This window comes from Oncorhynchus tshawytscha, linkage group LG09 (genome assembly GCF_018296145.1).
Source record: "Oncorhynchus tshawytscha isolate Ot180627B linkage group LG09, Otsh_v2.0, whole genome shotgun sequence".
NCBI classification, from domain to species: Eukaryota; Metazoa; Chordata; class Actinopteri; order Salmoniformes; family Salmonidae; genus Oncorhynchus; species Oncorhynchus tshawytscha.
Genome location: NC_056437.1, coordinates 54,256,334 through 54,328,153, shown reverse-complemented (window position 1 = coordinate 54,328,153; position 71,820 = coordinate 54,256,334). Strand labels below are relative to the sequence as shown.

At 42.2% G+C, this 71,820-nt stretch overlaps 3 protein-coding genes across 5 annotated transcripts; 2 read left to right on the top strand and 1 right to left on the bottom strand.

Moving 5' to 3' along the window:
• The first annotated feature begins 11,599 nt into the window (after positions 1-11,599).
• Positions 11,600-56,284, top strand: rad50 (RAD50 homolog, double strand break repair protein). Of its 2 annotated transcripts, XM_042327069.1 has the most exons (28): positions 11,600-11,707; positions 12,042-12,286; positions 14,296-14,434; positions 14,672-14,823; positions 15,097-15,180; positions 15,413-15,564; positions 25,932-26,117; positions 26,853-27,057; positions 27,290-27,418; positions 27,790-27,955; positions 29,900-30,093; positions 30,259-30,465; positions 30,724-30,906; positions 31,252-31,409; positions 31,514-31,689; positions 32,088-32,325; positions 32,732-32,921; positions 37,625-37,751; positions 40,378-40,571; positions 40,788-40,898; positions 41,442-41,534; positions 41,624-41,737; positions 41,907-42,034; positions 44,153-44,377; positions 52,578-52,663; positions 53,073-53,218; positions 53,339-53,472; positions 55,653-56,284. In XM_042327069.1, exons 4-28 carry the CDS (start codon positions 14,695-14,697, stop codon positions 55,837-55,839), a joined length of 3,942 nt encoding a protein of 1,313 aa, XP_042183003.1. In that variant the 5' UTR covers positions 11,600-11,707; positions 12,042-12,286; positions 14,296-14,434; positions 14,672-14,694; the 3' UTR covers positions 55,840-56,284. The 2 variants fall into 2 exon arrangements, with proteins under 2 accessions (XP_042183003.1, XP_024288045.1); XM_024432277.2 differs by lacking the exons at positions 12,042-12,286; positions 14,296-14,434 and having other exon boundaries at positions 11,601-11,707.
• A 143-nt stretch (positions 56,285-56,427) lies between these two features.
• LOC112258133 lies at positions 56,428-57,585 on the top strand. 2 transcript variants are annotated; one of them, XM_024432280.2, is made up of 4 exons: positions 56,428-56,586; positions 56,744-56,806; positions 56,985-57,086; positions 57,238-57,585. In XM_024432280.2, exons 1-4 carry the CDS (start codon positions 56,428-56,430, stop codon positions 57,349-57,351), a joined length of 438 nt encoding a protein of 145 aa, XP_024288048.1. In that variant the 3' UTR covers positions 57,352-57,585. The 2 variants fall into 2 exon arrangements, with proteins under 2 accessions (XP_024288048.1, XP_024288047.1); XM_024432279.2 differs by having other exon boundaries at positions 57,235-57,585.
• A 7,107-nt stretch (positions 57,586-64,692) lies between these two features.
• Positions 64,693-66,699, bottom strand: LOC112259146 (POU domain, class 4, transcription factor 3). Its single transcript, XM_042327920.1, has 2 exons — positions 66,509-66,699; positions 64,693-66,218 (listed from the first exon to the last, which is right to left on the bottom strand). Exons 1-2 carry the CDS (start codon positions 66,626-66,628, stop codon positions 65,319-65,321), a joined length of 1,020 nt encoding a protein of 339 aa, XP_042183854.1. The 5' UTR covers positions 66,629-66,699; the 3' UTR covers positions 64,693-65,318.
• Positions 66,700-71,820: the final 5,121 nt, after the last annotated feature.

Sequence of the window (71,820 nt, the reverse complement as noted above, 5' to 3'; positions counted from 1 at the left end):
AACCCTCTGAGTCTCATTGACAAGGAGTTACTCAAGGAGTAGACAGGCTTCTCCACTCCTCATATGAGTGAAGTATTTTTTATATATATATACACTGCTCAAAAAAATAAAGGGAACACTTAAACAACACAATGTAACTCCAAGTCAATCACACTTCTGTGAAATCAAACTGTCCACTTAGGAAGCAACACTGATTGACAATACATTTCACATGCTGTTGTGCAAATGGAATAGACAACAGATGGAAATTATAGGCATTTAGCAAGACACCCCCAATAAAGGAGTGGTTCTGCAGGTGGTGACCACAGACCACTTCTTAGTTCCTATGCTTCCTGGCTGATGTTTTGGTCACTTTTGAATGCTGGCGGTGCTTTCACTCTAGTGGTAGCATGAGACGGAGTCTACAACCCACACAAGTGGCTCAGGTAGTGCAGCTCATCCAGGATGGAACATCAATGCGAGCTGTGGCAAGAAGGTTTGCTGTGTCTGTCAGCGTAGTGTCCAGAGCATGGAGGCGCTACCAGGAGACAGGCCAGTACATCAGTAGACGTGGAGGAGGCTGTAGGAGGGCAACAACCCAGCAGCAGGACCGCTACCTCCGCCAATGTGGAAGGAGGAGCAGGAGGAGCACTGCCAGAGCCCTGCAAAATGACCTCCAGCAGGCCACAAATGTGCATGTGTCTGCTCAAACGGTCAGAAACAGACTCCATGCTGGTGGTATGAGGGCCCGACGTCCACAGGTGGGGGTTGTGCTTACAGCCCAACACCGTGCAGGACGTTTGGGATTTGCCAGAGAACACCAAGATTTGCAAATTCGCCACTGGCGCCCTGTGCTCTTCACAGATGAAAGCAGGTTCACACTGAGCACATGTGACAGACGTGACAGAGTCTGGAGACGCCGTGGAGAACGTTCTGCTGCCTGCAACATCATCTAGCATGACCGGTTTGGCGGTGGGTCAGTCATGGTGTGGGGTGGCATTTCTTTGGGGGGCCGCACAGCCCTCCATGTGCTCGCCAGAGGTAGCCTGACTGCCATTAGGTACCGAGATGAGATCCTCAGACCCCTTGTGAGACCATATGCTGGTGTGGTTGGCCCTGGGTTCCTTCTAATGCAAGACAATGCTAGACCTCATGTGGCTGGAGTGTGTCAGCAGTTCCTGCAAGAGGAAGGCATTGATGCTATGGACTATGCCCATTCTCCAGACTTGAATCCAATTGAGCACATCTGGGACATCATGTCTCGCTCCATCCACCAACGCCAACCAACGTCCACAGACTGTCCAGGAGTTGGCGGATGATTTAGTCCAGGTCTGGGAGGAGATCCCTCAGGAGACCATCCGCCACCTCATCAGGAGCATGCCCAGGCGTTGTAGGGAGGTCATACAGGCACGTGGAGGCCACACACACTACTGAGCCTCATTTTGACTTGTTTTAAGGACATTACATCAGAGTTGGATCAGCATGTAGTGTGGCTTTCCACTTTAATTTTGAGTGTGACTCCAAATCCAGACCTCCAAGGGTTGATACATTTGATTTCCATTGATAATTTTTGTGTGATTTTGTTGTCAGCACATTCAACTATGTAAAGAAAAAAGTATTTAATAAGAATATTTCATTAATTCAGATCTAGGATGTGTTATTTTAGTGTTCCCTTTATTTTTTTGAGCAGTGTATATAATGTACACACACTACCATTCAAAAGTTTGGGGTCACTTAGAAATGTCCTTGTTTTTGATAGAAAAGCAAAGGCACATTGTTAATGTTGTAAATGACTATTGTAGCTGGAAACGGCTGATTTAAAAAAAAAAACATTTAAAAAATTACATAGACTTACAGAGGCCCATTACCAGAAACCATCACTCCTGTGTTCCAATGGCACGTTGTGCTAGCTCAACCAAGTTTATCATTTTAAATGCTAATTGATCATTAGAAAACCCTTTTACAATTATGTTAGCACAGTTGAAATCTGATGTTCTGATTAAAGAAGCAATAAAACTGGCCTTCATTAGACTAGTTGAGTATCTGGAGCATCAGCATTTGTTGGTTTGATTTCAGGCTCAAAATGGCCAGAAACAAAGAACTTTCTTCTGAAACTTGACAGTCTATTCTTGTTCTGTGAAGTTAAGGCTCTTCCATGTGATAAATTGCCAAGAAACTGAAGATCTCATACAACGCTGTGTACTACCCCTTCACAGAACAGGGCAAACTGTCTCCAGCCAGAATAGAAAGAGGAGTGGGAGGCCCCAGTGCACAACTGAGCAAGAGGACAAGTGCATTAGAGTGTCTAGTTTGAGAAACAGATGCCTCACAAGTCCTCAACTGGCAGCTTCATTAAATAGTACCCGCAAAACACCAGTCTCAACGTCAACAGTGAAGAGGCGACTCCGGTATGCTGGCCTTCTAGGCAGAGTTGCAAAGAAAAGCCAAATCTCAGACTGGCCAATAAAAGAACACAGACACTGGACAGAGGAATTCTGCCTAGAATGCCAGCATCCCGTAGTCGCCTCTTCACTGTTGACATTGAGACTGGTGTTTTGCGGGTTTGTTTCACTTTAAAATCATTGGTTTGTGTTTGACATACACTTTTTAAAGTGAAAAATCTGTCAGCATCACTCTGTTAATGTGGAATTGCCCTACAGTTCGGCTCAGTGCCACATCTTATGTTATCACTCATTTGGCTAAATTGTCCTTAGTTGCCTCTTTTGATACAACCACAGCAATCGTTAAATGGACTGTTACTTTAAATGCAACATTAAGATATTAAAACATTTAAACTCCAAGTGAACTCTGACATTTCTCGCACTGCAGTTGTTCTCAGGAGACAGGTCAGTGTGTGTAGAGAGAACATGTTTGACTAGGTGGAGTCAGGCTTCTACTCCAACGCCATGGACCACTACACCAATGAGACAGAGGGAGCCAAATTTGGACCAGTGAGTCACCAACTCATTTTATGACTTACACAACTTAGCACATATATTATGTATTCCTCCACCTTCCACAAACTCTAGTGCCCTCCTTTTGTTTACATTTTTACCAATGTATATGGATTGTACAACAATTTTAAGTTGGGACTTTGACTCTTTTTTTAAGAAGATCTTCCCTGGTTCTGAGGGAGGTGACGTGGCCACAAACAGTTCCTGGGACACCTCTGGAGAACAGCCAGAGGGTGGTCAAGACATCTGATGCAACTTCATCTTTAGTGTGTCAGCTCTGGCGCACCTGGGAGCTAAAGGTATGGCACTGAACTCTTATGTCATGTATGCTTAGTGCATACTTGTATGCTCATTTATGTGTTTCTTAAAGTGGCAATCAGGAGTTGAAACAACAAAGCACACTCCCCGCCCCTGTTTCGGTAAAAACCTGAGGGATGGGGCTGGAGAAATTGAACCACTCAAATTCATAGACAGAGCTAAGGATGCAGGACTGACCATAGCACCTACTAAAACTCCATAGGATGAGACAACCCAAGGTTCCTTACCTCAGACCTAGTCCAATGGGTTTTGAGAAGGATGCAAGTAGAGCGGAAGCGAGGAGCTGAACAGAGATTAATTGGGACAGAGCTCATGTCATTGTTTTTCGGTGGAAACTTAAATTGAATGATACATTTATCACTTATCTTTGCTTTAGCTTGCTGATAATATCTGATCTGATGAGACTTCCTTTGTGATTTATAATGTAGCTTAGCGTACTGTGTATATGGATCTGTGGAAATTCTGCATAAGTTTTTTGTTTGTGCTAATTGTCTGTAAATTCTGTTTGTGACAGCACCATTTTACAGAGTCAAATTCCTGTACATGCAAATGTATTTGGTGAAGAAAGCTGATTTTGACATGTTAACCTGAGTTTAGCTGGTTTATCATGTCAGTTTACATTATATTATTTTGTACTGGATATGTACTGTATGAACTGTAGCAGGTTCTTTCTTTCATGTCGTCACATAATAAAAAGGCCCTGTGTGTGTGTGTGTGTGTGTGTGTGTGTGTGTGTGTGTGTGTGTGTGTGTGTGTGTGTGTGTGTGTGTGTGTGTGTGTGCGTGCGTCCGTCCGTCCTTGGGCTTAATACCCTAAATATTGGTTCCTGCCTGCAGTTATTGGACTCTTTTTGGTGTTTGCTAAAGCTGACGGTCTGCTTTTCGTTTTACAGAGAAACGTTCCTGGCTAACAACTAATTACCTAGCTAACTTTAGCAAGTAGATTCCACTCAACTCAAGGTATAGTATACCTATTCAAATTTCCCAAATGATTTGGTTATTAAGCTGCTGGGTTTCCCAAGTCGTTTGGCGCTATCTTACTCAAGCCGGCTAGCTTGCTAAACAGTAACTCTGCAATGCATCACAAACAGAAGGCTCGTAATAGCCAATCACAACACTGGACTGGGCAATGGCATGAATTTGTTTAGTTGGTCCATCACTCCAGTGAAAGTGACCAATCTAAGGTTTTTATACAAGCACCCGCCTTTAAGCCCCCCATCCGCCTGAAATCCTAACCACAAGGTTCCAAGACTTCAGAAGAGAACAAATTGAGAATTTGAGAGCGAAAACTTGACATTGACAAGTGACTTGCTGGTGGACAATTGAATGTGATCAAATAAATGTTTTACACGTTTCTTTGCTTACAGTTCTATATGTACTGTTTAAGACTTTAAAAAAAAATCGTGACAATTATGTTCTTCTCACTCAAAATTATTCTTGCAAGCTCTCAAGTTAAATTTTCACTCTCGACTGGCCTGTGCGCTCACAGGACCATTTCAATGCTCGCTCGACCACATTACTTCTGTCTCTACTCACGGTTTGCTCATGTAATAGAGCCCCACATTGGAGGTGTCCTAATACCCACAAAACATAGGTCAAGCAGTGAAATGGTTCCAATCATTTCCCCACCATATATTTTTCACATAGGGGATTTTAGAAATACTTAAAATGAGGGTGTTTCATGTACTGTAGGCTTACCCAGGTGTGACGTTTTGATAACCATGCAAATTTCTCTCACACAATGTGAATTTTATAAATATATTTGCCTCTATTTACTCTCAAATTTGAAAATGTTAATTAGCGTCAAAGTTTTTTTTTAAACGTGCGAGACTACAAATCCCTGCAGGCTCCTGCACATCATCTCTAGCTGACACATTTGCTAACAGGTATTGTGTCAATTTAAAACTTGCACAAGACAGTTCCCAGAATTGTCTATTTAAAGAAATGTTGCCAATTTATTCATTACTACATTTAGCTAACATTAGATAGTTAATCCAGAGGGATTCTTAACTTTGCCTCTATTCAGCAGTCTTGTCTAGATCATCATGGCATTTGTAGTTCTTTATGATAGCTACATTGTCACAGACCGGCCGTTGCCTGGAATGTATTGAATGAAACTCAGGATCATGTTGTATCATGCGAAAAGTAAAGGGAGATTTAATGTATATTCTTACATCCCTCAGGCTGAAAATAACAAACAAATCATAGTACAGATGGCAATACAGAAGGGCTCTCCCAGGCCAAGAACTGAGTAGACTTGTAGCCCCACCCCATAGCGCCCAAATAAATACACTTCCCCTCTGTCACAGGTGCAAATCTGTGATCAGAGATAGAGGGAACATAAAGAGAACAAAATGATAATACAACAAAATGACATCACATACTCTCATTCACACAACTAGTTAAAATTAAGAATAATAATGAAAATATAACTGTAAATTGATGAAATATGGATTATGATACTGACCAGTATATCAAAAGATAAATACAAACACATACACACTTCCACTCTCTCAAACTTCGCCCTCCCATCTAGACAGATACAGTAGTAGGAACCTTGTGAAGGCCTCCTTTTGAACATTTGAGCAGCTAATTAGCATTTCATTTTGGGGGTAAATACAAGTGAATATATTGATGAAAGTTCCCTTGTCCTAGAGAGTTTTACACGGTTATCAAAACATCATGCCAGTGTAAGCGTACTCGAAACACAAGCCCTTCTTTTAAGTGTTTCTAAAATCCCCCCTGGGATAAATGAATGGTGGAAAAATGATTGGAACCATTTCCCTGCTTGACCACTAGATTAATGGGTACTAAACTCAGCAAAAAAAAGAAACGTCCCTTTTCAGGATGAAAAATCAAAATAACTTCACAGATCTTCATTATAAAGGGTTTAAACACTGTTTTCCATGCTTGTTCAATGAACCATAAACAATTAACGAACATGCACCTGTGGAATGGTCATTAAGACACTAACAGCTTACAGACGGTAGGCACAGTTACGAAAACTTAGGACACTAAAGAGGCCTTTCTACTGACTCTGAAAAACACCAAAAGAAAGATAGATGCCCAGGGTCCCTGCTCATCTGCGTGAATGTGCCGTAGGCATGCCGCAAGGAGGCATGAGGACTGCAGATGTGGCCATGGCAATAAATTGCACTGTCCGTACTGTGAGACGCCTAAGATAGCGCTACAGGGAGACAGGGTGGACAGCTGATCGTCCTCGCAGTGGTAGACCACGTGTAACAACACCTGCACAGGATCGGTACATCTGAACATTACACCTGCGGGACAGGTACAGGATGGCAACAACTGTCCGAGTTACACCAGCAACGCACAATCCCTCCATCAGTGCTCAGACTGTCCGCAATAGGCTGAAAGAGGCTGGATTGAGGGCTTGTAGGCCTGTTGTAAGGCAGGTTCTCACCAGACATCACCGGCAACAACATCCCCTATGGGCACAAACCCACCGTTGCTGGACCAGACAGGAATGGCAAAAAGTGCTCTTCACTGACCAGTCGTGGTTTTGTCTCACCAGGGGTGAGCGTTTATTGTCGAAGGAATGACCGTTACACCGAGGCCTGTACTCTGGAGCGGGATTGATTTGGAGGTGGAGGATCCATCATGGTCTGGGGAGGTGTGCTACAGCATCATCAGGCTGAGCTTGTTATCATTGCAGGCAATCCCAACGCTGTGCGTTACAGGGAAGACATCCTCCTCCCTCATGTGGTACCCTTCCTGCAGGCTCATCCTGACATGACCCTCCAGCATGACAATGCCACCTGCCATACTGCTTGTTCTGTGTGTGATTTCCTGCAAGACAGGAATGTTAGTGTTTTGCCATGGCCAGCAAAGAGCCTGGATCTCAATCCCATTGAGCATGTCTGGGACCTGTTGGATCGGAGGGTGAGGGCTAGGGCCATTTCCCCCAGAAATGTCCGGGAACTTGCAGGTGCCTTGGTGGAAGAGTGTGGTAAAACCTCACGGCAAGAACTGGCAAATCTGGTGCAGTCCATGAGGAGGAGATGCACTGCAGTACTTAATGCAGCTGGTGGCCACACCAGATACTGACTGTTGCTTTTGATTTTGACCCCCCCTTTGTTCAGGGCCACATTATTCAATTTCTGTTAGTCACATCTGTGGAACTTGTTCAGTTTATGTCTCAGTTGTTGAATCTTGTTATGTTCATACAAATATTTACACATGTTAAGTTTGCTGAAAATAAACGCAGTTGACAGTGAGAGGACTTTCCTTTTTTTGCTGAGTTTATGACTCATACAGTGGTCCTCTGTGATGTTTCATCTTGCTTGCAAGCAACATCATGAGAACAATGTGTGGATCTTCCTCTTCTACCATGGTGGATGAGTCTAGATCTTCCTCTTCTGCCATGGTGGATGAGCTTCCTTTTCTGGTAAATACAGGGCCATCTCTCTTTCCCAACTGTGCAGACAAGCAGTTTTTTATGTTCTTTAGTGGCCGGGGGGCCTGGAACTTCATCGTCTGCCATGGTAGATGAGTCTGGATCTTTCTCTTCTGCCATAGTGGATGTATTTGGATCTTCCTGTTCTGACATGGTGGATGAGCTACCTTTTTCTAACGGAATTTGGCAGCTGAAGGCCCTTGTTTTGTCACTGGGTTTCCGGTATGGCCGGCTGAAAGACAAAAAAAAAGTTACTTTTACTAGCTAGCTAGGTTGATTACTAAAATGTTAACATCGATAATTAAATACCATAACCCACAGACTATAGTAACGATACAATAGACTGTGCTTTGGTCTATCTGCACATCTAAAATCCTACTATGTGGATGGGACATTTCTGCTGGAATGGAGGAATTATCTGGAATGCTCAACTAGATGATCAGGACAGTCTAGGGTACTATTTGCCCGAAGAGGTGAAGTATTGTGATGAGCTATAAGGCTGTACTTGTGATTCTAATTCTCAAGAGGAAAGTTAAAACCTTCAGCTGTGAGGTCAAAGAAAAGGAGTGACATGTAGGGATGGAACAAAACGATTTTGGGCACTAGCCAGCAGACCACAAATTCTACCAGCCCAGGTAACATTCAGGTCCTAAATCTGTGGCATGCGATGTTTGCAAATGCAAAATTTCACTGCTGTCAGGCTAGTTTGGCATATTTTCTACTAGTCATTTCAAATCAAACTTTATTGTTCACATACACATGGATAGCAGATGTAAGTGCAAGTGTAGCGAAATGTTTGTGCTTCTAGTTCCGACCATGCAGTAATATCTAACAAGTAATCTAACAATTTCACAACAACTACCTTTTACACACAAGTGTAAAGTAATTAATAAGAATATGTACATGTAAATATATGGATGAGCGATGGCCAAACGGCATAGGCAAGATGCAGTAGATGGTGTGCTGTGTCAGCCTAGTTTGGCACCTTGTCTACTAGCCCATTTTGAAAAGTACTTGCCTCAGGCTAGCTTAATTTCCATCCCTGCTGACATTTCTAACTGACTTCACAGGTCATTTGATTAGTCATGTACAACAGATGCACTCATGGAACAAAACCATTTCTGTGTTTTGTATGGGGATAACATTAAGCCCATAAGTAATTTGTGGGCTAGCTAGTCAACTTTAGCTAATGTAGTTAACTAGCCAACCAAGGTGGCTAACTAGCTAGCCCACCAGGCAATATTTAGATAGCTAGCTAGTTAACAGTAGCTCACCTTTCGTGTAGTCAGACTTTTCTAAGTGGTGACATGTTACTTAACCAACTATCCTTGCCATGGTGCCGGCCTAATATTAGCTAGCAAGTCTGACTGCACAAACGGTGACTTAATGTTAACTAGCTAACGTTAGCTAAATATCCCTTCCCTGATGGGCTAATGCTAGCTAGCATGTCATCACATGAAAAAGTATGACTACACAAACCATGAGCTAACGTTAACTAGCTGGCTAGCTTAAAGACGTCAATAAAAAAAGTCATTATGCTAGTCTATGCTGGTGTTCTTTTTACATGTAAGAAGGTAACGTGTGTTGTAAACAGCTACAGCCGGTGGTTATGTAGCAAATAATTTTTTGAAGATTAGCTTGAAATGGGCATGGTCGAATTGACTCAGCAACCAAAAACACATTGAACCTACTTTGTAGTATACCCCTCTGGCCAGTGGCCACAACCTAGGTCAGGGTTCCCCAATTTACGGCCTGCGGGTGGTTTTATTTGTCCCCCTAAGTTTTCTGAGCAAAAAAAATGTATAATTGTCAGACATAAGACAATAAAAACACCAGGAAATCAGCTCCAAGTTATTTTTATTTAAGAAATCTGTTCCCAAGTATTCCCACACATAATAGAGAGATACACGTGATCGTATACAAATGTAAGCAATATTTGAAATGATGTTTTAGTCAAATATTGTATCTGCTTGGGCTTCTTGTGGTGAATTTGCAGTCTACAAATTATTTGTAATTGTGTTCTGGTCCCTCAACAAAAGAAATCAGCCGGCGGCTGAATCTATTTGATGATCCCTGACCTTTTATTTATTTTACTGTAATTGTGTTCTGGTCCCTCAACAACAAATCAGCAGGCAGCTGAATCTATTTGATGATCTCTGACCTTTTATTTATTTTACTAGGCAAGTCAGTTGAGAACAAATTATTATTCTACAAGCAGTGGGTTAACTGTCTTGTTCAGGAGAAGAACAACAGATTTTCACTTTGGGTTATAAATCCAACACTCTAACCAATAGGCTAACTGCCACCCTAGGTTGAAGATACCAAGAAAGTACAGCATATCATGAATAAACATGGAGTGGGGCCTTCTGAAAGATCTGGTGAAGGAAAAGATGATGGATAAGAAAAAAAGGAGAAACATTGAAAATGTTTGAGTGAATATGGAATGGAGGATCGCACAGAACTTTTGGAAAAGTTTGAGGAGGAAATGGAACATGACGAGAGTGAGGATGAATTAAATGTGGTGGCAGGTGCAGTGATGACTGCTGAGAAGAAGTTGAGTGTAGAGGGAAGCAGTGAGGTGAGGAAGGTGGGTGTCAAGTGCAAAAACAGGGATACGATCTCCAGTAGTTCAGTGATGGAACTTGTTGAGAGTGAGGGTGAAGTACCTACGGCGAGGCCAAGGATGATAAGGATGATTTTGTCCCAGTGGGAGTGAGATTTGTAGAGAGAATGATTCCTTGCCTTTTGATTGATCCATATGTGGTGTAAGGTTAGGTGGAGGAGAGGTTGGGGACTGTTGAGTTGGTGAAGTAACTCAGAGTGGACTTGTGATGATTTATTGTGTTTCCTCCCAGAGGGAGCGGGCGCTCCGTATTGTGAGATTAGGTACAAGAATTGTGATGTGAATTCTCTCCGGTGCAGGGTGATAACGGGGGTGGCATTAAGTGTTGAGGAGGAGCAGTTGAAATGGAAGATTCACGGTGTTTGTAACACCTGCTGTTTGGTGAGACGTCGATCCGGTGGGGAAATAGAGAAGACATTATCTGTCATGCTGAGTCGTCACCAGATAAGGTCAAGGTAGTCAGTTATACCCTGAGAGCTTATGTTCCGAAAAATATTGCAGCAGTATGTAGAAGGGAGATGCCTAGATGTGAGAAGTGTGCAGGAGGGCATGAGACTACGGAATGTGTGGTATCGGTGGAGAAAGTTGTGTGTGTTTGTTTTGGGGGTGATCATGGGGCTGGAGATTGGAGGTGTCCGGTGAGAGAGGCAGATTGAGGTTGCCAGTGTTAGAGTAGTACAGGATTCCTATGAGTAGGCAGAGATGAAGAGAGACTGATGGGAAGTATACATTATGTGCTTCAGTAAAGTGGGCTTTTTAACATTCATAGACATGGTTGTGAATTGTACTGCAGAAATGGATGGCTCGAAAGTCACAGAAAATAGAGGTTGTGGTGGCAGCGGCCGATAATAATTTTTTATTAAAACCTTTAATTAACGAGGCAAGTCAGTTTTGAACAAATTATTTTTTACAATGATGGCCTGGGATAAAAAATAAATAAAATATAGGACAAACAGGAATTACTTGGGATTGGAAGGATTTACTGCAGAACAGTTGTAAGGGGTGTTGAGTGGTAGTGATTATGCCCTCTCACACCATTGGTCTGGAGTAGGACTAGTCATAGTTAAATATTGGAATGGGTGGTGTGTTTTTTAGAGAGAGGGCAATTTTCATTTTATTTATTAGTTATTATTGTATCAAAGAATATAATGTAGGTAGGCTCTGAATGGCCTCACACACCAGTACAGAACGCACCTAAAAGTTGGATGCGATCTGCCAATCAAATCTCAAAGACGAAGATATCAAGTATTTTTTTCTTCCTAGGCCACAACACATCTGACCCACAGTTTTTGCCTGCCCTCTACTGGACAAAAAAGTAATAACACCGGTAGTTGCGTTTGATGAGCGGATGCTGCGACGTCACGGTTTTGTGCAGCGCGGCAAGTCTAGTAAGAACTTTCGCTGCTAAAATAATAAGGTAATTTTTTTTCGACATGCTTTATTGTCTCAAGATGCCTCCGTACATTCTTCTCATTGCAATTGTTGGTCTTTCTGTTCACAAATGTTAAATAGTGAAAAGTAATTCGCTGTTGGTCTCTAAGCTAACGTTAGCTTTCGAAGTTTGCTTGCTAGCTAGCTACCAGTAACGTTAGCTTGTTAGACATTATCTGGCCATTGCTGTTGATAAATCACATATGCCCGTGTTGTCCAAATCGATACTGTGCTTTTGCAATGTTTCCAAATGAATAGCTAGCTTCTAGGTTACAATATACAGTGTGCAAAACATTTAAGAACACCTCCCTTGTATTGAGTTTGCCCTCACAGAAAAGCCTCAATTTGTTGGGGCGTGGACTCTACAAGGTGTCGAAAGCATTCCACAGGGATGCCGACCCAGGTTGACTCCAATGCTCCCACGGTTGTGTCAAGATGTCTGGATGTCCTTTGGGTGGTAGACCATTCTGAACACACTGAAAACTGTTGAGCGTGAGAAACCCAGCAGCGTTGCATTTGTTGACACAAGCCGGAGTGCATGGCAGCTACCATAATCCATTCTAAGGTACTAAGATATGTTGTCTTGCCCGTTCAACGTCTGAATGAAACACATACGCAATCCATGTCTCAATTGTATGAAGTTTTAACTTTTTTGCCAACCCGACCAAATTCACATAGGAAGGCGAGTTCTAGATGTGTTTTTATTTTATTTTAATTGAAGGTAAGTCTAGGAAAGGGTAGGTGTGTTCTGTTCGCTATTTGCGTTCTTTTTTTCTTTTTTTTTTTACACCAACCTTAAACAGCAGAAAATACAATATTTTAGGTTATGGAAAATATATTTCACAGCTGTTTGGATTGTACAATGATAATCTACACAATGCAAAACAAATTGTATTTGTCTCATGCGCTGAATACAACCTTACAGTGAAATGCTTACTTACAAGACATTAACCAACAATGCAGTTAACACTTTTATTTTTCTAAAGTGAAAAATAGTGCCTTTGGAAAGTATTCAGACCCCTTGACTTTTTCCACATTGTTAGGTTACAGCCTTATTTTAAAATTGATGATGAAAAAACAACAATCTACACACAAATACCCTGTAATGACAAAGCAAAAACAGGTTTTTACAAATGTATTAAAATTATTCAGGCCCTTTACTCAGTAATTTGTTGAAGCACCTTTGGCAGTGATTACAGCCTTGAGTGTTCTTGGTTAGGACACTACAAGCTTGGTACACTTGTATTTGGGGAGTTTCTTACATTCTTCTCTGCAGATCCTCTCATGCTCTGTCAGGTTGGATGGGGAACGTGGCTGCACAGCTATTTTCAGTTCTCTCCAAAGAGATGCTCGATCAGGTTCAAGTCCGGGCTCTGGCTGTGTCCCTCAAGGACATTCAGATACTTGTCCTGAAGCCACTCCTGTTGTGTCTTGGCTGTGTGCTTAGTGTCGTTGTCCTGTTGGAAGGTGAACCTTCGCTCCAGTCTGAGGTCCTGAGCAGGTTTTCATCAAGGATCTCTCTGTACTTTGCTCTGTTCATCTTTGCCTTGATACTGACTAGTCTTCCAGTCACTGCTGTGAAAAACATCCCCACAGCATGATGCTTCCACCACCAAGTGTCACCATAGGGATGGTGCTTGGTTAACCTCCATACATGACGGTTGGCATTCAGGCCAAAGATGATCACGTTTCTCATGGTCTGAGTGTCTTTAGTTGCCTTTTGGCAAACTCCAAGTGGGCTGTCATGTCCCTTTTACTGAGGAGTGTCTTCCTTTGGGCCACTCTACTATAAAGGCTTGCTTGGTGGAGTGCTGTAGAGATGGTTGTCCTTCTGGAAGGTTCTCATCTCCACAGAGGAACTCTGGAGCTCTGTCAGCGTGACCATCGGGTTCTTGGTCACCTCCCTGACCAAGGCCCATCTCCCCCTATTGCTCAGTTTGGCTGGGCGGTCAGCTCTAGGAAGTGTCTTGGATGTTCCAAACTTCTTCCATTTAAGAATGGAGGCCACTCTGTTCTTGGGGACCTTCAATGCTGCAGACATTTTTTGGTACCCTTCCCCAGATCTGTGCCTCAACACAATCCTGTCTCGAGCACTACGGACAAGTACTTCAACCTCATGGCTTGGTTTTTGCTCAGACATGCACTGTAAACTGTGGGACCTTATATAGACGTGTGTGCCTTTCCAAATCATGTGCAATCTTTTGGCTTTACCATAATTGGACCCCAATGAAAGGGTACAAACATTTTCAAGGATGATCAATGGAAACAACATGCACCTGAGCTCAATTTTGTCTCATAGCAAAGGGTCTGAATACTTCTGTAAATGTATTTCTGTTGTTTAAAAAAACAAAACATTTTCGACAATATTTGAACCTGTTTTTACTTTGTCATTATGGGGTATTGTGTGTAGATTCCTGAGCTTTTTTTTTTTTACATTTCAATTTCATGATTTTTTTGTACGTTATTCTTTCATCCATTTTAGAGGAAGGCTGTAATGAAACAGTGGAAAAGGGCAAGGGGTCTGAATACTTTCTGAAGGCACTGTACATGCTTGTTTTGTCACATTGAAATTAGACACTAGAATTTTAGGAAAAGGCGGAGCGATTTCTGCATAGTGCAGCTTTCACCTGTCTCCTCTCCGTCATCTACACTGATTGAAGTGGACATCAATAAGGGGTCATAGCTTTCTCCTGGTCAGTCTGTCATGGAAAGGGTAAGTGTTCTTAATGTTTTGTACACTGGGTGGAGCTACACACATTACACTGCAGGATAGGTTAGATAGCGAGCGTTCAACAAAGATTTGACCCAAACTGTCGGTGGGGTCACACGAGACTAGGGGGTGTTTTCACGAGCCAATTACATGCATGTTTGCCCATTCGGTAATTAAATTACTTTTGCAATTAGAAGTTGGCATCTGCTGAGAATGCTCATTTAAGCTCTTGTTCCCCAGCTGAACCCAATAAAGGTGCAAAGATGTCCAGAATTGAGAAGATGAGCATCCTCGGTGTGAGGAGCTTTGGAGTGGAAGACAAAGACAAACAAGTCATATCATTCTTTAATCCCTTGACTGTGTTAGTGGGACCCAATGGTGCTGGTAAAACGGTAGGTTGCATGAGATTTATACAACTTGTATGCTGCCCTGCAACAAAAAAAAGTTAGTATTACATTAATTGACATTACCATAGAAAGGGGTCATTAGCCGATAAATGCAAAACCTTATCACACTTCTTGATGGGATAGTGGGTGCGAGATGCACAGTATTGCATGATTTTGACCTAGCCTGCTTCCATTGGTTGGTGTGCATTGCAGACAGTTCGCTATGCTGGTAGATTCAAGGACTTATTTTAATCCTATTTTTTCCTCCTCTGGCCACAGACTATCATTGAGTGTCTGAAGTATGTAACAGCTGGTGAATTTCCCCCGGGAAGCAAAGGGAATACATTTGTTCATGATCCAAAGGTGAGGACCTCTGTCTGTCTTGGTTGGCTTTGCAAGTGAGTTTGTTTATACATCAATGCAAAGCAGAGAAATATGAATGTTTGTCAACATTATTCGTAACAAAGGCCTGGAGTTTTTTTCTCGTCAGCGAAAACCCAGGACTCGTTTTTATAGCATCCTCCGTGGCATACACAGTTCCTAGGCCCTGGTTGTCATGCATAAGATGTACCTAATATTGCCTTTGGTGTGTTAGGATGCTCATGAGACTGACGTGCGAGCTCAGATCCGACTGCAATTCACCGATCTAAATGGAGAGAAGGTGGCAGTTCAAAGGTCCATGCAGGCAACACAGAAGGGCAAGAAGACTGAGTTCAGAAGTCTGGAGGGGGTCATCACCAGGATCAAGTGAGTTTAAGTGTTCCTCTACCTTAACCACAGAATATGTTCAAGAGAAGTGGTAGGCACTATATTGTACACAGGACCGGCCCACCCATTTGGCAGGTGCCTAGGGTCGAAAGTTGACGAGGGGGACATTTTCCGAGCTAAGCTGATTGACACAACGCGACACATAATTCTCTCCGAAAACATATACACATTATATGGACTAGGGATATACATTTTTGTCAATTTTGCCGCCGACTAATTGACCTTCAACTCGTCAAACAAATGGTAAAAAAAGAGGTCCTTACAGTAAAATGACGTGACCAACAGAACATACTATCAGAGATCTGTGTATAATGACGAGATGCTTATATTTCCGCCCTAGTAATGTAAGTCTTCCCAAGGCGGGAAGGCAGGCGACAAGCTTAGGCCCAAAATAAGCCCATAGAAATGCATTGGGCTTATTTCGGACTCTTGCTTCGCCTCTGATACTATGCATGCATACAAGGACCGGACATTTTTTGTTAAGAGCTTAATGGAAACAATAGCAAGCCTATCGTCTTAGTTAAAAGGATATAGCCTATTATTGAACATGCAACTACTGTAATGAAGCAACTAATAAAATGCAATTAGTGGAAAACACAGTTCTAAACAGCGTACCTAATATAAGCAGTTCCATATGTGACAGAGATGAACATCTGTTAGAAACTTAGTGGGGTAATCCAATAGCAACAACAATGATGGATTTCTAATATGACTAGGATTGTGCTTTTGGCTTCTGGACAACAGAATAAAGTTGATTTGAAAACCAATAGAACAGGAGAGAATTGCTGGTTAATGGCATGAGGAAGTCTAACATAATTTCCTCATTTCTATGGATGGATTTGGCAATGCAAGACGCTCATTATTTGAAGTAAAATGTTCAGGTTTCAAACAATTGCCTATGCACCCGAATAGGTGGCACACTTTAATTACAAGTTGAGGTATAGAAATAGCTCCTTTTTAATCGTGGCCAGCAAAGTTTTTAACACGTGATTGCATTTAGAATTATTTGTTGTGCAAATAACTTGGCTTACAAAATCAGGTTTCATTCCAGTACATGCTTTTTGAGGAGCTACTTTCACACTGTCTGACAGGTGATAGGATATTCCGCTCCTCAAACTAGGCTCTGTATGCTGTGTGATAAATAAGATGCATGACAATAAATACACATGCCTCAAATAAATGCCACACAATTATGCCAATTAATCTATAGCCCGATAAGCATGACCGGTCAAATTTATTTTTGGTATTAACATCCCTATTATGGGCTATTTAGGTGAGCTCCTTTGCAGCCCCATGATAAACTGCCCGCTGAAGTCAGGGTTGCAAAATATTTTAGTGTCCATGCCCAGAGCGCCTCTCCAGTGTGCTGTTGTCGAGTCCTCTAACATAAATCTATATTTTAAAAAACATTTTAGGCGTTTTTAGTAGATGCTCTTATCCAGAGCGACTTAGGCACTTAACCCTAATTGCTCCTCTTTCTCAAGGGCACATCAACATATATTTCACCTAGTCGGCTTAGGTATTCGAATCGGCAACCCGTAGGTTATTGGCCCAACACTCTTAACCGCTAGGGTACCTGCCACACCTAAACTATGCTTGTCCTCTATTTTTACATTTACATTTTTGTCATTTAGCAGACGCTCTTATCCAGAGCGACTTACACTAGTGAGTTCATACATTTTCTTACTTTTTTCGTACTGGTAGCCCATAGGAATCGAGCCCACAACCCTAACATTGCAAGAGCCATGCTTTACCAACTGAGCCACACGGGACTCTATATCTAAAGTCATGTAGCCTACAGGCTACTCTTTATTATGTGGTTTTTCTGTAGCCTATAGACTGGAGACCGTATTTACGACAATGTTATGAGACAGACATTTATTTTTGTATTTTCTTTACATCACGCATATTAGGGTTGTAACGATTCACCGCTACGCAACAGTCCCGGTTCAGATGTGTAAGATAGGAGTACATTGGTCCGTGGGACCCCCAAACCAATCCAAATGCAACATGCATTGGTCAGAAAATCTATTCAAATGTTACGAATTGCCCATTCACCAATTTTTATTGGGGCTCAAATGTATTTATTTCTTCCTTCTGAAAATACAGCTGTCCTTTTCATCAGTGTTGAACTTGGCACATAATTATGTTGACAGTCATTGATCTACAAGTCATTTTTCATGCTGAAAAATCCCAGGCAATATTAGTAGCCTAGTCGAACAGCTTGCTTCGATTGGTGACCATCGAGAGTGTCACCTTCGGCATTCAAATGTTTATAAAATGGCTTGCGCAAAGTTAGGCTTTATTAGTTGAGCGTGACAACCAATATACAGTTTACGTCGGAAGTTTAGATACATGGCTTTCGACCTTCGTCTCTCCCGAGCCCGTACGGGAGTTGTAGCGATGAGACAAGATAGTAACTACTAACAATTGGATACCACGAAAAGAAGGTAAAATTGACTTTTTTTTTTTAGGTGCCCAATAATTATTTCCATGATTCCAACAATTTCCCCCAAGTGTTTTGTTCAATTTCCCCCGTCAAATCAAAATATTTAGTTTTTTTTTGCTCATATCATGCAGCCCTACATGTTGATGTCAGGACTCTGTCTAGTCAAGTTCTTCCACACTGATCTCGGGGGCATTGTCATGCTGAAACAGGAAAGGGCCTTTCCCAAACTGTTGTCACAGAGTAGGAAGCACATAATCATCTAGAATGTCGTTGTATGCTGTAGTGTTAAGATTTCCGTTCACTGGAAATGTAACAGTGTAACAGTATAGCTTCGTCCCTCTCCTCACTCCTCCCTGGGCTCGAACCAGCAACATAACGACAACAGCCACCACATCGAAGCAGCGTTACCCATGCAGAGCAAGGGAAACAACCACCCCAGGGCTCAGAGCGAGTGAAGTTTGAAACTCTATTAGAGCGCGCTAACTAGCCAGCCATTTCACTTCGGTCACACCAGCCTCATCTCAGGAGTCATAAACAGCGCGATGCTTGACGCACAACAAAGAGCTGCTGGCAAAACGCACAAAAGTGCTGTTTTAATGAATGTTTACGTACCTGCTTCTGCCTACCACCGCTCAGTCAGATACTTAGATGCTTGTATGCTCAGTCAGATTATATGCAACACAGGACACGCTAGGTAATATCATCAACCATGTGTAGTTAACTAGTGATTATGATTGTTTTTTATAAGAAGTTTAATGCTAGCTAGCAACTTACCTTGGCTTACTGCATTTGCATAACAGGCAGTCAGTCTCCTTGTGGAGTGCAACGAAAGAGAAGCAGGTCGTTATTGAGCAGGACTAGTTAACTGTAAGGTTGCAAGATTGGATCCCCCGAACTGACAAGGTGAAAATCTGTCTTTCTGCCCCTGAACGAAGCAGTTAACCCACCGTTCCTAGGCCGTCATTTAAAATAAGAATGTGTTCTTAACTGACTTGCCTAGTTAAATAAAGTTTTTTTTTTTGTGGCCAAAAATACCAATGTCCGATTATTATGAAAACCTGAAATCGGCCCTAATTAATCGGCCATTCCGATTAATCGGTCGACCTCTAATCTGCACGCACAGTGAGACAAAGACTTTTTGGAAGATGGCCTGGTGTCAAGAAGGGCAGCAAAGAAGCCACTTCTCTCCAGGAAAAACATCAGGACACATCAGTACTGATATTCTGCAGAAGGTTTAGGGATTGGACTGCTGCGGACTGAGGTAGTAATTTTCTCTGAATCCCCTTTCCGATTGTTTGGGGCATCTGGAAAAAATATTGTCCGGAGAAGACAAGGTGAGTGCTACCATCAGTCCTGTGTCATGCCAACAGTAAAGCATCCTGAGACTATTCATGTGTGGGGTTTCTTCTCAGCCAAGGGAGTGGGCTCACTCACAATTTTGCCTAAGAACACAGCCATGAATAAAGAATGGTACCAACACATCCTCCGAGAGCAACTTCTCCCAACCATCCAGGAACAGTTTGGTGACGAATGCCTTTTCCAGCATGGTGGAGCACCTTGCCATAAGGCAAAAGTGAAAACTACGTGGCTCGGGGAACAAAACATCGATATTTTGGGTCCATGGCCAGGAAACTCCCCAGACCTTAATCTCATTGAGAATTTGTGGTCAATCCTCAAGAGGCGGGAGGACAAACAAAAACCCACAAAATCTGACAAACTCCAAGCATTGATTATGCAAGAAAGGGCTGCCATCAGTCAGGTTGTGGCCCAGAAGTTAATTGACAGCATGCCAGGGCGGATTGCAGAGGTCTTGAAAAAGAACACTGAAAATAACACTGAATAATAACTCTTTGCATCAACTTCATGTAATGGTCAAAAGTATTTGACACTTATGAAATACTTGTAATTATACTTCAGTATTCCATAGTAACATCTGACAAAAATATCTAAAGACACTGAAGCAGCAAACTTTGGAAATTAATATTTGTCCTCAACTTTTGACTGGTACTGTATAGTGATGCACCAATATGACATTTTTGGTCTTTTCCGATATAAATAAATAAATCAAATAAAGCCAATACCGATATTTACAATGTTAGTTGCCTTTTTAAGCATTCTAGAACAGTTAAATAGTTAAAACACACACATGGACGCAGCGGTCTAAGGCACTGCGTCTGTGCAAGAGGCGTCACTACAGTCACTGGTTTGAATCCAGGCTGTATCACATCCGGCCGGGATTGGGAGTCCCATAGTGCGGCGCACAATTGGCCCAGTGCTGTCCGGGCCGTCATTGTAAGTATGAATTTGTTCTTAACTGACTTGCCTAGTTAAATAAAGGTTACACACACCCTGGCCAAAAAGTAATTTTGTTGGCATTGACGTATGTCCCCATTAACAGAAACATAATCAAAACCTATTTATTTCACTTACTTGCTGTGACGTTGTTCATTTGTTCAGTCGTTTCATTTTCAACCAGGATTTCTATGGAAAGCCGTTTGGGTCGTTGCGTGTGAGAAAAGATACATGACACTTGTTTCAGTAGCTAGCTAACTATCGCTAGGTATCATCAAATCAAATCAAATTTTATTTGTCACATACACATGGTTAGCAGATGTTAATGCGAGTGTAGCGAAATGCTTGTGCTTCTAGTTCCGACAATGCAGTAATAACGAACAAGTAATCTAACAATTCCAAAAAACTACTGTCTTATACACAGTGTAAGGGGATAAAGAATATGTACATAAGGATATATGAATGAGTGATGGTACAGAGCAGCATAGGCAAGATACAGTAGATGATATCGAGTACAGTATATACATATGAGATGAGTATGTAAACCAAGTGGCATAGTTAAAGTGGCTAGTGATACATGTATTACATAAGGATGCAGTCGATGATATAGAGTACAGTATCTACGTATGCATATGAGATGAATAATGTAGGGTAAGTAACATTATATAAGGTAGCATTGTTTAAAGTGGCTAGTGATATATTTACATCATTTCCCATCAATTCCCATTATTAAAGTGGCTGGAGTAGAGTCAGTGTCATTTACAGTGTGTTGGCAGTAGCCACTCAATGTTAGTGGTGGCTGTTTAACAGTCTGATGGCCTTGAGATAGAAGCTGTTTTTCAGTCTCTCGGTCCCAGCTTTGATGCACCTGTACTGACCTCGCCTTCTGGATGACAGCGGGGTGAACAGGCAGTGGCTCGGGTGGTTGATGTCCTTGATGATCTTTATGGCCTTCCTGTAGCATCGGGTGGTGTAGGTGTCCTGGAGGGCAGGTAGTTTGCCCCCGGTGATGCGTTGTGCAGACCTCACTACCCTCTGGAGAGCCTTACGGTTGAGGGCGGAGCAGTTGCCATACCAGGCGGTGATACAGCCCGCCAGGATGCTCTCGATTGTGCATCTGTAGAAGTTTATGAGTGCTTTTGGTGACAAGCCGAATTTCTTCAGCCTCCTGAGGTTGAAGAGGCGCTGCTGCGCCTTCCTCACGATGCTGTCTGTGTGAGTGGACCAATTCAGTTTGTCTGTGATGTGTATGCCGAGGAACTTAAAACTTGCTACCCTCTCCACTACTGTTCCATCGATGTGGATGGGGAGGTGTTCCCTCTGCTGTTTCCTGAAGTCCACAATCATCTCCTTAGTTTTGTTGACGTTGAGTGTGAGGTTATTTTCCTGACACCACACTCCGAGGGCCCTCACCTCCTCCCTGTAGGCCGTCTCGTCGTTGTTGGTAATCAAGCCTACCACTGTTGTGTCGTCCGCAAACTTGATGATTGAGTTGGAGGCGTGCGTGGCCACGCAGTCGTGGGTGAACATGGAGTACAGGAGAGGGCTCAGAACGCACCCTTGTGGGGCCCCAGTGTTGAGGATCAGCGGGGAGGAGATGTTGTTGCCTACCCTCACCACCTGGGGGCGGCCCGTCAGGAAGTCCAGTACCCAGTTGCACAGGGCGGGGTCGAGACCCAGGGTCTCGAGCTTGATGACGAGCTTGGAGGGTACTATGGTGTTGAATGCCGAGCTGTAGTCGATGAACAGCATTCTCACATAGGTATTCCTCTTGTCCAGATGGGTTAGGGCAGTGTGCAGTGTGGTTGAGATTGCATCGTCTGTGGACCTATTTGGGCGGTAAGCAAATTGGAGTGGGTCTAGGGTGTCAGGTAGGGTGGAGGTGATATGGTCCTTGACTAGTCTCATGATGACGGATGTGAGTGCTACGGGGCGGTAGTCGTTTAGCTCAGTTACCTTAACTTTCTTGGGAACAGGAACAATGGTGGCCCTCTTGAAGCATGTGGGAACAGCAGACTGGTATAGGGATTGATTGAATATGTCCGTAAACACATCGGCCAGCTGGTCTGCGCATGCTCTGAGGGCGCGGCTGGGGATGCCGTCTGGGCCTGCAGCCTTGCGAGGGTTAACACGTTTAAATGTCTTACTCACTTCGGCTGCAGTGAAGGAGAGACCGCATGTTTTCGTTGCAGGCCGTGTCAGTGGCACTGTATTGTCCTCAAAGCGGGCAAAAAAGTTATTTAGTCTGCCTGGGAGCAAGACATCCTGGTCCGTGACTGGGCTGGGTTTCTTCCTGTAGTCCGTGATTGACTGTAGACCCTGCCACATGCCTCTTGTGTCTGAGCCGTTGAATTGAGATTCTACTTTGTCTCTGTACTGGCGCTTAGCTTGTTTGATAGCCTTGCGGAGGGAATAGCTGTTGTATTCAGTCATGTTACCAGACACCTTGCCCTGATTAAAAGCAGTGGTTCGCGCCTTCAGTTTCACACGAATGCTGCCATCAATCCACGGTTTCTGGTTTGGGAATGTTTTAATCATTGCTATGGGAACGACATCTTCAACGCACGTTCTAATGAACTCGCACACCGAATCAGCGTATTCGTCAATGTTGTTGTCTGACGCAATACGAAACATCTCCCAGTCCACGTGATGGAAGCAGTCTTGGAGTGTGGAGTCAGCTTGGTCGGACCAGCGTTGGACAGACCTCAGCGTGGGAGCCTCTTGTTTTAGTTTCTGTCTGTAGGCAGGGATCAACAGAATGGAGTCGTGGTCAGCTTTTCCGAAAGGGGGGCGGGGCAGGGCCTTATATGCGTCGCGGAAGTTAGAGTAACAATGATCCAGGGTCTTTCCACCCCTGGTTGCGCAATCGATATGCTGATAGAATTTAGGGAGTCTTGTTTTCAGATTAGCCTTGTTAAAATCCCCAGCTACAATGAATGCAGCCTCCGGATAAATCGTTTCCAGTTTGCAGAGAGTTAAATAAAGTTCGTTCAGAGCCATCGATGTGTCTGCTTGGGGGGGATATATACGGCTGTGATTATAATCGAAGAGAATTCTCTTGGTAGATAATGCGGTCTACATTTGATTGTTTGGAATTCTAAATCAGGTGAACAGAAGGATTTGAGTTCCTGTATGTTTCTTTCATCACACCATGTCACGTTAGTCATAAGGCATACGCCCCCGCCCCTCTTCTTACCAGAAAGATGTTTGTTTCTGTCGGCGCGATGCGTGGAGAAACCCGCTGGCTGCACCGCTTCGGATAGTGTCTCTCCAGTTAGCCATGTTTCCGTGAAGCAGAGAACGTTACAGTCTCTGATGTCATGTCCCTCTGGAATGCTACCCTTGCTCGGATTTCATCAACCTTGTTGTCAAGAGACTGGACATTGGCAAGAAGAATGCTAGGGAGTGGTGCACGGTGTGCCCGTCTCCGGAGTCTGACCAGAAGACCGCTTCGTTTCCCTCTTTTTCTGAGTCGTTTTTTTGGGTCGCTGCATGTAATCCACTCCGTTGCACTGGTTGTAAGGCAGAACACAGGATCCGCATCGCAAAAAACATATTCTTGGTCGTACTGATGGTGAGTTGACGCTGATCTTATATTCAGTAGTTCTTCTCGGCTGTATGTAATGAAACCTAAGATGACCTGGGGTACTAGTGTAAGAAATAACACGTAAAAAAACAAAACTGCATAGTTTCCTAGGAACGCGAAGCGAGGCGGCCATCTCTGTCGGCGCCGGAAGTCCAATAGAAACACATCTAAAATAACCCTAATTTATAAGACCGTTATTTGATTAATGGTGGTCGGACCATCTATGTAAAGCTAGCAACAATAAGGACTAGCCACAATAGTGGACTTTGTGGTTAGCCTTCAAAATAGAAGTATGGCATAATTGTACTATTTGTATTCATTTGCATTACGGTAAATTACACACTTTTATTTTGAAGGCAAACTGCAAATTCCACTATTGTGCCTAATCCTTATTGTGGCTAGCTTCACAACTCAACCTGGTGCGGTCGAGCCTCACTAGCCAGATGAAACTAGCTGGCAGCTTATAAAGTTAGCTTTGGGCAACAGGGTTAAGTTGCTGACTAACTATTTATTTTCATGAACAGAAGTTCAATTTCAATAGGCGAACAACAAGTGGCAAACTAGCTAATACTTCATCACAAGGATTCCTGAATCATTGCTAAGAATAATGAAAATGACTGCAGTTTCTACTGGTCATTGTTTTCAGGCTGTTTGTATTGGTGCTAGCTAGATACCAAGCTAAAGCAAGCTACCCCAGAAGTTGCGGTTGAACAAATGATGCTTTATTGCCAACACTATTGTAAACGCATCGTTCATGGCCGGTGTTTGCTTGTTTGCAGACTTTTCTGTACAGCTTTGACAGTGCTACTGTATCTTTTTTTGACATGCAAAGACCCAAATGGCGTTCCATAGTATTGTATGTCGTGGCACTAATAGCAGTGACGCTATTACTGTGAAAAAATGGCGCACTTGGTAGTGTGTACTGGGGCTCGACCAGTCAGCGAAAGCCAACATCACCCACGACAGAGAACAGTTGATTGTCAAGGGCAATGAATTCCATTATCTTGGCTTTACTGGATTTCGCCTTTGAGTTGTCTCGCTGAAATTATTACTCTTTCAAATGACTGCTCGATCCACACAGCAGACATTGTGAGCTACTTTAGGAATGCTGTGTTGCAGATATAGTGCAAAATTTTACATGGCGTCATTACATCATGTACCTACGCATACCTATATAACACGTCAGCTTTGAAATCGGTTTTGCACATCGGGCGTCATACTAGACATTGGCATTTTTATCTAATATCGTCCGATTCCGATATATCGTGCATCCATAGTACTGTATACACACTACCATTCAAAAGTTTGGGGTCACATAGAAATGTCCTTTAAAAAAATTTTTTTTTTAAAGCACACTGATGTACTTGTCTTTTGCTCAGTTGTGCACCGGGGCCTCCCACTCTTTCTATTCTGGTTAGAGACCGTTTGCGCTGTTCTGTGAAGGGAGTAGTCCAGTGTTGTATGAGAACTTCAGTTTCTAGGCAATTTCTCGCATTGAATAGCCTTCATTTCTCAGAACAACAATAGACTGATGGAGTTTCAGAAGAAAGTTCTGTTTCTGGACATTTTGAGCCTATAATCAAACCCACAAATACTGATGCTCCAGATACTCAACTAGTCTAAAGAAAGCCAGTTTTATTGCTGCTTTAAATCGCCACAACGGTTTTCAGCTAAGCTAACATAATTGCAAAAGGGTTTTCTAATGACCAATTAGCCTTTTAAAATTATAAACTTGGATTAGCTAACACAGCGTGCCATTGGAACACAGGAGTGATGGTTGCTGATAATGGGCCTCTTTACGCGTATGTATATATCCCATTAAAATCAGCCATTTCCAGCTACAATAGTAATTTACAACATTAACAATGTCTAAACTGTATTTCTGATCATTTTGATATTTTAATGAACAAAAAATGTGCCTTTCTTTTAAAAACAAGTACATTTTCTAAGTTACCCCAAACTTTTGAACGTGTGTTTTTGAATGCACTGGACCTTTTTTAAACGTTGATGCTTTCCCAGGCATGGAGAGAAGGTGAGCCTGAGCTCCAAATGTGCAGAGCTGGACAGAGAGATGATCTCAGCCCTGGGTGTGTCTAAAGCTGTCCTCGACCATGTCATCTTTTGTCACCAAGAGGAGTCCAACTGGCCCCTGGGAGAAGGGAAGCCCCTCAAGAACAAATTTGATGCTATCTTCTCAGCCACAAGGTACTCTTAGAGTAGTGTTGTTCAGAGTCACACTTCTGCCCATTTTATTGGAACTTAGCTGTCTTTTCTGTGGTTAGTATTGCTTTACTCACAACAGCATGTTAGCTACTGCTACTCTCTGTTCATCATATATGCATAGCCACTTTAATCATATCTACATACTACCTCAATCAACCTGACTATCCGGTGTCTGTATGTAGCCTCGCTACATTTTATAGCCTCGCTACTGTATATAGCCTGTCTTTTTACTGTTTTTTCTTTACTTACCTATCTACACTTGTATTCGGCGCACCTGACAAATAAACTTTGATTTGATTTCACCAGGGAATTTAATTTGAAATTCTTATTCAATTCTTGAATTTGAATTAGACAGTTGAATTGATTTGTAAAAATATGAATATTTGGAAATTAATTGAATTGGGATTCAATATTATAAAAAATTTACTCCACGGTTTGTTTCCACTTGTACATCTATATTTCCAGTATAGCAAAGCAGTTTCAAGCGTGACATGATCAGCCTGAAAGCCTAAGGGAATTAAATTGGAATTAGTGGAATTGTTGGGGATCATATTGAATTGGGAACGGAATTTATGGAATTGAGAGGAATTTGAATTAAATGGAATTTATAGCGAGAGGTAATTTAATTAGATTAGAATTTGTGGAATTAACTCCAACCCTGATGGATATAAAGGATTTAGCTGTGAACCAACAATTTTCCCTCCCTCCCCTTGTCAGGTACATAAAGGTGCTGGAGACGCTGAGGCAGCTGAGGCTCAAGCAGTCTAACGAGGTGAGAGAGTGCCAGGTGGAGCTGAAGTTCCTGAAGCTGAACAAGGAGAAAGCCCTCGAGATCAGGGAGCTGCTTGCCAGCAAGGAGACCCAGCTGGCCTCCTCCAAAGATGCCGTACAGAAGATAGAGGGCCAGATTGAACCCCTGGAGGTGTGACCTCATTCCATAGATAATTTGTTCTAGACAAGATGAATGGTTTACATCTGCTTATGTTAGTGTTTTATAGAGCGTTATTTAGAAGCCAATTTAGATGCTAAACAAATTGTTTTTGTCCTGTCTAAAAGTAGCCTACTTTGAGTAACTCCATTTTAAATGTAGGCATGCAATGGAAAAAGTCAAGATTTATACAGCTTTTTAAGTATTTCTACCTGTTTTATTTCAGAACCGACTGGTTGACATTGATGAGAATCTGGGAAAAGTGATGAAACTCGACAACGACATCAAGGCTTTAGACAGCAGGAAGAAGCAGATGGAGGAAGACAACCAGGAACTGGAGGAGAAAATGGAGCAGGTGTGAGACTCATTTCACCAGAACACTATTCCATTCACATCAATGGAGAACACCTTTATAAGTGTGTTTGTGAGCCCAACACCTGCTAACAAAGAACCAATTGTCCATTTTGACAAGAGCTTAATTAGCGTATAGGAAAAGCACTATAATCTCAGTGCTATTAGATAACGAATTGGACTCTGCAGCTTTAAATTTACAGATGACAAGTCAGTACAGTACAGATCTTTATTCAGACAATATCTTGTAACATTTTGGAACTCTCTCCCTTTCATGCATCTTTCCTTAATGGTTGTGTCTGTCATTTCCAAGACCTGTTCCAATCCATCTGTGTGGCCTGTGTAACTGAAGCCCTGTTGTGTGGCCGAACTCAGGTGTTCCAGGGCTCAGATGAGCAGCTGCAGGAGATGTACCAAAATCACCAGAGGACAGTGAAGGAGAAGGAGAAGAGGTTTACAGAGTGCCAGAGGGAGATGGAACGAGCCGGGAGAGAGTGCCAGAGACTCAACCGCCTCCAGTCCGACCTTTTAGTTGAACAAGGTGTGACATTGGAGTGACTACACTATAACCATGGAGAGTTCTATGTTGGGTGCATATAAGTCATGTTATATTTTAGTTTGTCAGTGTTTATTTGCTTTATCGATGCGCTAGACCAGGGGTCTCCAACCTTTTCTAGTATGTGAGCTACTTTAAAAAATGTAAAAATACTTATTGCGAGCTTTCAAATCGGCACATTCTTATTTTCTTTACCCTGCAGCTCTTTCCCGGTCCTTGGTGTATAAGACATGTATTTTTTTTTCTGTTGTATTCTCAATATTACAATTATTCATAGAGAAACAACAAAAGCGGAAGGTGGAAGAGTCAATTTCATTGCTTAAAGATAAATTCCACCTTAAAATGCATCATACCAGCTTTATTTTGAAAGTTAGAAATCTTGAGAACTTGATTTCTGACATGCAAAACATTTTTAATATGACACGGTTTTTGGGGGAAGTCTGTACCACCCACAAGATGGAAAGGAAGACCCAGAGTTACCTCTGCTGCAGAGGATACGTTTGTGAGAGTTAACTTCACCTCAGATTGCAGCCCAAATAAATGCTTCACAGAGTTCAAGAAACCGATACATTTCAACATCAAGTGTTCAGAGGAGACTGTGTGAACCACTACTAAAGGACACCAATAAGAAGAGACTTGCTTGAGCCAAGAAATGGGAGCAATGGACATTAGACCAGTGGAAATCTATCCTTTGGTTTGGGGTCCAAATTGGAGATTTTTGGTTCCAACTGACGTGTCTTTGTGAGATGCAGTGTAGGTGAACAGATGATATCCGCATGTGTAGTTCCCACTGTGAACCATGGATGATGAAGTGTTATGGTGTGGGGATGGTGACACTAGCAATGATTTATTTAGAATTCAAAGCACACTTAATCAGCATGGCTACCGCAGCATTCTGCAGCGATACGGCATCCCATCTGGTTTGTGCTTAGTGGGACTACCATTTATTATTCAACAGGACAGTGACCCAAAACACACCTCCAGGCTGTGTAAGGGCTATTTGACCAAGGAGAGTGATGGAGTGCTGCATCAGATGACCTGACCTCCACGATCACCCGACCTCCACCCATTTGAGATGGTTTAGGATGAGTTGGACCGCAGAGTGAAGGAAATGCAGCCAGCATATGTGGGAACTGTTGAAAAGCATTCCTCGTGAAGATGGAAGATAACACTTTTGGTTACTACGTGTGTTATTTCATAGTTTGTGTGTGTGAGGCACGAGCACCAAACAGGCAGACAGATGGGCAATATTGCTGAAAATTAATTGGGAGATATTGATACATGGTGGCTAACCAGGGGTAGAATAATGTCAATGTGGCTTTGATTGGTTAGTACATTTTACATTACATTTAGTAATATAGCAGACACTCTTATCCAGAGCACCTTACAGTAGTGAGAGCATACATTTTCATACTGGTCCCCCTTGGGAATCGAACCCACAACCCTGGTGTTGCAAGCGCCATGCTCTACCAAGTGAGCCACACGGGACTACACTAGCCAGAAGGTTTATCAGTTTGCATGCAATATGTGAAAAAATGCATGTACTTTCAGAATGAATTGGCAAGCAACTCATAGGTGGGCTATGATCTACCTGTTGGAGACCCCTGCACTAAACCAGGTTTTCCCAAACTCTGACCTGGGGCCTCTACTGGGTGCATGTTTTGGTTTTTGCCCTAGCACTACACAGCTGTTTTGAATAACCGACTCCTCAAACTTTGGTTATTTGAATCAGCTGTGCAGTGTTAGGGCAAAAACCAAGAGGTGCAGCCAGGGGGGGGCCCCCAAGACCGAGTTTGGGAAAACCCTGCACGAGACGGATGTGTATTGGTTGGTCTACACACGCAACCAATAAACCTAATAGATCATGTTGAATATCGTTAGTGGTGCTACTCTGATATCGATTGTGTTGTGTTTCTCTCCTCCGTTAAGGTCGTCTCCAGCTGGAGGCTGATCGCCATGCCCAGAACATGAAGGCTCGTGACTCCCAGGTGAGAGCCCTGGCAGCCTATCTGGAGATGGAGGGCTACGACCGGTCCCCCTTCAATGACAGACAGCTGCAGAGCTTCAACCGCCAGGTCAAAGAAAGACTCGACCAGGAGACTGAGGCCGCCAACCAGGTCATGGTAAGAGAAAGTCCCGTCCACACGAAGTTTGGAAAGATGCAGCTTTGTTCCATTGATCTAGTTTTAACGGTCAGGAAACGGAACCTAAACTGACTCCTGGCCCTATTCATGTTGTATAACTTTGTTCTTCCAAGCCATTCATCTGTATTCCAAACTGTGTTCCAGAGGGATATACAAGAGAAGGAGGCCATGAAGCAGCAGAGCATCGATGAGATACGAGACAAAAAGACTGGTCTGGAGAGGACCATGGAGCTGAAGAAAGACCTGCAGGTTAAGAAGCAGCAGGAGCTGAGGAACGTCAAGTCTGACCTACAGAGACTGGAGGGCTCCTCCTCCCGGCTGCAGGAACTGGAGACAGAGCTCACCAAAGCGGTAGGCGCACAACACATTGTCTGCGATTTATATCTGTGAATGTGTTGTTTATCCCTTAGATCAAAGTTCCGGAGTGTTTACTAGATGTGGTTTACGCCTGGGTTTAAATTAGTGTCCCCGTAGATTTTCTTAGACAACCGAAGGAACATCCAGAGCTGCAAATGACTACATGTTGAATAGTAGTCCTGCCTCTAAGTAGTAGTTGGGGAAACTGAAGTTCATGATATTCCTGTGTGTATCTGTGGTGTCTCTCTGCAGGAGCGTGAGCTGGAGAGCGCGGTGCAGAGCTCCAATGTGGATGGGCTGAAGGCCGAGGTGCTGGAGCTCCAGAAGGACAAAGCTGAGCTGGACCGCACACAGCGTCGGCTGGACCGTGAAATGGAGACCCTTAACACACACACCACCACACGCACACAGATGGACATGCTCAAGAAGGATAAGGTAGTGTCAGCTCAGAAGAAGAATTAAAGATACCGGCATATGCTAAGTGACATTATACAGCTTAAAAGATTGTCAATCTACACAATTGAGATGTGAGAAATGTAGTGAGCCCTGTGCAGGTCTACATTGTTGATTTAAAAAATTAAAAAATATATATATATATATATATATATATATATATATATATATATATATATATTCAGTATACACACAACTACCTGAGTATACAAGATGTACACTTCGTTGTTTAGTTTGTGGCCCAAACCTGACCCATGACGAGGAACAAGAGGTCACTCTCAACCTGGCCAGGGGTAACATGAGCCTGTGGGCCTCTTCTTCCCTCAGACAGATAAAGAAGATCAGGTGAGGAAGATCAAGTCAAGGCACAGTGAGGATCTGGTGTCCCTGCTGGGTCACTTCCCTAAGAAGAGGGAGCTGGAGGACTGGATCCACGCCAAGTCCAAAGAGATCAACTCCACCAGGGAGAAACTAGCCAAGCTCAAGTGAGTGCTTCTGTCAAACATGGCCAAATGAATACAGTATCTGCTCTGTCTTCGTGTTGTTACAGTAAGAAGTTGCTGAGGTCTATGTGATTCTGTGCTTGCAGTAAGGAGCTGGCGTCGGGGGAGCAGAATAAGAGCCACATCACAGCAGAGATCAGGAGGAAGGAGCAGCAGCTGGCCAGCTATGAGGAGAAGATGTTCAACGTGTGTGGCAGTCAGGACTTCCAGCAGGACCTGGGCAAGCTGCAGGACGACCTGGAGAAGACCTCCAAGCAGAGAGGTAACTAACAGGCCCACGAGTTGGATATGAGGTTTAATTTATACCGGATTCATTTATACTGTTAATTTAAATGCATTACAGGTGGCTACCTCATAAAGCTGGTTGAGAGAATGCCAAGAGTGTGCAAAGCTGTAATCATGGCAAAGAGTGGCTACTTTGAAAAATATAAAATATATTTTGATTTAACAATTTCTTTTGTTACTACATGGTTCCATTTGTGTTTTTTCCTAGTTTTGATGTTTTTGCTATTATTCTACAATGTAAAAAAAAAAAAAAGTTAAATTAAGAAAAATCCTGGAATGAGTAGGTGTCTAAACTTTTGCCTGGTACTGTATATTTTCTGATCTGTTTTAAATCATGTCAGATCTTATTAAACCTGTGTGTGTGTGCGTGCTCAGCCATGCTGGCGGGAGCCACAGCCGTGTACACTCAGTTCATCAGTCAGCTGACAGAGGAGGGCGAGCCCTGTTGCCCCGTGTGCCAGCGCATCTTTCCCTCGGAGGCTGAGCTCCAGGACGTCATCAACGACATGCAGTCCAAACTGCGCCTGGTCCCTGACAAGCTGAAGAACACCGAGCAGGACCTGAAGAGGAAGGAGAGGAGGAAGGACGACATGATGGCTCTCAAACCTGTCAGGTTAGAATGGATCGGGGAGTACTTACTGCTTGTGTATTTTCATTGTAGACGATAGGCTTTTGGATTAGGTTGCATTTCTTCCACTAGATGGTAGTGGATGCCTGTACAATGCAGAGGCACACATCTTGATCAGGCAGCCGCTGCACATAACCTGTGAGAGAGGATCATGTTCTGGTACTTCATAATAGATGGAAGTGAAAGAAGAAACATATGTCATTTTGTATGGTTTGCTGCTGTTTGACTGGGGCAGAAGAATTATCACTCAAAACTGTTGTAAATGTCCTGCTCCACTGCTCATGCCCATTATCTTAACCCTTTCTCCACCTAAGCCATATCCTACTCTCGTCTCAGTTGATCCACATGAGTTGCTGACCCAGGCCCTGTTCTGTGCTGTGGTAACCACCAGGCAGTCTATTGCTGAGCTGCAGGAGAAGGAGCTTCCTGAGCTGAGGAACCGGCTGCAGAACGTGAACCGGGACATTGAGAGGCTGAAGGGGGATGTGGAGGAGCAGGAGACCCTGCTCTCCACTCTGATGTCAGAGGAGGACACAGCCAAGGCCTGCCTGCAGGACATCTCCCTCATGGACAGATACCAGGTCAGACCACATAACGATTAACATAACACGGCCTGTGTGATCTTCATTCTTAATGTGAAAGTCACCATATAGAGATGTCAATGATTTCTGTGTTTCTTTCAGGGATGGGCTAGGTTATTTGAATATCCAAACGGTCGTAGTATTTGATTTCTTGCGAGAGTATTATTATTATTTTTTTTGTTTAATGATATGCAGTGCATTCGGAAAGTTTTCAGAAGCCTTTACTTTTTCCACATTTTGTTACGTTACATCCTTATTCTATAATGGATTAAATACAAAAAAGTTATGTCAAAGCGAGAGAGAAAATACAGATACCTTATTGTTGTTTTTCAGACCCTTTGCTATGAGACTCAAAATTGAGCTCAGGTGCATCCTGTTTCTATTGATCATCCTTGAGCTGTTTCTACTTGATTGGAGTCCACTGGTGGTAAATTCAATTGATTTGGAAAGGCACACACATGTCTATATAAGGTCACACAGTTGACAGTGCATGTCAGAGCAAAAAACCAAGCCATGAGGTTGAAGGAATTGTCCAAAGAGCTCTGAGACAGGATTGTGTTGAGGCACAGATCTGGGGAAGGGTACCAAAACATTTCTGCAGCATTGAAAGTCCCCAAGAACACAGTGGCCTCCATCTTTTTTAAATGGAAGAGGTTTGGAACCACCAAGACTCTTCCTAGAGCTGTCCGCCTGGCCAAACTGAGCAATCGGAAGAAGGGCCTTGGTCAGGGAGGTGACCAAGAACCTGATGGTCACTCTGACAGAGCTCCAGAGTTCCTCTGTGGAGATGGGAGAACCTTCCAGAAGGAAAACCATCTCTGCCGCACTCCACCGATCAGGCCTTTATGGTAGAATGGCCAGACAGAAGCCACTCCTCAGTAAAAGACACATGACAGCCCGCTTGGAGTTTGCGAAAAGGCACCTAAAGGACTCTGACCATGAGAAACAAGATTCTCTCGTCAGATGAAACCAAGATTGAACTCTTTGGCCTGAAAGCCAAGTGTCATGTCTGTAAGAAACCTGGCACCATCCCTACAGTGAAGCGTGGTGGCAGCATCATGCTGTGTGGATGGATCGAGGGAAAGATGAACGGAGCAAAGTACAGAGAGCTATTGATGAAAACCTGGTCAGGACCTCAGACTGGGGCAACAGTTCACCTTCCAACAGGACAACGACTCTAAGCACACAGCCAAGACAACAAAGGAGAGTGGCTTTGGGACAATTCTCTGAATGTCCTTGAGTGGCTCAGCCAGAGTCTGGACTTGAACCCGATTGAACATCTCTGGAGAGATCTGAAAATAGCTGTGCAGCGAGGCTCCCCATCCATCCTGACTGAGCTTGAGAGGATCTGCAGAGAAGAATGGGAACAACTCCCCAAATACAGGTGTGCCAAGATTGTAGCGTCATACCAAAGAAGACTCAAGGCTGTAATTGCTGTCAAAGGTTCTTCAACAAAGTACTGAGTAAAGTACTGAGGGTCTGGTGTCATGTGTACCAGTTTGAGTGTGTCAAGAACTGCAACGCTGCTGGGTTTTTCCACACAATTTTCCCGTGTGTATCAATAATGGTCCACCACCCAAAGGACATCCAGTCATCTTAACACAACTGTGGGCCGCCAACCCTGTGGAAGGCTTTCGACACAATCTATGCCCCGACAAATTGAGGCTGTTCAGAGGTTCATATGGGGTGCAACTCAATATTAGGATATACTATTTTTGTGCACTTAGTGTATACATTGCCTCATTTCAGTTTGACAACAAAGCAAATATAAGACTTTTAGTAAATATTTTCTTGTGCTTTATAAACTCCACTAATTGACCAACGTTGGTTAAATTACTTGGAATTCCATTTATGCTCTGATTTTTTGGGGGCTGAAAGGAGTTGTAGTTTTCATTAAGAAAATATTCAACCTACCGTAATTGCTGGACTATTAAGCGCACCTGAATATAAACCGCACCCACTGAATTATTAAAAAATATGTATTTTGTACATAAATAAGCCGCACATGTCTATAAGCCGCAGGTGCCTACCGGTACATTGAAACAAATTAACTTTACATAGCCTTTAAACGAAACACAGCGTTGTAACAAAAATAAATAGGCTTTAACGAAACACGGCTTGTAACAAAAATTAAAACAGTAGCCTAACCAAGAAAGTCATTGGTCACTATCTTCCTCCTCCTGTGCACTGAAACCACTGAAGTCCTCTCCTTCGGTGTCGGAGTTGAATAGCCTCAGAATTGCTTCATCCGATGTTGGATCGTTTTCATTCTCGCTCTCATCACTTTCATCCGGAGGCAAATACCCCGCTGAGCTCATGCTGCCCCTTCAACACGCAGCAGTCCAGCCTTTCGAAACCCGTTGATGATAGTGGATTTTTTGACAATGCTCCACGCTGTCAGGACCCACTGGCAGACTTGACCATAAGATGCTCTTCGCCTGCGGCCCGTTTTAGTGAAGGATTTCTCCCCACTTGTCATCCAAGCCTCCCACTGAACAAGGAGCGCCACCTTAAATGCACGATATACACGGATGTCGAGTGGCTGCAAATACTTTGGGCCATCTGCTTTTCTTCCCTCTGAAAGCTTTTGAGTCAGTTCCTCACGCTGCTGTTTCCAACGTCTTATCATTGACTCATTAAGGCCAAGCTCCCATGCAGCAGCTCTATTTCCTTTTCCAACAGCCAGATCGATCGCCTTCAACTTGAAAGCTGCATCATATGCATTTCTCCGTGTCTTTGCCATGATGAGGGTGACAAAATTACTACCGTAATCAGAATGATGGGAAGTTTGAGCGCGCTCGATTTACGTCACATTATGTGACGGTGCTCAGTTTTTTTGGCGGCATGAATCTTGTGAAAGCGGGAAAAATCCATAAATTAGCCGCGTCATTGTATAAACCGCGAGGTTCAAAGTGTGGGAATAAAATAGCGGCTTATAGTCCGGAAGTTACGGTAGTTCAGAGCAGAAATGTGGTAATTGACTGAAATGACCGGAATCTGTTACGCCTGTTTTTTCCGGCTCAGGCCTAGATAGTTCATGAAAGTATGCTTTCTATTTGAACTAGTAAAATGATTTCATTAGACAGCTCTGCAGCTAGTCTAGTGAAATAGGATGACTAAAGACAGAACCGTGTGGGAAGTACAGAGACGTTATCTGGCTGCTACTGCTTGAGCATAGATGACACGATGACTTTAAGGAATTAAAAAGGATAAGTAATATACAAAATTGAAGAAACGAGAGATTCATAGTAATTTCCTATTTTTCTATTGATGTCTACCCATGTGGGCCTGACAGAGACGATGGAATATTTTCAATGTTTTGGCAATTGAATGTAGGGCTGGGTGAGTATTTCAAGGGGTCTCTCTCCATTCTGATTGGTTGACATTTAATTGAACGGTATACAACAAAATTCTGCCTTCATCAATTTCTGCATTTCCTGCACTCATTTGATATCATTTCCACACTGCCTCATAGGGCTGAATGATATGGGGAAAGAATCTATCCACACATACTAATCATATGCATATACTATATTCCTGGCATGAGTAGCAGGACGCTGAAATGTTGCGCGATTTTTAACAGAATGTTCGAAAAAGTAGAGGGTCGACTTAAGAGGTTTTAAGAAGCAAAGTGGAAACTGCATTGTAGTCATCAACATTGTTGCATGTGGTGCATTGACCCTGCAGACTGAAAGCAAGCGTCTCGTGGTCGAGCAACAACAAATGCGCTCCTTGAGTGCCAGGGGGTGGGGCTTGGTCTGTGTGAAAAACAGTATGGAGAGGGGAGAGAGATGACTCAAGTAGCGGAGTAAGCTATAAAAATAGACGTTACACAGTGTATCACATTAAACAAACCAAACATTCGAATATCATTATAGAAGGTAAAGCAAAAACCCAAACCTGTAAAATACTGTATACTGCCCAGTCCTTATTTGGATGTTCACTATTTTTGGCTTTGGAATTTCCATTTAAAAAGCTCTAAGATAATTGTCATTATTTCATAATACATTTCATGTAAAGCAAAAAATATGTACCATGTATTGTTTTTATAACTGAAACCGAACCGACCTAGAAAAGCACTAATTGCTCAGCACTACTGCATATTGCACCTTTAACAATGAAAAGGCTTTGTATAAAATAATAAATCTGTGACATTGCTATGTAGCCTATAAGGATAGACCCATTTGCATTTGACATTTGAATAAAATAACAGTTTTATGACAATTGTTATAACTGCGTCCCATTTAAAAATGAGACGTACTGCTAACTTAGCTGGCTACTGTAGCTAGCTAGCTTCTTTACATCAATCTGATGTGGTCAAGACAAGGCACTACCAGATGGTATGATACATAACCTATGGCAGCAACAACTTGTTCTAACTAGTGCGATTTGGTTTGGCTACTTCATCTCCCTCTGTCTCCGTCCATGCAACACACACACCTGCTCCTCTCCCGCCGCTCCCCCACCCTTCTGCTGAAACAAGCAGCGCACCGGCTCTCCCGAGTCGCGCAAGCAAGTCCCCATTTTATTTTATTTTTAAAGTTAATACATCTCGACTACTGGGGGGGGGGGGCTATTCAAATAGCGAAATCATTTCAAATGGCCATCCCTAGTTTCTTTCTATTGCATCTCTCTTTACCCTCCTTCATGCCATCCTTGACTGTTGTGGTAACCTCCTCTGTCTGTGTGTCCTTGGTCTCTAGCTGGACCTGAAGGATGTGGAGAGGAAGATAGCCCAGCAAGCTGCCAAGCTGCAGGGAGTGGACCTGAGCCGCACCATTCAGCAGGTCAACCAGGAGAAACAGGAGACCCAGCATCGCCTGGACACAAGTACGACCTGCCTGGGGATAATGTTACACTGGGGCCTCCTCCGCAAGACTTGTTGAGCAACTGTAAAATGCCAGACTGGAAGTTGGATTCCCTTATAGTAAATCTACTGTAGCTGTTAGTGAAGGGAATTGTTGTTCCTTAATGTACATATTACATCTATGATGACATACAGTAGCCTATAGATCAATTCAGTGTAGGTGAAGCGGACATCAGTCGGTCATGGTCATGTGATGAAGTAGCCCCCCGTGCAATCTTCAAAACCAGTGTCTGCCCTCGGCCCAAGAGGGAATTTCTTCTTGGTCTTAGACTTCGGCAATTGTGGAACAAGTACCAAATTGTCATACTCGAGTAAACGTAAAGATACCTTAATAGGAAATGAATCAAGTGAAAGTCGCCCAGTAAAATACTATTTGAGTTATAAAAGTATTTGGTTTTAAATATCAAAAGTAAATATAATTGCTAAAATATACTTAATTTCAAAAGTAAATGTATAAATCATTTCAAATGTCTTATATTAAGCAAACCAGACGTCACCATTTCCTTCATTTTTAAAATTTACCGATAGCCAAGGGCACACTCCAACACTCAGACATAATTTTCAAATTAAGCATGTGTGTTTAGTGAGTCCACCAGGTCAGAGGCAGTAGGGATGACCAGGGATGTTCTCTTGAAGTGTGTGAATTTAACCATTTTCCTGTCCGGCTAAGCATTCAAAATGTAAGGACTGCTTTTGAGTGTCAGGGAAAATGTATCGATTAAAAAAGTACATGATTTTCTTTAGGAATGTGAAGTATAAGTTGTAAAAAAACATATACACCCAAAAAACTACTTAAGTCGTATTTTACACCACTGAAATTAGGTTGTTCCTGCAGGAGACCCGGGTTCATATCCCGCGTGTTACATTGGCGCCCAATGTGGGGTGGTCTCTCGTGGGGGAGGAGTTCAAATGGGGGTGAATGTAGCTCTCGTGAGTTGCCTGTTAACTTCAAAGCCTCTTGGTCTAAGACGTTGGTTGCTCACGTGGGAGACCCGGGTTCATATCCTGTGTGTTACATACTATGATATACAGTGAGGGGGAAAAAGTATTTGATCCCCTGCTGATTTTGTACATTTGCCCACTGACAAAGAAATGATCAGACTATAATTTTGGTAGGTTTATTTGAACAGTGAGAGAAAGAATAACAACAACAAAATCCAGAAAAACACATGTCAAAAATGTTAAATTGATTTGCATTTTAATGGGGGAAATAAGTATTTGACCTCTCTGCAAAACATGACTTAGTACTTGGTGGCAAACCCCTTGTTGGCAATCACGAGGTCAGACGTTTCTTGTAGTTGGCCATCAGGTTTGCACACATCTCAGGAGGGATTTTGTCCCACTCCTCTTTGCAGATCTTCTCCAAGTCAGGCCCTGGCGGAGCTCCGAGAAGACGATCAAACTTGACTATCTAGAGGAAGTAAAAGTCGTAACAAGGTTTCCGTAGGTGAACCTGCGGAAGGATCATTAATTAGGTTAATTAATTAGGTTTCGAGGCAGACGTTTGGCAACTCGAACCTTCAGCTCACTCCACAGATTTTATATGGGATTCAGGTCTGGAGACTGGCTAGGCCACTCCAGGACCTTAATGTGCTTCTTCTTGAGCCACTCCTTTGTTGCCTTGGCTGTGTGTTTTGGGTCATTGTCATTATGGAATACCCATCCACGACCCATTTTCAATGCCCTGGCTGAGGGAAGGAGGTTCTCACCCAATATTTAACGGTACAAGGCCCCGTCCATCATCTCTTTGATGCGGTGAAGTTGTCCTGTCCCCTTAGCGAGTTGAGTTGATGCCAAAGAGCTTCATTTTGGTCTCATCTGACCACAGCACTTTTCACCCAGTCGTCCTCTGAATCATTCAGATGTTCATTGGCAGACTTCAGACAGGCATGTATATGTGCTTTCTTGAGCAGGGGGACCTTGCGGGCACTGCAGGATTTCAGTCCTTCACGGCATAGTGTGTTACCAATTGAGATCTTGCATGGAGCCCCAGGCCGAGGGAGATTGACAGTTATTTTGTGTTTCTTCCATTTGCGAATAATTGCACCAACTGTTGTCACCTTCTCACCCAGCTGCTTGGCGATGGTCTTGGTCCATTTCCAGCCTTGTGTAGGTCTACAATCTTGTGCCTGACATCCTTGGAGAGCTCTTTGGTCTTGGCCAGGGTGGAGAGTTTGGAATCTGATTGATTGCTTCTGTGGACAGGTGTCTTTTATACAGGTAACAAACTGAGATTAGGAGCACTCCCTTTAAGAGTGTGCTCCTAATCTCATCGCGTTACCTGTATAGAAGACACCTGGGAGCCAGAAATCTTTCTGATTGAGAGGGGTACAAATACTTATTTTCCCCCATTAAAATGCAAATCAATATATAACATTTTTGACATGCTTTTTTCTGGATTTTGTTGTTATTCTGTGTCTCACTGTTCAAATAAGCCTACCATTAAAATTATAGACTGATAATTTCTTTGTCAGTGGGCAAACGTACAAAATCAGCAGGGGATCAAATACTTTTTTCCCTCACTGTACCTATCTATTCCACCCTTCTACTGTATTACAATGAATTCCAATGTTATTTGATTCATTGCAGCGTCCAGCAAGATGGAGCTGAAGCGTAAACTCATCCAGGACCAGCAGGAGCAGATCCAGAGCCTGAAGAGCAGCATGAACGAGACCCGGGCGGAGAAGCTGCAGATCTCCAGTAACATGCAGAAGCAGCAGCAGCTGGAGGAGCAGTGTGTGGAGTACACCACTGAGATTCAGGCTCTGCACAGAGAGATCAAGGTAAAACTCCACTCAGAGCAGTGACCTGTCTGAGGAAACTATCTGGAATCATACTAAAACCTCAGTGTTGGTAGAACTGTCTAGCAGCAGGTGGTTTGACGGTTATAACTTGTTTTCTTCTGTATTGGCTGTGATGTTTTGTAGTCTTAGTAATAAGAGAAGGTCATGGTGTATCGCTTTATCAGTGTATCAAGGTTATCTGCTCCCTGTGTTCAGGAAGCTAAGGAGCAGGTGTCCCCTCTGGCCACCACCCTGGAGAAGCTGCAGCAGGAGAGGCTGGATTTGATGGAGCGCAGGAAGCAGAGGCAGGAGGAGGGACAAGAGAAGGTACCACCACCTCTTTCTCGTTTGTATTATTTAACTGTCCAACATGTCTTGCTAATACTTTCAAAGTGCTAATGGAGGACTGCATATTAAGTCTGATAACAGTGTTTCTCCAGTCACTTCATGTCTCTCGCCTACTAACCTCGTCCCCAGGCTATTGCGCATATAAGCCTGGTACATCAACGATTCAAAGTTGACCATAGTGAACAAAGTATGTTATTTAATTTGAGTGACATCGCACAACTGCGAGGCATGCCGCTGTACTTGTGGTGTGCTCGCGTATGGGGAAGGTTAGGGGGGAGGTGTTGTGGGAGATGATTGGTTGGTAGATTAAACTAATGCCTATGCGGCAGGAATTTTTTCCGGTATTTCTCTATTGGCTAACAAAGGCCAAGTTTGACGTGTTGGTCCACCAGACTCTTCACACTCTTCACGGAAGTGTCTGGGAACAGGTTTAATTGCATACCATGTCTCAATCATGCCAAGATTGTTATTATTTATTTCAAAGTAGCACTTCTAACCACCTGTTCATTTCCTCCATCCCAGATAAATAACATCAAAGACAAAGTTAAAAGCATGGCCGCCTTTGAAAGAGAGATTACCGGATACACAGAAGAGGGCAAGGATGATTACAAAGAGGTAAACATTGGTTCGGTTCTGTTCCTCATCCTGTCATAAGCATTGTCTCAATTTCTTTTGACACATTTTGTCATGCGTTTCTTTTGAAGCAAAAAGAGGGGGAGCTCCGAGAGACCAACACTCAGGTCCATGAGGCAGAGAAGCAACGGGAGAAGATTAACAAAGACAGTGGAAACATCAGGCAAGACATAGACACTCAGAAGGTGAGCTCAGGTGGCATATATATTTTCCCTAATTATGTCTGTCTCTCCTTTTGCTCCCCCATTCAGTAAGTTACCAGTGTGCTTTTATGAAGGAGCAAAGAAAACAAGTGGTAGTGTTGGGTGAAATCTGTGAACTTGAGATCTGGGTGACCGTGTGATATGATTGAAGGTCCAAGAGCGTTGGCTGCAGGACAACCTGACGTTGAGGAAGCGCATCGAGGAGCTGAAGGACGTGACCAAGAAACGAGAGGCTGTGGCGAAGGATATGGGGAACATGCAGGTCCTGCAACTACGCAAGTAAGAACGCCTCCTTGACCATGCTCACCTGCACCCGGGAGTGGTCCCAAAACGCAACATGTTCAAACCCACGTATGCTTCTGATGCTAATCCGTGCCTCCCAGGTTCCATAAGATAATATGGAATTGATTGTATAATACCTGCCTGAATTTTGAACTAATAATCAGATGCTGGAATTTGGATTGTGTCTTAAAAGATTCATGTTGGTGGTGTCTGTTCATATGACCTAGTCCTTCTGGGTGGAGATGCAACCCTTGTAGGACTCCTGTTACAAAGTGACCCATCTGAAATACCTCCAGAATATACCCTAGGCCAACACATAAGGCTGTACGTGTGCTTTCTTCCCTGGTTACTAGTGAGCATAGGGAGTCAGAGAGGTGGTGGTGTCAGCTCATACAACCTTTTTTACACAGAATCTCTTTGGGGACACCAGTCCCTTTTTAAGAGGTCGACCGATTAATCGGGAACGGCCGATTTAATTAAGGTCGATTTCAAGTTTTTATAACAATCGGTAATCAGCATTTTTGGACACAGATTATGGCCGATTACATTGCACTCCACGAGGAGACTGCATGGCAGGCTGGCTACCTGTTACGCGAGGGCAGCAAGGAAACTTTTACTGTTGTTTTATTTCTTTACTTACCTACACACACTTTTTTTCCCCTCCGCATTATTGGTTAGAGCCTGTAAGTAAGCATTTCACTGTAAGGTCTGCTATACCTGTTGTATTCTGTCCACGTGACAAATAAACTTTTATTTGATTTGAGCCAAGGTAAGTTGCTAGCTAGCATTAAACTTGTAAAAAATCTATCAATCTTAACATAATCACTAGTTAACTACACATGGTTTATGACATTACTGGTTTATCTCGCTTGACCTGCATTGCATATAATTGTTGCGGTTCCTGTTAATTTATCATCGAATCACAGCCTACTTCGCCAAACGGGTGGTGATTTAACAAGCGGATTCACGAAAAAAGCACTGTCGTTGCACCAATGTGTACCTAACCATAAACATCAATGCCTTTCTTAAAATCAATACACAAGTATATATTTTTAAACCTGTATATTTAGTTAATATTGCCATCAAGTTAATATTGTCACTTCTCTTGCGTTCTGTGCAAGCAGAGTCAGGGTATATGCAGCAGTTTGAGCCGCCTGGTTCGTTGCGAACTGTGTGAAGACCATTTCTTTCTAACAAAGACCGTAATTTATTTGCCAGAATTGCGCATAATTATGACATAACATTGAAGGTTGTGCAATGTAACAGCACTATTTAGACTTAGGGATGCCACCCGTTAGGTAAAATATGGAACGGTTCCGTATTTCACTGAAATAATAAATGTTTTGTTTTCGAAATTATAGTTTCTGGATTTGACCATATTAATGACATATTTCTGTGTTTTATTAGATTATAATTAAGTCTATGATTTGATAGAGCGGTCTGACTGAGCAGTGGTAGGCAGCAGCAGGCTCGTAAGCATTCATTCAAACAGCACTTTCCTGCATTTGCCAGCAGCTCTTCGCTGTGCTTCAAGCATTGCGCTGTTCATGACTTAAAACCTATCAACTCCCGAGATTAGGCTGGCAATACTATAGTGCCTATAGGAACATCCAAGTGAAAGGTATGTGAAATACAAATGGTATAGAGAGAGATAATCCTAGAATTCCTAGAATAATTACAACCTAAAACTTCTTACCTGGGAATATTGAAAGGAACAACCAGTTAAAAGGAAACACCAGCTTTCATATGTTCTGAGCATGGAACTTAAAAGTTTGCTTTTTTACATGGCAAATATTGCACTTTTACTTTCTTGTCCAACACTTTGTTTTTGCATTATTTAATCCAATTATTTGAAACAAAATTGATTTTATTGATGTATTACATTAAGTTATAATAAGTGTTCATTCAGTATTGTTGTAATTGTCATTATTACAAATATATAAAAAATCGGCCGATTTAATCGCTATCTGTTTTTTTTTTGGTCCTTCAATAATCGGTATCGTATCGACGTTGAAAAATCATCGTCGGTCGACCTCTAGTCCCTTTTATCACTGTAACATGAAATGTGTGAGATATCGCTCTCTGAGTCCTGTGTCCCTCTCCCCTGGTTCTCAGTGAGCGCAGGGAGTCTGAGCAGCGCGTGGACGACCTGAAGAAGAACCGCAGCATAGCATTGGGCCGACAGAAGGGCTTTGAGGAGGAGATCATCCGCTTCCGCAAGGAGCTCCGCGAGGACCAGTACGGCAAGGCTGACGAACTCTTTCGGGACAGGATGATCGTCATGAGGACCACAGAGCTGGCCAACAAGGACCTGGACATCTACTACAAGGCCCTGGACCAGTGAGTTGTTGACGGGGATGGGTAAGGAGGAGGGTGGTTCGGTGGTGGTGATAGGTCCATTTCCATTAAGACCCATGGTTGTAGACGCAGTCATGTGTGTTTGACTTACAGGGTGTGTAACCATAACATTTCTTTTGATCATATACAGTACCAGTTAAAAGACACGGGGCCTCCCGAGTGGCGCATTGGTTAAGGGCACTGTACTGCAGCGCCAGCTGTGCCACCAGAGACTGGTTTTGCGCCCAGGCTCTGTCGTAACCGACCGCGACCGGGAGGTCCGTGGGGCGACGCACAATTGGCCTAGCCTCGTCCGGGTTAGGGAGGGGTTGGCCGGTAGGGATATCCTTGTCTCATCGCGTACCAGCGACTCCTGTGGCGGGCCGGACGCGGTGTGCGCTAACGAAGGTTGCCAGGTGCACAGTGTTTCCTCCGACACATTGGTGCGGCTGGCTTCCGGGTTGGATGCGCGCTGTGTTAAGAAGCAGCGCGGCTTGGTTGGGTTGTGTATCGGAGGACGCATGACTTTCAACCTTCGTCTCTCCCGAGCCCGTACGGGAGTTGTAGCGATGAGACGATAGTAGCTACTAAACAATTGGATACCACAAAAACGGGGTAAAATTCAAACAAAAAAACAAAGTTTGGACACACCTACTACATTGTAGAATAATAGTGAAGACCTCAAAACTATGAAATAACATATATGGAATCATGTTGTAACCAAAAAAGTCTTAAACAAATCCAAATATATATTTTAAGTTCTTCAAAGTAGCCACCCTTTGTCTTGATGACAGCTTTGCACACTCTTGGCATTCTCTCAACCAGCTTCACCTGGAATGCTTTTCCAACAGTCTTGAAGGAGTTCCCACATATGCTGAGCACTTGTTGGCTGCTTTTCCTTCACTCCAACTCATCCCAATCCTTCACAATTGGGTTGAGGTAGGGTACTTGTGGATGCCAGGTCATCTGATTCAGCACTCCATCACTCTCCTTAGTCAAATAGCCCTTACACCTCCTGGAGGTGTTTTTTGGGTTATTGTCCTGTTGAAAAACAAATGATAGTCCCACTAAGCGCAAACCAGATGGTATGGCGTATACCTTCAGAATGCTGTGGTAGCCATGCAGGTTAAGTGTGTCTTGAATTTGAAATAAATCAGACTGTATCACAATCAAAGCACCTCCACACATCACACCTCCATTTTTCACAGTGGGAACCACACATACTCTGCGTCTCACAAAGACATGGTGGTTAAAATCTCCAATTTGGACTCATCAGACCAAAAGACAGATTTCCATCAGTCTAATGTCCATTGATTGTGTTTCTTGGCCCAATGAAGTCTTCTTATTATTGGTGTCCTTTAGTAGTTTCTTTGCAACAATTTGGCCATTCACTTCACCCATTCACTCAATTTTTTCAGATTGACTGACCTTAATGTCTTGAAGTAATGGACTATCGTTTCTCTTTGCTTATTTGAGCTGTTCTTGCACTAATATGGGCTTGGTCAGTTACCAAATTGGGCTATCTTCTGAATACCACCCCTACCTTGTCACAACACAACTGATTGGCTCAAACGTATCAAGAAGGAAAGACATTCCACAAATTAACAAGGCACACCTGTTAATTGAAATGCATTCCAGGTGACTACCTCATGAAGCTGGTTTAGAGAATGCCAAGAGTGTGCAAAACTGTAGACAAGGGTGGCTACTTTGAAGAATCACAAATATAAAATATAATTTGATTTGTTTAACACTTTTTTAGGTTACTACATGATTCCATATGTGTACAATGTAGAAAATAGTTTTTTTATTTTTTTATATATATATAGTAATGGACTACTCATTCCAGGGTTTTTCTATATATATATATATATATATATATATTAGAAAAACCCTGGAATGAGTAGGTGTGTCCAACACTTGGTAACCACTCTTAAAATCCAATAAAGGAAAAGGTGAACTGCTGTGCGTAATGCTCCTGTTTTCAATAGTTTAGGTGTTGATGCCAGGATATGTGACACTAATCAGGACTCACTAGTCATGCTTATGTGGGTGAATTATCCTACCACAAAATGTACAGAAGATCTTTTGACATTAAGTGAGTCATTACATGAAACTGTTTCTCTGCACTTCAAGATAATACTTGAGTTTACAAGTTTTCACTCTGTGCAACGGGGTAATTAGCCTAGATCAAAGTCTTTGTCCTCAGGCCTGGGGGGAAGCCAAAGTAATTCCGCTACCCAATGGTGGTAAAGGGGCCTTTACTGGTTCTAACAGCAGACCTATAAGCTTGCTGTCAGCTTTAGCAAGCTGTTTGAAAAAATAGTTTCACCAAATACAATGATATTTCTCTGTAAACAAATTAACAGATTTTCAGCATGCTTACAGACAAGGGCACTCAACATGTACTGACTGCACTGACACAAGTGACTGATTGGTTGAAAGAAATTGTTAATAAGATTGTGGGAGCTGTACTGTTAGATTTCAGTTCGTCCTTTGATGTTATTGACCATAACCTGTTGTTGAAAAAACTTAGGTGCTATGGCTTTTCAACCTCAACTCAGAATCTACAATATGGCAATCTATCTAATAGAACTCAAAGGGTTTTCTTTAATAGTAGCGTCTCTAATGTCAAACATGTAAAGTGTGGTGTACTGCAGGGCAGCGCTCTAGGCCCTATACTTTTTTCTATTTATACCAATGACCTGCCACTGGCATTAAACAAAGCATGTGTGTCCATGTATGCTGATTATTCAACCAAATACGCACCAGCAACCACAGTTAAAACCTGTTATGGCAAGGCGTTCCCCGAGGGGACACCCCCCTCCCCCCATTCAGCTGAAAAGGTGGCTCGGGGAATTCAAAAATATTCTTTAGAAATATTTAACTTTCACACAATAACAAGTCAAATACAGCAAATGAAACATAAACATCTTGTTCATTTACCCATCATGTCCGATTTTTAAAAATGTTTTACAGCGAAAATAAAACATTTGTTAGACCACCACCAAATCAAAAAAGAAACACAGCCATTTTTCCCAGCCAAAGATAGTCACAAAAGCAGGATTAGAGATAAAAATGAATCGCTAACCTTTTGAATATCTTCATCAGATGACACTCATATGACATGTTACACAATACATTTATGTTTTGTTCAATAATATGCATATTTATATCCACAAATCTCGGTTTACATTTGACGCCATGTTCAGAAATGCCTCCAAAATATCCGGAGGAATTATAGAAAGCTACGCCAGATAACAGAAATACTCATCATAAACTTTGACTAAAGATACATGTTCTACATATAATTAAAGATACACTGGTTCTTAATGCAACCGCTGTGTCAGAATTTTTTTTAAACCTTGTGAAAAAAGCCTACCATGCAATAATCTGAGACAGCGCTCAGACGTAAATATATTTCTCCGCCATGTTGGAGTCAACAGAAATACGAAATTACATCATAAATATTCCCATACCTTTGATGATCTTTCATCAGAATGCAGTGCAAGGAGTCCTAGTTCCACAATAAATCATTGTTTTGTTCCATAATGTCCAATACTAGTGTCCAATTAGCTGCATTTGCTAGCACTTTAAGCTCACGTGCCCAAAAGCTGACGCTGGTCCAGGAGAACTCAGACGAAACTTCAAAAATATATATTCCAGGTCGAATAAACTGGTCAAACTAAGTAGAGAATCAATCTTCGGGATGTTATTTTTATATATATCCAATAACGTTCCAACCGGATCATACGTTTTCATCTGCAGCCAAATGGAACGATGGTGACATCAACAGACAAATGCGCCACAGGGAAATTGCATTCTGCCAAGACAGTGACTATTTCCCCTCCCATTCAGTGAATGTTCACACCAGAAGCTCCATTCCACGTTCTACTGAATGAGGACATCTAGTGGAAGGCGTAGGAAGTGCTACCAGATCCAAATCTTATTTGGAAGTGAAGAGGCGATGACTTGAAATTAGACATGTATTCAGAATTTCACTTCCTGTTTGGAAGATTGCCTGCCCTATGAGTTATGTTATACTCAGACATAATTCAAACAGTTTTAGAAACTTCAGTGTTTTCTATCCAATAGTAATAATAATATGCATATATTAGCAATCTAGGACAGAGTAGGATGCAGTTCACTATGGGCATGCAATTCATCAAAAGTGAAAATACTGCCCCCTATCCCCAACAAGTTAATAAAGTCACTGAAACCCTTAGTTGCAGTCTGTTTTGGAATGGGTGGCCAGTAATAAACTGGTCCTGAACATCTCTAAAACTAAGAGCATTGTATTTGGTATAAATCATTCCTTAAGTGATAGACCTCAGATGAATCTGGTAATGAATGGTGTGGCTGTTGAACAAGTTGAGACTAAATTACTTGGCGTTACCTTAGATTGTAAACTGTCAATGTCAAAACATATAGATTCAATGGTTGTGAAGATGGAATAGGTCTAGCCGTAATAAAGAGATGCTCTGCTTTTTTTTGACACCACACTCCACAAAGCAAGTTGTGCAGGCTCTAGTTTTGTCCAGTGCTGCAAGGAAGACCTAGTTAAGCTGCAGCTGGCCCAGAACAGAGTGGCACGTTTAGCTCTTAATTGTAATCAAAGGGCTAATATAAATACTATGCATGCCAGTCTCTCTTGGCTTGAGGAGAGTTGAGGAGAGACTAACTGAATCACCTATTTTTATAAGAAACACAAATGTGTTGAAAATCCCATTGTTTGCATAGTCAACTTACACACAGCTCTGACACACACTTATCCCACCAGACTTGTCTTTTCATAGTCCCCAAATTCAAGAAAACGTACAGTATTATTTAGTGCTCTTATTGCATGGAACTTCCATCTCATTGCTCAAATAAACAGCAAACCTGGTTTCAGAAAACAGATAAAGCAACGCCTCTCCCCTATTTGACCTAGATAGTTCGTATATGCATTGATATGTAGGCTGTGTGCCTTTTTTTGTGTATGTAGTTTTGTCCTTGAGCTGTTCTGTATTATGTATCATGTTTTTTGTGGACCCCAGGAAGAGTAGCTGTTGCAAAAGCAGCAGCTAATGGGGATCTTAATAAAATACCAAATACATATCTGCACAATGACAGTAATACAGTGCATTTGGAAAGTATTCAGACCCCTTGACTTTATCCACATTTTCTTACGTTACAGCCTACTAAAATGGATTTAGTTGTGTTTTTTCCCCCCATAATCAATCTACACACAATACCCCAGACTGACATAGCAAAAATATTTTTTTAGGAATTGTTGCAAATTTATATAAAAAGGATATCACATTTACACAAGTGTTCAGACCCTTTACTCAGTACTTTGTTTAAGCACCATTTGGTGCTCAAGTTTTATGGGGGGTATGACGCTACAAGCTTGGCAAATCTGTATTTGGGGAGTTTCAACCATTCTCTGCAGATTCCCTCAAGCTCTGTCAGGTTGGATGGGGAGAGTCGCTGCACAGCTATTTTCAGTTCTCTGGAGATGTTCGATCGGGTTTAAGTCCAAGCTCTGGCTGGGTCACTCAAGAACATTCAGAGACTTGTCCCGAAGCCACCACTGTGTTGTCTTGGCTGTGTGCTTAGGGTCCTATTGGAGGTGAACCTTCGGCCCAGTCTGAGGTGCTGAGTGCTCTGGAGCAGGTTTTCATCAAGGATCTCTCTCTACTTTGCTTCGTTCATCTTTCCCTCGATCCTGACTAGTCTCTCAGTCCCTGCCACTGAAAAACATCCCCAAAGCATGATGCTGCCACCACCATGCTTCATCGTATGAATGGTGCCAGGTTTTCTCTAGACATGACTCTTTGCATTCAGGCCAAAGAGTTCAATCTTGGTTTTATCAGACCAGAGAATCTTGTATTTCATTGTCTGAGAGTCTTTTAGGTGCCTTTTGGTGAACTCCAAGCGGGCTATCATGTGCTTTTTACTGAGGAGTGGCTTCCTCCTGGCCACTCTACCATAAAGGCCTGATTGGTAGAGTGCTGCAGAGATGGTTGTCCTTTTGGAAGGTTTTCCCATCTCTGCAGAGGAACTCTGGAGCTCTGTCACAGTGACCATCGGCTTCTTGGTTACCTTGTTCAATCATTTCAAGGATGGTCAGTGGAAACAGGATGCACCTGAGCTCAATTTCGAGTCTCATAAAAAAATGTCTGAATACTTATGTAAATAAGGTATTTCTGTTTTTGTTTTTTTGTAAATTTGCAAAAACCTGTTTTTGCTTTGTCATTATGGGGTATTGTGTGTGTGTGTGGATGAGGGGGGGTGTGTATTTAATACATTTTCGAATAAGTTTGTAACGTAACATTTGGAAAAGGGGATGGCAACTGAATACTTTCCGAATGCACAGTGCAAGTACAGTGCATATATTAACATTCTATTGCCTTATCGATGGTAGACTGAATGAGTAGCCTGCATAAATGCAGGTCTTGAGAGGAAGTGACAGCTCAACTCTCTCACTGAGATATCATCTTCGTTGGCTTAGTGCCATCAGCAGGCAAGCCAGCAGCACAGCGGTGGTAGGGAGGATCAGCTCTCTGGTTCTTATCATGTATCCCATGCAGAGCATACAGTAGAGCCCATGAAATCAGTGTGACTCAACCCTGTGAGTTTGCATTTAGTTGGAAGTGAATGAATGCCATTGTCTTTTGTCCATGATACTATTTTAAAAATATATATATGCTACCGTTCAAAGGTTTGGGGTCACTTTGATATTTCATTGTTTTTGAAAGAAATCAAATTTTTGTCCATTAAAAATAACATCAAATTGATCAGAAATACAAATGACTATTTTTATGGAATATCTACAGAGATCCATTATCAGCAACTATCACTCCTGTGTTCCAATGGCACGTTGTGTTAGCAAATCCAAGTGTATCATTTTAAAAGGCTAATTGATCATTAGAAAACCCTTTTGCAATTATGTTAGCACAGCTGAAAACTGTTGTCCTGATTTAGAAGCAATAAAACTGGCTTTATTTAGACTAGTTGAGTATCTGGAGCATCAGCAATTAAGCCTATTCCATGTGAGAAATTGCCAAGAAACTGAAGATCTCGTACAATGCTGTGTACTACTCCCTTCACAGAGCAGCGCAAACTGTCCCTAACCAGAATAGAAAGAGGAGTGGGAGACCCCGGTGCACAACCGAGCAAGAGTACAAGTCTAGTTTGAGAAACCGATGACTCACAAGTCCTCAACTGGCAGCTTCATTAAATAGTACCCGCAAAACACAAGTCTCAACGTCAAAGGTGAAGAGGCGACTCTGGGATGCTGGCCTTTTAGGCAGAGTTCCTCTGTCCAGTATCTGTGTTCTTTTGCCTGTCTTCTTTTTATTGGCCAGTCTGAGATATGGCTTTTTATTTGCAACTCTGCCTAGAAGGCCAGTATCCCAGAGGTGCCTCTTCACTGTTGACGTTGAGACTGGAGAAGTCATTGACTAACCTTTAGTGAGCCATTTTCTTATTTGGCCAATTGAACATGAAAAGTAATAGATTGATACGAAGGAGCTCTTGTCCCATTATGTTACCTAAACCAAGCCCAATGAGCTTCTCATGGTGATGATAATCACAGCTTTCTAAGAAACTTACAGATATGGTCACATCCTGTAGATTTAATTTAGTAAGCAGAATAATAGTGTATTTCTGGCCATACCAAATGTCGCCGGGATTTCAAGAGAAACCGTAACGCCTGGTAATCTTTTTTTATTTGCACCCACCTAGAACTGGGTGATGCGGACAATTATCCATATCTTGATAAATTGACTGAATTGTCACAAACTAGAAATGGAATGATACGTTTAACATTAATATCCACAACAGTTACTATTTTATGATACCCTTAAATCTACTACTACCACTTTGAAATGTGTAGCTTTAAATGTCCTGTTAGCAGTCACCCATATTGGCAGACTTATTTAATTTCAAACTTCAAATTGTTTCTAGTATAGGCTACTCATCGTAAATAACTGTCAGTGAAAGGTCCTTTTTAAGTGGTCGGTGTCTATGTTTTACGGTTCATTGGCCCAGCTCTACACCCACCCAGTCTTAAAATCTGTATCCCTCTCTTAATCTTTATTTGAAGTTTTTCTATCACTTACTGGTAGGCCTATGTCTAATCCTGTTGAAAGGCATCAATGCCAATGTCATCTTATCCAGAGTTTTGCCCATTTTCAGTTGTACCCACTGTCCTCTTCTACAGAACCATAATGAAGTTTCACAGTATGAAGATGGAGGAGATCAACAAAATCATCCGGGACCTCTGGCGCAGCACATACCGAGGACAAGGTCTCTGAGCGAGTGTGGTTTTAGTTTAAGTGCTCAACTGAAATCATGTGCCTGCGTGAAATATATATTTCATAATGTTATAACTTCAATGAAAGTATCCAATTTATCTCCAACCCCCATCCATCTTGTATCACTTTAGCAGGGTGTAGCAGTATGCTGTTTAACAGGACTGCCCAATAGAAATTGTAACTAACCTGATTCAGTTTGTCAACCAACTCGTTTTTATAATCAGGTGTGCTAGATTAGGAGTGAGAACCTAAAGAGCGGTAGCTCTCCGGGAACAGGGTTGGGCAGCCCTACTGCATAATGACCACTCTTTGCGGCTGTGTTGTCACCCCATACTGTATCAATTCATCATGTTATTATCGATTTTAAGTCTAAATGTTCTTCCTCCCTTGCTCTTCTCCAGACATCGAGTATGTGGAGATCCGCTCTGATGTGGATGAGAATTCTTCCGGGGCGGGAGTGAAGAGGAGGACCTATAACTACCGTGTGGTGATGGTGAAGGGAGACACGGCGCTGGACATGAGGGGTCGCTGCAGTGCCGGCCAGAAGGTGCAGTGCTGGATGCTTTACCTACTTCCTATAAGAGAGGGCATTATCGCCTTATGGATATAGGGGTGGCAGTGTGTTGGTAAATTTGATGATGACGTGTCAGTGTGCATGTATGTTTAGGTCCTGGCCTCCCTCATCATCCGTCTGGCTCTGGCTGAGACCTTCTGTCTGAACTGTGGCATCCTGGCCCTGGATGAGCCCACAACCAACCTAGACAGGGAGAACATCGAGTCCCTCGCACACGCCCTTGTGGAGTGAGTCCATTTGTCCAATAGCCTGCTACATCTGAATGGCAACATTTCCCTTGCTTTGAGCAAACTTATGCACTCCAAGGAAAGCTCAACTACAGTGATCTCAAAGTATTGGGACAGTGACACTTTTTCTGATTTGGCTCTACTCCAGCACTTTGGATTTGAAATTATATAATGACTGAGCTTACAGTGCGGACTGTCAGCTTTAGTTTGAGGGTACTTTCAGCTTTAGTTTGAGGGTACTTTCAGCTTTAGTTTGAGGGTACTTTCATTCATATCGGGTGAATGGTTTAGAAATTACAGCAACTTTTTGTACATAGTCCTCTCCTCCATTTTAGGGAATGAAGGTATTAGGACAAATTCACTTCCATATTCCAAGCACACAATGTGACTCTACAAACTTGTTGGATGCATTTGCTGTTTGTGTTTCAGATGATTTTGCACCCAATAGAAATGAATGGTAAAAAAAAGTCACTTTTTAAAATATTTTTAAACCTAGGCAAGTCAGTTAAGTGGGTTAACTGCCTTGTTCAGGGGCAGAACGACAGATTTTTACCTTGTCAGCTCAGGGATTCGAACTTGCAACCTTTCAGTTACTAGTCTAACGCCCCAGGTAGCCTTATTGTGAATAAGAATAGAATATGTTACTAAACACTTTTAATGTGGATGCTACCATGATTATGGATAGTCCAGAATGAGTCATGAATAATGATGAATGAGAAGGTTAGATTCACAAATATCATATGCCCAGGACATGCTGACCTCTCACCATTACAATAAGGGGAGGTTAGCATTTTTGGGGGGGTGTATGATATTTATGCCTCCAACTTTCTCACTCCTCATTATTCACTGTTCATTCAGGATTGTCTGTAATCATGGTAGTAGCATCCACTTGAATGTAGAAGCATTTAGAAACATTATCTTATTTACAATTAAAGTTGACTCCAAAATGACACATTATTTTCCATTAATTTCTATTGGGCACAAAATAGTCTCAAACACAACCAAAACGAGCAGAAAATGCATCCAAGCATGATGTAGTCATTGCGCGCTATGAATATGGGACCAAATGCTTAACTTTTGACTACTTTAATACACATGTAAGTAAATGTGGCCCAATACTTTTGGTCCCCTAAAATGGCAGGACTATGTACAAAAAGTGCTGTCATTTCTAAATGGTTTATCCGATAAGGATGAAAAAAAAACTCAAATTAAAGCTGACAGTCTGCACTTTAACCTCAGCCATTATATAATTTCAAAACAAAAATATTTGTCACTGTCCCAATACTTTTGGAGCTCACTGTATCTTCATGTAGAAACATTATGGGATTCTTTCACAATTCCAGATTTCAGCTGTATAGTTCAGCATAGGACACGCACATTAATTCTAGTTGTCATCTAATTTTGCTGGGCCAAGTCCTTTGCAATCTGGAAACGTATCACCCCAGCAATTTTTTTATCATCTCATCTACCGCTGTCCTAAACCTAACCCAGAGTTTCTGACTGAACTGTCTGATTCAAACCTAACCCAGAGTTTCTAACTGAACTGTCTGTCCCAAACTTAATCCAGGATTTGACTGAGCTGTCTGATTCAAACCTAACCCAGGGTTTCTAACTGAACTCATCACCACTCTGTGCTCCTCCTTAGTGCTGTTGGGGGACTTCAACATACATGTTGACTCTGGCAATGACAGTTTTGCCACTGAATTCCTTGTCCTGTTTGACTCCCTTGGCTTGACTCAGCTTATTGACTTTGCACACATAATCGTGGTCACACGCTACACCTGGTATAGCCCATCGGTATTACCATAGACAACCTGACTGGTTCAGACATTGGGCTCTCTGACCACAAAAGTAATATCTATTGATGTATCTAATATCGATTCCCTCCCCCTCTCTGCAGTTAGCGTACTGTCTTTTCATCATCTCAAATCCAGTCTAGTCTTTGGGGCTCTACCAGCCCTTATATCCAGCCCGCTGGAAGATGCAGTATGTCTATAATGACTCTTCTACACCTCTCAATGACTTGGCCCTCCTAAAGACCAGAGTAGTTTCATTCTAGCGCTCGGCCCCCTTTTAGTGGGTGTTGATTCGTGCAGTGGGTGTTGTCATTGAAGAAAAGTACGTTAATAGTATAGGAATACTATTGTACAAATATTTTGACACTACTTTTCTCTGCTCAGAATCATCAAGAGCCGCTCACGCCAGCGCAACTTCCAGCTGCTCATCATCACCCATGACGAGGACTTTGTGGAGCTCCTGGGGCGCTCCAACTACGTGGAACACTTCTACCGTATCAGGAAGAACATGGACCAGTGCTCTGAGATCACCAAGTGCAGTGTCTCCTCCCTCACCTCCTACCTGCACTGAGTGTCAGACACCATCCAAAGACTTGATTGATACTAGTCAATCAAGGCCATGATTGTTATAATAGGCACATGGCACTACACTTTTTTTTTTTTTTTAAATATATAAAATGCCTTAGTTGACTCGAGAACAAAAAAAAGCTGCACTACAGTACTGTATTCCAGTTGGCGTTGGGATCTGTGCCTAAAGAAGACCATAGTAGTTTCTGTTCGCTTCCTTTGATTTAGGAGGGATTTCTGTTCTTTGGCAGGATGAAGTTAATTGGTAGATAAGACCTTGAGGCCCTGTCGTTGATTACCACTTTTATCCGGTATTCGGCGAAACGCCTCTGGTCTTGGTGACGCTTGCTAATCAACCACATCTCAATCAAGATATTCATAATGTGTCTCAAACTGTATATTTGAGTCTGTATCAGCTGACACTGCAATAAAATGTGGGGGGAAAAATATCCTGGGTCCTGTGTATAAATAATCTGTTCACTGAGTAGTCCTCACATTTGGCATTAAATTATTACCTGCTGCACCTCAACTTCTCTGAAGTACAAGGACTTCTTTAGTACTACTTAGCTTTGGCAAATCAGCCCAACCAAAGATGAAGACGGCGATCCTTCTCCTCTCTGTTGCGATGGTGCTATTTGACTCTGGAACTCTGCCGGCCAACGCTGCAGCGCACCGGCAGCATAGAAGTCACGATTCCAATTTAGAGGCAATTATTAGCATGGCAGGACAATACACACACACTCTGTCAGAGGTAAGAACTGATCAAACAGCTACAACAAACTTTGGGTTAGCTTGTTGACAATGGCAAAGAGTCACGCTGTTCTTATATTCTATAGGATTCCTCTGTCTTATTGTTTTGTCTTTTTAAAAGTGTGCAACAAACCTCTCACAGTTGTCTTTTACTCCAGGAACTTCTGGAAACATTACTCATAGATGTAACACATTTGACTGCGACCACCACAAAGTGCAAGGTGATGTGACTAAATGTTCTGCCCCCTTAGACATTTTGGTGTTAATAAGATCATATGTATAATTGAAAAATATTTACAATTGATGTAAAAAAATATATATATATTTAAAAAAAGATGTTTATGTATGGCGCTTGAATATGTGGAAACTTTCGTTAACGAAACAAATGTTATTTTACAGGAGTTCTTCTGCGAAGCTGAGAAAATCTTGGCCTCCGTGAAAAATGACGTGTTTGGTGAGGAGGGAAAGATTGTCCGACATCTGAGGGTTTACAACAAACTTGTAAGTTACTAAAGTGTTCTATTAATAAAGCAGCTCATTGACCTGCAGTGGTTTCTCCCTCTTAAGAAGACGTGACCAAATGAAGGCACATGCGCTGGGTGAGAGAGTGTCTTTGGTGTTGACGTCTGATGATGCTCTCTTATTACAGCAGAAGTGCACCATTGTGAAGAGCCAAGACATCCAGGTGGAGGGCAACCAGGTGGAGCTGAGGAGACTTCTCCTCGACCTAAAAGAATGTGGCCAAAAAATCAACTCCAAACCATGAGATCTACACCATCTCAACACAATGCTAATCTGCTTATTTATTGTTTGTTGACCGTTTTATTTAAGTTAAAGTGGCGTTAAATGACTTTACCAAGGGAAGTATTTTAATTATATAATGTTAATCTTTTTTCTTTTACCTGAGTAGCATATTGATAATCTAATGCACACCTGTTAATAATATGCATAATTTTATATTACAATATTTGTACTGAAATAAAGGTTTTTCATGACTAAAGTTCAAAGTCTTGTTTTGAACTTACACATTTTCCAGGATTTCCTTGAATTGTCAATGGTCAGGTTAGACTGGTCATTAATTTCCACTGAAATGGCAGGGCTGGTGTGAAACAGTAGCTAAACTTACTAACATCTTACTCAACTGTATTCTCATGGCCCTTGAAATCGCCATTACTTTGTGTTTGCTAGCCATGATTTGATGTGAGATGCTCTACATCTATCTGGTGGGGCATACTGTAAATGCTGGGACTGAAGAGCTTTTGAAGTGAATGCACTTTGCCACTCCCTTCCTTCCCTGGACAATAATCACTGAATTGATGCAAAGTGAGCTCTGAAGGGAGAGGCCATACAGTAGAGGCAGCAGGAGCTTCACTACTGGCATGCAACCATTCATGTGTTATCTCATTACTACACTGAACAAAAATATAAATGCCACATGTAAAGTGTTGGTTTCATGAGCTGAAATAAAATATTCCAGAAATGTTCCATACGCTCAAAAGTTCTCGCAAATGTCAACAGATTTTTCTTCCCTGTTAGTGAGCATTTCTCCTTTGCCAAGATATGCCACAGCTGTCAGGTGGATGGACGATCCAGAAACTGATTACACCTCATTACACAGGTGCACCTTGTGCTGTGTACAATAAAATGCCACTCAAATGTGCTGTTTTGTCACACAAACAAAATGCCACAGATGTCTCAAGTTTTGAGGGAGCATGCAATTGGCAGAAATGTCCACCAGAGTTGTTGCCAGGGAATTTCATGTTAATTTCTCTACCGTAAGCTGCCTCCAACGTTGTTTTAGAGAATTTGGCAGTGCATCCAACCGGCCTCACAACCGTGGACTGCGTGTGCGAACGGATTGCTGATGTCAACATGGTGAACAGCATGCCCAATAGTGGCGGTGGGGTTATGGTATGGGCAGGCATAAGCTACAGACAACGAACACAATTGCACTTTATCAATGGCACTTTGAAAGCACAGAGATACAGTGACAGATCCTGAGACACATTGTCGTGCCATTCATCCTCTGCCATCACCTCATGTTTCAGCATGATCTGTACACAATTATTAGAAGCTGAAAATATCCCAGTTCGTCCATGGCCTACATACTCACCAGACATGTCACCCGTTGAGCATGTGTGGGATGCTCTGGATCGTCATGTACGACAGCGTGTTCCAGTTTCCGCCTATATCCAGCAACTTCGCACGGCCATTGAAGAGGAGTGGGACAACATTCCACAGACCACAATCAACAGCCTGATCAACTTATGTGTCGTGCTGCATGAGGTAAATGGTGGTCACACTAGATACTAACTGATTTTCTGCTCCGCTCCTACATTTTTTTAAAAGGTATTTGTGACCAACAGATGCATATCTGTATTTCCAGTCATGTGAAATCCATAGATTAGGGCCTAATGAATTTAAATTGACTGATTTCCTCATATGAGCTGGAACTCAGTGAAATCTTAGAAATTTTTATATGTTGTGTTTTATATTTTTGTTCAGTATAAATAAAACCAACAGCTTCCTCCCTCTGTTGTCACTGCCACTTTTTACAGTGCAACACTGCGGCCTGCTGGTGGTGCTTCTCACTGACCTATGAACTCATTGAGGCAGAGAGAATATGACTATTCATGGAGATACTAAATTATTCAGCTTTGCTTAATATTTCATCATTTGTTAAAGGTAAACATGGGTGAGCTACATTTAGTTTGATATATTCTGGAGTGTTGAGCATCCTTGCCTGCCCTTATTTGTATGTCTCAAGGAAACCTCTTTGGCTTAGCTGCAGAGGTCACACTTAATTTGGATAGTCCGTCTGTAAATGCTCTACAGATGGTCACACTATCAACAAACTGTCTGTTGACAAGCAACTGCTTGCTAGGGTTAGGTTTAGAATAAGGGTAAGCGTTAAGGTTATGGTTAGTAGATAGTTGAAATGTTACTGATAGTCTGTAGAGCAGTGTTCCCCAACTGCCGGCCAATTTACCCGCAGGTGATTTTATTTGGCCCCCCCAAAATAAATTGAGCAAGAAAACAAAGATTATTTTAAAATATATTTATTTTTTGACATAGAAGACTAAAAACACCAGAAAATCCACTCCAATACATTTTAATTTTGGAAATCTATTACACATAATAGAGATGTGATCTAATACAAATTTAAGCAAGGTTTAAAATTATGTTTTAGTCCAATGTTATCTGTTTGGGCTTCTTGAGGTCAATTTGCAGTCTAGAAATGATCTGTAATTGTGTTCCGGCCCCCTGACCATCCGCTCGAGAAAAAATTGGCCCGCAGCTGAATGTGGTTGTAGCTTTACAACATCTACAGATGAACTATCCAAATAAGGTGTTAACTGAATATGAAGGAAGGTTTCCCTCTCCCTATCTATCTTTCTATAGTACAAGTTAGGATCACAATCCCACAGGGAATCCCTGATAAAACAGTAATGAGCTGGTGCCCAGAGGCTATGGAATCTGCCCTTCGGTTCAATTTGATCACACAGGCTTCCCAGATCGAATCTGATCTGTGCAGGTAGAACCACATATAAAAGCCCCACATAATTGAGCTCAGGAATACTAGCTATTTGTACGCCTCACCCTGATTCATTGGCAGGGTTTTTCATCTTGTGCTTTGGGGAGTTTAGCCCCAGGGCAGCCTTCAGGCCTGGGGAGCAGGGGACCAATGACTGCATCTGCTGTAGGATAACCCGGGGCCCCTCTATGGACTCGCACTGTTTTCATGTCTCTTCAAAAGTCGGTCCATGGAGAGTGACAGCATGAACTCCTGACAATAATGTGCCTGCAGCCCACTCTAGTGCTTTGGTTTGGACGCTTTCTATGGGCGCCTGTTGTCACAAGACCTTACTGTCAAACTCCACAGGTCACAAAGTGAACCCATCTGATGTGATCAACTTGGAGAAGTAGAGGCGTGACAAGATGGCCGTGCTATTTTGAAAGCTTCTTACCTTTCTCCCTCTCTCGGTTCACTTTTTGGATAAGATTTCTAAAGACTGTGAAGAGATGTGTTCATCTGGTTTCTGCTTTCATGAGCTCTTTCAAGTGCTTTTCTGAGGAAATCACGCCAGTGTGAGTTATTTCTGAGTGGGTTAATCTCATTTCTCAGGGCACTTTTATAATGGAGCGCTGTTAAATTATGCATGCGGTGTATAATACTGTTATTGGGGGCGGTGAATTAAGCAGGTGGCATCCCAGGCTATATGTCCTCTCAGAAGCCCCCTCTCCTCTGACTGTTTAAATTGGGTGGCACAGTGAAAGAAGACATTCAAGCATCGTTTCATACGCTTGACTGTAAAACAAAACTACAAAATAGAGAAAGAAAATATACTTCTGCTCTTGGCTTTGCACATATTTATCATTTCATGTGAGCTATAAGAACAGATTTAAATGTGTATCTTCAGTACTGTGTTTTCCCTAGTAACAAATTGTATCCAAACAGTGATGGTAACTACAGATAGCGAATTGCACACGTGCAGCAGCACACATTTGCATACTGTCAAATTGTAGAATTTAGGTGTTCGGTCCAAGGGTAACCATAGATTGTAGTCTGGACTGTTGTGAGTCTCTGTTGTGCTGGTGCTGAAATGAAGAACAGAGTATCTGTGTGGGAGGTCAGGGGACAAATTGCCTGATATAACCAATGCATAATGTAGAGGCCATTCAAGAGCCTATGGAGAGAGACAATTCTGGGCAGCTAGCTGTATTGTTTAGTATTAAGAGAGAGGAAGAGGTTCCATGTAGCCCAGTTAATATTTCAGTGTGCTTAAAAAAAGATATCATATGATGCAAAATGCATCATACTGTGACACTTTCTGTGTTTTGAAAGTTCTATATCTTGAAAAGTTGATTGCTGACATGCAAAACAGTTTGGGACTGTATCAACAGTGGACTAATGAAACAAATACCCAAATATAGATTGAATGGAATTTTTTACAATTTATTTCCCAGTAGAACAGACCTTTGAAATAGTTATGTAACAAGGTTCCTCACATGTAGAGATTCTAAAAGTGACAAAAACCAATCCCCGCCTGGGTGTCATATGTACTCTATGCAACTGGTTAGTACTGTACAATATGTAGGAATGTACACGGATATGATGGTAGCCAAGGTGGGAAGGATTGTTTTTGATCATGTCGGTAAATTATACAGTGACCATGGCAAGCATCCACGGTCATACATACACACCTTTGTTGAAACATCTCAATGAAATGCATTCACCAGAGAGAAAGGTTCATGGAAAACCCAGGCTGAGGGAAAAGGCAAGTCAAAGAAAAGTGGGGGTAGAGAGAGAGAGAGAGAGGGAGGACATGGAAGGAATAGAGGACGCACGAAGTTCACATTTGAAGGGCAGCCTCGTGTTTCCTAGTAACAGAATCCCTCTGGATGACTCGATGACATGCTTGGGAAGAGCTGTGGGCTGATTCCTGGAATGGCTTGGCATGTGATAAAAGTAGGAGATGGCTAATAAAATGCACAGAGGTAGCTGTCTGCCTCCAAATTAGTCACATTCTCATTTGTTGCTACTGGCACTTTATGAATAATTGAGATGGCGGTGTCTTGGTTCTGCCATCGCCCCTACCTACCCCACTCGCTCTCCTCACAGGGACTGCCGAAGACTTAACCAACCAGGATAGGCTAAGAGGGAGAGGAGGGGTGTGCAGTGCAGAACATCGTCCGGGAGTCAGTCTGCCGCAATTAAACAGTGCTCTCATCCCCATTCTGTCGAGCACCGTCTCTCACCAGTCCATGAAAACATCCCAAGCAACCTTAACTCTCTCTCTCCCCCCCGTCTCTCTTTCTCTCAAACACTCACTCACTCACACCCACAAATGCAGACATAACAAGCCCACCACCCACCACATCAAAATGTAATATTTGATGATTCCATTGATGTGGTCCAAATATATATTTATAGGTCAACTTATGAAGTTCTAAAGTTATCTAAGTTATTAATTATGCAATACCTTAAATTTTTCATAAAAAAATATTGTTCCTTGACTTTATAAAAATACTCTTAAGATTTCAGAGTCTTATTTAAGTTATATTTCGCAGCAAAATTTTCAAGTGAACCCAAGTGAAAATGCACATAGGAATGTTTAATAAATAAATATGCGGGGGTAATGCAGCTCAATTATTGCATGAGAAATTGCAATACTTTCCAACTGGGAATGAATAATAGAACGGGCCTCACTCGCCACATGCTCCCTGTCTTTGCTAACCTTCAGCTCAACTTACCTCATAGCAAGAGGTTTATGATATCAATAGGGGTATTACAGCGATCAATAATTTACACACGCTTCCTAAGCCCCAAAAAATATTTAACCTTCCTCTCCAAGTCATTTCTTTAACATTAATATGGTACATCTTCAGACATTGGAAGATGAAATATATTCTGAAATTCTTTAAAGTTTGTAAAAAAAAAAAACAGAAACACATGAAAACAATTATAACAAAACAGTTAGATTGAACAATATAAGCATTTCACTTTTTGGTGAAGCTTATTTATCCTGATTTAAAACCAGGATAAATAAGCTGCAGCCACATATCACATGTTCCCAAGACACAGAACAAGAGAGAAAATGTCCATTAGGTTATCCTCATGAGCAAGTAGACGATCTATTATGTTGCTTTTGCCCCTCCTTCAAATGATCCTTTATTAAAATAAGTTACGCATTGCCTAAGCAATGAATCACATTTTAAGATCAAAGAGAACATTACAAATCCACTGATTTTATTTTCAAATGCAAAATATTGATCCTCTGGCTAAAATATCCAGAGAGCCTATTACACTTGGGAGAATACCGTGTGTGGCCTGTAACTTCAGGTTATAGTGAATAACTTACAGTATATTTAACAATATGTTATTTTTGTTTTTACTTACTTACTTTTACTTTTAATTAATATATACATCGAATTTACACAAATTGAATCAAATAATGATTTTATTTAAAGTCTCGACCTGCTGTTCCACTTTTACAGAAAAAGTATCCAATACTAAATTACTCATACAACTGCACTTATTCATCAGGAAGAGAATAAAGACAAATATAATGAAGTGAGTTGGTATTATTACAAGTTCAAACAATAATAGTAGTTTCACATACTATTTCAAACTCCTGTTGTATTGTTATTAGTATAATAATATATTTAACTTGAGTACAAAAACTCAGAATATAAAGGGGCAGGGGGAACGACACACAGATAAAAAACCGTGGAAAATTCTCTTGACTTTCGTACTGGTTTAAAAGATACATTGAAATCTTCAAATCCTTACCTGGCATTGTGAGAGTCCCCTCTATCCCTCGAGTCACGAGCTCCCATACACTGTCAGCCCTCCACACAGCTCCAAGCTTCGTTTTATACCAATATATAATTAATATTGCATCATCATTACTTAATAATTTCAAACCCCACGATATAACCCAGTGACACAAGGGCATTAATTATTAACCAATCTAATTAGGACCAATGTCCTGGTAACAGTGCGTCAATGAAAGGAAAACATAAATTATATGTGCATATAATTGTTGCATTGTGTTTGACTTTGGTTTATCATTCAGCAATGAAATATGTACTTTTTTCAATCATATTTATGTGCTATATGAGTCGTTTTTAATCGCAGCAGAGAATTGGGAATTCCTAAATGAAACAAGTCATGTTCTCTGTGAAACTCATGGTTTTACAATGATTGTATCGCCTGTATCTTGAGGCAGGATTTATTCAGACCAGGAACAAACCCTGAGTTAATACTCCCCTAGTCCAACCCGAGAAACAAAATAGATAGTTAAATACAATACTATCATAACCTCACACAAATGGCAAAATTACTTTAAGCTCAACCTAAATGTTTTTAAATTGGTAATAGCCTGTTGTAATAGTGGTAATAGCCTGCAAATGTCTAATTCTCTACAGTTGACTAAAACACAAAATAATCATGCAAAATTTTATCGAAATAATAAATTGCTGATTCAATGGAATTTGAGAAAATATTCAATGATTTATTAATGAAGTTTGAACTTCACTCATTTTGTCAAGTGAAATCCAAGAGTGAAGAAAAATACTCATAGTATTTCAGTGATACTCCAAACTGTTTTACATTTTTCACATCAAAATAGTCCATGACAAAATATGCCGGTTTGACATGCCTTATTTAAAATTAGCCTATTAAAAAAATCAACTCGTGTTGCGTCATAAATAATGTGAATAGTATTTGCCTCGTTTACACACAACGGTAAATAAAGTTCAGCTAGTTCACAAAGAGAGCACATTTATTAGCATTTGTTTGGTGGTTGTGTTACCCCTATGCAGTGAACACACATTCATTCCATCTTAAATATGAATCCTAAACGTCAAAATGGTTAGTGTAATTGATTAAATTGTCCAAACAACTAACAGGTTTTATGAGCATTCAACAGGACATATCACACGAGAGAGAAGTAATTTTCTCCCTCTATTTGTTAGGCCCTATAGTTTAGTTCTGTGATTGAAGAGGTGTCATAGGCAGTCATATAATCAACAACGAACATTTCCTCCAAGAGACCTTTAGCACGATACGTTTAATTCCAAACTAAACAACAGGACAAAAAAAGTGAACGAAATAATTTAAATTTAAATAAATCCTATAGAGTCTCAGTAGTAAATTCCAGTCAGGCATGAGATGTTGATAGATCCCCGTTATCTCTTCAAAATGTCGTATTTTAGGCATTATTTGAACTAATGCACAGCAGAATATTTCATCCTTTTCTGTTTTTGCCGTTGGTTGCAAAACCACACACGAACCACGTTCTTTTTAAGGTCCAGTTTTTCAGCAATTGCAGCAATTTTTTCCGAAGAGGGACGGGGCTGGATAGCAAAATATGCCTCCAAAGATCGTTTCTCAGGTGCGGCTATCGACGTGCGTTTTCGTTTGCGTTCGTTGCCATTGAAAAGATCTGGCTTGCTGTTTTTCTCCCGGTAAGCAGCCTCAGCCTCCTCGAGCCAGGCTTGGAGTACAGGTTTTAGCGCAATCATATTATTATGAGAGAGGGTGAGGGACTCGAACCTGCAGATAGTGCTCTGGCTGAGAGAGCCCACCCCAGGTATCTTCAGGTTGGCGAGAGCTGAGCCAACGTCCGCCTGGGTCACCCCGAGCTTTATCCTCCGTTGTTTGAACCGCTCGGCGAAGGCTTCCAGCTCCCTAGGATCCGACTCCACGTCGTTGACACACGACATTCCGTTGTGCACAGACAAGGAGTGCGGATGACCAATGCCCATAGCTTGGTGAAGGTGACCCATGGTCTGGAGGTGGTGCTGGTGGGCTTGAGTGGCCATCATAGAGGAATCCGGAGCCCCCATCCCGCTCACAGAGAGACTGGACGAGATGTGATCCAGGAGATCCCCCTCCAAGCTCTGGTTGAGGTGGTGGTGGTGGTGGTGGTGAGGGGTCAGGGTGGTGGAGTGGGTGATGGGCACCGTAGAGGAGTTGGGGGTGCAGGGGACACTACTCATGGTATGGTAAGTCACGTCAGGCTTGAAAGGGTGACTCTTGCCGTGAGAGACAATGTCAGCAGCCGCCAGAGCTTCCGCGCGTGCCAGTGGACTCTCATCAAAGCAACCGAATATATTGCCCTGAAGCTGCAAGCAAGAGTGCGCATATTGAAGTCAGTGGGGAATTCTGTCAACTCAGGATTAAAAAACATTTCAGGAACAGGGAGAACCCTCTTCAAAGCACAGGTCATAAAAATTAATATGAAAGTAGCAGCTTTGCTTAAATAGACATGTGGATGAGAGAGAGGGAGGGGTTGTGAGGGAGAGAGAAAGAACAAGGACGGTACTGGATAATAAAGTCCTTCTGATCCACTTAAAACCTTTTAAATGTCTATTTTTTATTATACATTTGTGCCTCAAATAAATGACTAACATACCTGCGGGGCAGGCAGACACACCCTGCGCATGCCTTCCGAACTCGCGTGCAGGCCAGAGTATTTGGGCTCCTGCAGCACCGGGTGCATAGAGAAATGCTGCTTGCCGTTCATGGTCATCATCTTCGTTGCGCACCTTGCAGGTAAGTGGCCCTGACATAGAGGCAGGCTCGGTTCTCTGGCTCGCTGCTGTTACTGAGCTATTTCAATTGGCAGAACCTCCCGGTTTGTCTCTCTCTCTCTCTCCCCCCACCTGCCCCTTTACTCAACTTACAAGTTACAAATCATGGGAATGGCCTAGGTACTGTGCGCAAGCGTGATGCGCGCTTGGAAGTGAACGCAATTAAATGGCCCATGAAACAAAACGTTTGGGCCTATTAGGCATGTCCCACTGGGCGCAGACGTCATTTCAATAATCTCAATACCTTACTGTATCTAGGCCTCTGTATGTCTACATTAACTTGTGGTTCCAGGCTTAATGTAATGAACACAGAGAATATAGGCAGTCTATTTTTCTTCATTTTGCCATGTTTCTTCTCTCTTTGCATCAAGGATAAAACACCAGTCTTGGCGTCTCGTGATTCCCACAGTTAAATGAGGGAACATGGGCGTTCACATATTCCACACGCTTACATTGTAAATTCGTTTTTGTTGTTGTTGCATATCCCCCTTCCATTGAGAGTGAGGTCACGGACAGGGCTCAACACTTGTTGACCGCGACCATGGAGCAATTAGAGTTAAGTGCCTTGCTCACGGGCACATCGACATACGTTCCATCTAGTGGGTTCCGGGATTCGAACCAGTGACCTTTCAGTTACTAGCCCAATGCTCTTAAACGCTAGGCTACCTGCCCCATCCACTCTTCAACAATCGGAGGGTGAGGCAAATTAATACCACACAAGTTGTGTAACAAAAATTACATTTTGAAGTGTGTAGATGAAATAGCCAACACAAATATACTAACAATTTCCTTACCCAATCAATTTATGCTGAGAATCTGAAACTGTGCAAAGTGCAATTTATGTACTAAACCTTTTTCAAAACATTAAAAGAAACAGAAATACATCAAAACATTGTCACACTTTTCTTCATTGATCAAACTTTCTAATTATAGATGAAGAACAATTGTACTTCACACTACATACTTTTTCAAATACGAAAGAGCAATCTATTTCGCTTGTAAATATGATTTGGTTTATGTATAAATCCCATGGCTATCGCTCAAGCAACAGCTGGTAAATTGATGTTAACGACATTATTTGGATATGAGTTAACAGAATATAAAGTTTAAAGTTTGATTTTCACTGGCCAGTTACTTTAACAATTATTCTGAAACTACAGCCCTCTCCTATTTGCTCATACAGGTAACTGCCAAAAGTAAAAGAAACACCAACATAAAGTGTGTTAATAGGGCGTTGGGCCACCACGACCCACCAGAACAGCTTCAGAGTGCCTTGGCATAGCTTTTACAAGTGTCTGGAACTCTATTAGAGGGATGTAACATCATTCTTCCATGAGAAATACCATCATTTGGTGTTTGTTGGTGGACAATAATCTCCCATATGTCTTCAATTAGGTTGAGATCTGGTGAGACACACACACTTTAAACCCCTTATGCTCATTTGGCTGAGTTTCCAAAGGCAAAGGCCCAATTCTAATATTTTTTTCCACTAATTGATCTTTTGACACGTTAGATCTTTTTACCTCAGCGCTTTTTCAGAGCTGATCTGATTGGTCAAAAAACCAATGAGTGAAAAAAATATCAGAATTAGGCTGTTAATTGTTAATGTTAATTGCTACTACAATACTTTTGGCTTTAGCCTGTTGGCTATCTGGGAGATACAGGTAGCTGCCAAAATAAAGGCAACACCAGTAAATTAGGTATACAAGTATACTGAAAGCAGGTGCTTCCACACAGGTGTGGTTCCTGAGTTAATTAAAGGGATACTTCTGGATTTTGGCAAAGAGGCTCTTTATGTACTTCCCTGCAGTCAGATGAACTCGTGGATACCATTTGTATGTCTCTGTGTGGGGTTTGAAGGAACTTGCTAACTAGTGCTAGTGCAATGCTAACTAGCGTTAGCGCAATGACTGGAAGTCTATGGTTATCTGCATGCTAGCAGATACCCATGGACTTCCAGTCATTGTGCTAAAGCTACTTAGCTTTGGCTTGCGAAACTACACCTAACTTCCTTCATACTCGACATAGAGACATACAATTGATATCCACAAGTTCATCTGACTCTGGGATGTAGATAAGGACATTGCCAAAATCCTGAAGTATCCCTTTGATTAACTCAGGAACCACACCTGTGTGGAAGCACCTGCTTTCAGTATACTTGTATACCTAATTTACTGGTGTTGCCTTTATTTTGGCAGCTACCTGTATTTCCCAGATAGCCAACAGGCGAAAGCCAAAAGTATTGTAGTTTAATCAGGACTGACCCAAATAGTGATAACTTTTATGCTGATCATCCAATAGGACACACAATTGTTATTTACAGATATGTCTGGTCTTAATCCTCTTCATTGCATTAGGATAGTGTCAGTTCATGATTATCTACATTGGCTAAATCTGATTACTGGATCTTGTAGATACATAAGGCACCTACACACAACAGCAATGTTGGCTGGCCAGTACCTTGCTCTGCTCTCTATCCCCCATCCAGGTGAACACCTGTTCTTAGTGCATTATATCTCATGTGGCAGGCTGACTGTCTCTCCCAGCAATAGAAAGAAGAGCCAGGCAGGCCAGTGACACAGTGCTTCCATCTGATCCGAGCCACCTTTCCTCCGGTTCCCCAGACAGTGAATAATTCAGCAGCACAGTGGCAGGCATCCATTACCACATTGGCATGTTCTTCTTCATTATAGAGATTAAAACAGGCAAGGTCTTTTCTCACAAGGACCTGTTGCGAGAGAGAGAGAGAGAGAGAGAGCACCTTGGCAGGGTACATAGTCTTTTTGTATACAGTAGGCCTACTTTAAGGGAAGTCAGACTCCTCGAACTCCCCTTTATACTTGTATCATTGTCAAGCTGAGGTGCAAAGATGTTCAGAGATTAGTTCTGAATACACAGGACATTGTGTTATAAATCCATTGTGTCAAAAGAGCACCTTCCTAAAACTTGCTTGATGTTGTTGAGATGGGGATGGGGATAGGGAAGATATTTCATTGGGGTTCAACAGTGAATTCTGGCGTCCCAGAACCACCCCCCTCTATACCTACCCAGTCTCCTTACCGCTTACTTTGGGACCCAGCTGGGGTATTTTCTCTTCAGCCAGAGCCACTGGCTATCCCTTTCAGCAGCCTCTGACTTTGAATTGATGGCTTGGCGTAAGGCTTGGCCGTGGAAACCAAGGTCCTTCAGCAACCTGGTGGTAGATGTTGCCACAAATCCACAACAGACAACCTCCACTGGGCAAAGCCTTTACTTTCCAGTCTAGTCTCCCTGTTCTGCATCTGCTGCAAGCTTAGCATACTGCAGCCTCTTCCTCTCATATACCTCGTCCATTTTATCCTCCCAAGGCACTGTTAACTCCACTAAGTAGACAGCATGCAGAGAGTTGGACCATAGTACCAGGTCTGGTCTTAGGTGGGTAGCAGTTACAGTGGCAGGAAAAAGTATGTGAACCCTTTGGAATTACCTGGATTTCTGCATAAATTTGTCATAAAATTTGATCTGATCTTCATCAAAGTCACTACAATAGACAAACACAATGTGCTTAAACTAATAAAACACAAACAATTATACATTTTCATGTCTTTATTTAACACTGTGTAAACAATCACAGTGTGGGTGGAAAAAGTATGCGAACCCTTGGATTTAATAACTGGTTAACCCTCCTTTGGCAGCAATAACCTCAACCAAACATGTTCTGTAGTTGTGGAACAGACCTGCACAACAGTCAGGAGGAATTTTGAAATTTTCCTCTTTACAACACTGTTTCAATATTTTTGGGATGTCTGGTGTGAACCGCTCTCTTGAGATCATCTCACAGCATCTCAATCAGGTTGAGGTCAGGACTCTGACTGGGCCACTCCAGAAGGCATATTTTCCTCTGTTGAAGCCATTCTGTTGTTGATTTACTTATGTGTTTTGGGTCATTGTCCTGTTGCATCACCCAACTTCTGTTGAGCTTCAATAGGTGGACAGATAGCCCAACATTCTCCTGCAAAATGTCTTGATGAACTTGAGAATTCATTTTTCTGTCGATGATACTAAGCTGTCCAGGCCCTGAGGCAGCAAAGCAGCCCCAAACCATGATGCTCCCTCCATCATACTTTACAGTTGGGATGAAGTTTTGATGTTGTTGTGCAGTGTCTTTTTTTCTCCACACATAGTGTTGTGTGTTCCTTCCAAACAACTCAACTTCAGTTTCATCTGTTCAAAGAATATTTTACCAGTAGCGCTGTGGAACATCCGGGTGCTCTTTTGCGAACTTCAGATGTGCAGCAATATCTTTTTTTTGGACAGCAGTGGCTTCTTCCGTGGTGTCCTCCCATGAATGCAAATCTTGTTTAGTGTTTTACATATCCTATACTTGTCAGAGATGTTAGCATGTTCCAGAGATTTCTGTAAGTCTTTAGCTGACACTCCAGGATTCTTCTAAACCTCATTGAGCCTTCTACACTGTGCTCTTGCACTCATCTTTGCAGGACAGCCACTCCTAGGGAGAATAGCAACAGTGCTGAACTTTCTCCATTTATAGACGATTTGTCTTAATGTGGACTGACTTTTAGAGATCATTTTGTAACCCTTTCCAGCTTTATACAAGTCTACAAATCTTCATATTAGCTCTTACGAGATCTCATTTGTTCAAGGTATGGTTCACATCAGAAAATGCTTCTTGTGAATAGCAAACTCAAATTTTGTGAGTGTTTTTTTTATACGCAGGGCAGCTCTAACCAACATCTCCAATCTCGTCTCATTGATCGGACTCCAGGTTAGCTGACTCCTGACTCCAATTAGCTTTTGGAGAAGTCATTCGCCTAGGGGTTCACATACTTTTTCCAACCTACTGTCACGTATTCTCAAGGTGGGTGGAATCAGGCACAGAGAGCAGGTTAAGTGATTCGACAGTTTAATTCTCCGGCAATCCAAACAACACGGTCAACCCAACATACAGTGTGAATAATCCAACACAGGATCAAAAATAGACCGGAGAAATAACACACACGTACTCCACCAAAATACATGAAATGCAAACAATCCCGCACAAAACAAGGGCGGGACAACCTAATACATATAAGGACGTTAATTCAACTAAAATACACACAGGTGAAACTAATAAGACAAAACCAACAGACAAACG

Excerpts from the sequence above, each read along its gene's own strand:
- rad50 (XM_042327069.1), top strand. The coding sequence starts at position 14,695 with ATGTCCAGAATTGAGAAGATGAGCATCCTCGGTGTGAGGAGCTTTGGA. Across the intron at positions 27,419-27,789 it reads TGGAGGAGAAAATGGAGCAG|GTGTTCCAGGGCTCAGATGA; the intron begins GTGTGAGACTCA and ends GGCCGAACTCAG. Across the intron at positions 30,466-30,723 it reads AGACAGAGCTCACCAAAGCG|GAGCGTGAGCTGGAGAGCGC; the intron begins GTAGGCGCACAA and ends GTCTCTCTGCAG.
- LOC112258133 (XM_024432279.2), top strand. The coding sequence starts at position 56,428 with ATGAAGACGGCGATCCTTCTCCTCTCTGTTGCGATGGTGCTATTTGAC. Across the intron at positions 56,587-56,743 it reads ACACACACACTCTGTCAGAG|GAACTTCTGGAAACATTACT; the intron begins GTAAGAACTGAT and ends CTTTTACTCCAG. Across the intron at positions 56,807-56,984 it reads CGACCACCACAAAGTGCAAG|GAGTTCTTCTGCGAAGCTGA; the intron begins GTGATGTGACTA and ends GTTATTTTACAG.
- LOC112259146 (XM_042327920.1), bottom strand. The coding sequence starts at position 66,628 with ATGATGACCATGAACGGCAAGCAGCATTTCTCTATGCACCCGGTGCTG. Across the intron at positions 66,219-66,508 it reads TGTGTCTGCCTGCCCCGCAG|CTTCAGGGCAATATATTCGG; the intron begins GTATGTTAGTCA and ends TCTTGCTTGCAG.